Below are 60,948 nucleotides of genomic sequence, written 5' to 3'. Positions count from 1 at the left end.
CCCATGTGTGTGGGCCCTCGCCCTCAGCAGGACAAGGGGGCTTTGTACTGGGCCTCCCTGCTAAAGCCGGAGAAGGCAGGAATGTCTGTGGGAAACTGTACAGGAGACCCTACCCTTTTGTGCAAAAAGAAAAAAAAAAAAAAGAGAGAGAAAAGAAAAAAAGAAAAACAACACCCAAAGGCTATAGGTCATCAATTAACATACGCTGAAATAGCAAGAGGCACATGGTTCCAGACGTTTTCTTCTGCTCAAAACACACCACGAGTGAGTGCTGCAATAAACTGCCCCGGCCCGCTCCTGCTGGTCCCCATGCTCTGGGCGGGAGCTGCGGTGGTGGTGGGGCTTGGTGCGGAGCGGTCAGCGGGGATGGGATGGGATGGGATGGGGATGGGATGGGGATGGGGATGGGGATGGGGATGGGGATGGGGATGGGATGGGGATGGGGATGGGGATGGGGATGGGATGGGGTGGGGATGGGGATGGGATGGGGATGGGATGGGGATGGGATGGGATGGGGATGGGGATGGGGATGGGGACGGGATGGGATGGGATGGGGATGGGGATGGGATGGGGATGGGGATGGGGATGGGATGGGGATGGGGATGGGATGGGATGGGGATGGGATGGGGTGGGGATGGGGATGGGATGGGGATGGGATGGGGATGGGATGGGATGGGGATGGGGATGGGGATGGGGACGGGATGGGATGGGATGGGGATGGGGATGGGGACGGGATGGGATGGGATGGGGATGGGATGGGGATGGGGATGGGATGGGGTGGGGACGGGGACGGGATGGGATTGGGATGGGGATGGGACGGGGACGGGATGCGACGGGACAGGGACGGGGACGGGGATGGGGATGGGGATGGGGTTGGGGTGCGCCCAGCACTGTTGCGCTGCGCCCCGCACCCTGCGCGCCGCTCCCGCGCACACGTGCGCGCAGCACCCAGCGCGCCCCGCCCGGCCCTGCCCCGCCGCGCGCCCATTGGCCGGGAAAGTTCGTTCCGGCGGCCGATTGGCCGGGGGCCGCCGGGGGCCGCCAATGAAAGGCGCCGGGCGGGCGGCGCGCAGCAGGCGGGCAGCGGGCGCTGCGCGGGAGGGAGCCGGGGCCGGAGCGCGCAAGGTGCGGAGCGGGAGCGGGGGTGCGGAGCGGGAGCGGGAGCGGGACGGGACGGGACGGGACGGGACGCAGCTGGGGGAGCGGGACCGTGCGGTGCGGAGCGGTGCGCGGCTGGGGGAGCGGAGCGGGACGGTGCGGTGCGCGGCTGGGGGAGCGGTGCGGTGCGGGACGCGGTGCCCGGCAGCGCGGTGCAGCCCCGCGGGCATCGCCCCGGGACGGTGCCGGTGCCGCCCCGGAGCCGGGCGCGGCTTCCCCGGTGCCGCCCGGTGTTGCCCCGTGCCGGAGGCGCCGCCCGGCTCCGCGCCCTGCGGCTGGGGGCGGCTGAGCCGCGCAGTGCGGGGGGCGCCCCGCTGCCGGCGGTTGTGGCTCCGCCGGGCTCCCGGCCCCGCTCCCGGCAGCGGTGCCCCGCGGGGGACGGAGCCGCGCCGGGAGGGAGCCCCCGGTAGCGGGGCCGAGCGGGGCGGGACGGCCGCAGCCCCCGCGGTGCCCCGAGCCGCCGTCGGTGCGGCTGTTGGGGAAGCCGCTCGGGGCCGTCGGGGTTAGCTGCTGTCGGGCCGAGCGCTGCAGCGCCGAGCTTGTGCGCTTGGGGGGTTCGTCCCAGGCTTTGTAGGGGCTGGGAAGCGCTTGCGCCCCTTGGTCGGGCCACCGAAGGCTTGCTTTTACCTGGAAAATCCAGGCCTCTGCTGGAGATGAGCAAATGAACCAGAATAACTGAAGCCCTCCCTTGGCACGGCGTGGAGCTGAGTGGAAGGGGCTTTAATCGCTAAATAAAAACGTGTGGAACGGGTCAGCAGGGAGCAGCTGCTCTTACGGCCTTACTCGATGTACCTGTGTCACTGCATAGTTAGGGGATGAGTTAAATGCCTAATGTCAGCGCTTCGAGGCTTCCACATTGTTGTAATCTCATCTCCCGCTGCCAGACGGCTGCGGTGGGGCAGTGCCAGTGCGGGGGCACCGTGGGACCTCCCTGGCCACGGGATGGCAGCTTCCCGAGCTTTGTGCCAGCGCTGGCCTTGGAACCCCCTCCTGGGACAGCTCAGCCTCTGTCCCAGTGGCTCTGAGCAGTGCTGCTGCTCGAGCTGTTTGCTGGGTTTTGCAGAAAGCTGCCTGCTCTGTGCAGGTTGCCCTGGGCAGTGTTGGTGCTCAGCAGCAGCAAGGCGCGCTGGCCAAAGCATCTGCTGTTCCATGACCCCTTCTCATGGGCAGGTACAGTTGAGGATTGTGCTGCTGCTCGTGGAGCTGTGGTCTGTTGGTTTTCATCAGGCACCAACGTGGTTCCTGCCCTGGCCAGGGCTTTGCTCACAGGGCTGGGGATGCCCCCGGAGCAGCAGGGTGAGATGTGGGCAGCGAGGAGGGCTGGGCAGTCAGCACCGTGGCAAAGCTGCTTCTGCACTAGACCCACCACCTAGGACCATCACCCAGGAGCTTCTCAGTTATCATCCTCAAAGGGGCTGGAGCCTGAGGCTGTGCAGTTGTGGGTCACAGGGTTTAAAAGCCTTTGAAAGGTTTCTCTGTGCAGAAACCCACCAACCCTTCCAAAACATGCGGCCTGATGTTTAGCTCCCTTTGTTGGAAGGATGATGGGTCATGAAGATCCACCATCCATAGAGATGCCATCTTTAACTGTAATTTCCCTTAGATCTGTGAAAGGAACAGCAGAAAGTGCCTGCAGTGGAAGGGTGCGCTCCTGTGGGTCATGTCTTCTTGTGGTCACTTGTGACCGGGCAATGTGGAGCTTAATATCTCCTGCGTGGAGTGAGGGAGGTGAATACCCCATCTGTGTACCTCTTCTGACAGGCTGTCTGTCCCGGTTCACCTCAACTGGCACCGGGCACAACAGCATACAAAGAAAAGTCTCAGCTATTCTGCCCTTTGAAAGGGAAACAAAATGGCATAACAAGAAAAATACTGAACCTGGATCAGTCTGGATAATACATGTCCAAAGACAAATGGGCGTCTTTGCAGTAGACGGCTGTTTAATTTCCTGAATCATGAGAAGGGCACTTTTTCTGGGCACAGGGTGAAATACTGTCAAATTTTAATTTGGTTTGGCAGTGTCGCGCAACCAGTTTGAGCAAGTTGGGGAAGGCAAGTCTGGAACTCATTAAGGCTTGCTGCAAGGCCCTGAAAATTTGATTTTCAATCACTGTTGGATTTAATTGTTGTTGATGTCTTGCCTAGCGTATTATGGGATTCTTTCTGAGGAAATTAAAACAGCATGAGCAGGACGGCATTCTGTTTGGCAAATGGGTTGTTTAGATTAAATTCTAAATGGAGAGTTAAAACTCAAAACCAAGATAAAGCATGATGGCTGGCATTTTGCGCTTTCCTGGAGCTATTTCAACTGGACTGTGGAGGCAGAAGGCATCAGGATTTGTGTACTGTTCTCACTAAATTCAGTCAATTTTTTTCAGGAGAAGAAAATAACCCTCTAAGCTAAAAGTGCTATTCAAAGCCAAGGTAAAGTTTACTCAGTTAATACAACTTTTGGTTCTTTAACTTTTTATTTCTTCAGTTCTCCAGCATGGATTTTTTGCAAGCATCCAAAGTAGACAAATGGTAGGACAGGAAGAAAGTGCTGTTGCTGTGGCGAGACCTGCAAGGTGCAGAGGTCTGGATGTCGCTGACCTTGGGGAGAGGCAGAAGCCAGCCTCTGTTTGCCATCAGCACCGTGGCTGGACACCTGAATACTCTGCACACGTATCCGCAGATGTGTGTGGGAATGCTATTAAGGCTTGGGAACTTGCCCCTTAAGTCCAAAATGTAGGGCATTTAAAAGCTAGAGTGTATTGGAGCCTCGGCTTTTTCATTCATTTCTTCATAAACTGTGTCCCTGGATGAAGACGCACAGGATTTTTGGGCTAAGTCCACAACTGTGCTTTCCCTTCAGAATGACGCCTGCTCTGCAGCTCTCCGCAGAGCTTGGACAGATGGCTGCCTTTGTGGTTAGACACTGAGCTCTCAAACAGTGAAGGTTACGCCTAAAAGTAGTCTTCCACAGAACACATCTGTGAAATCTATAGTCTGTCCAAAGCCACTCCGAAGCAATTTGAGCGTGCAGCAATAAAGATAGTAAACACTAACTGCCTGGATCGTGCATGCGAGGCAATCACATCAGTCACTTAAATGCGCGAGTGCTCTCTTGTGTAAACACTGTCAGTGACTGTACAAGCAACTTCATCCCTCCTGTTGGAAGTTGGACCTCATAATTTTTAACAATTAGGCCATAGAAAGTTGTTTATCTGTTGGAGACTTCTTGTGTCGATAGTTCCCGGTTCTGCTCTCCGTTAATAGAAATTCAGTGGATCACTGTGAAGCACTGGTTCCTCCTCCACAAAGCTGCCTCGTGGCTGGCGAGGTGTTTTGCCCCAGTGTAGGTACAAGAGGTTACACGTGGCCCAGGGCAGACGACCGTCGCCCTGCGTACCCTCTGTGAAAGGTGGTGTGCTGCTGTGACTAAATCCCCACTCAGAGCTGCCAGCATCATTGTGTTGGAGCCAAAAGGAGGAAATGCTGCTGCAGCTGTCATGGAGAAACAGATGTTGATCTTAATGCAGAAACCTGCTTAGTTCTGTGGACAAGTATTTATAGATATGAAATCATAAAGCACACATGGGTTAAAGAGCTTATTTTGGGACTTGGACTCAGGACTAAACCTAGCCCCATAAAACACAATTTACAAGTTACAAAATCCTTCTCATCCTGCAGGGAGGGAGTGTCTGGAGTATTTGTTTAGGCTGAGACTTTTCTTTTTTTTAAATATATAAAAAAAATTTGTATTTCAGCCATTCAGGAAAAGCAGTATTTAGCTGTCCTAGCTTGAAGCTATTGCTTTATTTAAGGATGAGACTGAAAGAAAGGGAAAGGTTTAGGGGAAGCTATTTCCACTTTTTGGAAGAGGACCTGGAAAGAAAAAAAAAAATCTACTGTTGTCTTAGCAGGAGCGTGTGACTGCAAACCTACCCAAAAGCACGGTGGCCAGGTGCTCAGGCTCTGCAGTGTGGGAGGTGGCACAGCTCCTCAGCTTCTGCAACAGGGCTCTGGGCAGCCCCAGAATGAGCTCTGACTTCCCTTGCTGCCTCTGGACGCCTGGAGAAGTTCTGCTGTACTTCATGTGCTCTGCCACAGTTCCTTTGGGCACACCTTTGGCTTTCTCATGTCTCGATCTCTGCAGCTGTAAAATGTGAATGGTCAAGCTGAGGAGGGATTTAGGAGGACTAAATCAATGATGTTGCGTAAAAACCTCATGGGAGTAGCTCCTGAAGTGCAGAATGTCAACGCAGTGATGGAAACCCCAGCTCCTGATGATGGCTCTGCACCATTTCCACTGCTGGAAGTGGGAAGGACAAAGCTGGCTTATGGGAAGGGAGCTGATGACTAAAATGAGACACTTACCTGAGTACTTTGGAACTTATCACAGCTGCTGTTTAATTAAATTTGGGTGGGTTCTTCCCATTCCATACACCTACTTGCAGCTTGTTTTGCTCTTATAATTGAGACCAAGTGTCTGAAGCACTGTCTTGTTTGTGGAAAAATCTATTCATTGTATTTTTTTAATTTGCCCTTCTCTTATCATTAATTCACACATTGTTAGTGGAGAAAGGAATCCTGCCAACTATGTGCTCTTGGAAGAGCAAGATATTTGCAGAGGCTCTGGTTCTGTTATCTCTGTCATCCTGTAGGTTGAGATCTGGCAGCTCTATTGAAATAGTTTCCTCAGATATCAGTGCCTTTCCCAGGTCTTTATGCTGCTAAAATAAAAGGCAGTAAACTTCTTACTTTGCGAAGTGTAGTATCAATTAGAGCCTCCAGTATTCTAGATGGTACTAACTCATTCACTAACTTAAATCCTAATGAGAATTTGAGGTAAGACAATCTTTGAATGTCACTTTCTTTCTGTGAGCCTGGTAATTTGGATAACTGCTCAGAATCTGGTAGGGAAACAAATAGCTTTTAAGTTAAGGCTACAGTAGATGTTTTTCATCTATGAAAAGAAAACAAATCAAAGCTATCCTTTGCTGTTCCAAGTCAAAATTATTATAGATAGCAGCATGTGCAGAACTGATTAATGCACTTTGAAGAGCAGTTGCTCACACTCGCACAAGTTTATTCCATTTGCAGCTGATGTCAAGCAGCCCCTTCAAAAAATAAATCTTGTCCTGGGCTGCCCATTCCAGAGGCTGTCCCCGCTACCTGGCCCCGGCTGCTCAGAGGTCTGCTTTGGGTGGTTTTCTGCTCGGCTCTGATGCTCGTGCCCGCAGTGCCAAGGGGCACTGCTCTGCTTCCCTGGGCTCTGCCTGTGCTCACCAGGGAGCAGTTGGGTGGCCTGCAGGTCCTGCTCGATGCTGGCTCCTGAAGAACAACTCCACGAGAGCTGCTTGGAGCTTTTCCCCTTGCAGTCTTTTTGGGGCATTTTTCCCCCCAGTTTGAGAGTCAGGCTTAATGAGAAACAGGTGATCCCCTTCCTCAAGGAATTTATTAATAAGTTTTAGACTGGAAAACTATCTAGGAAAATGCTGAGTGAGATGGATTGCCCATCCAAATTACAAATTAAGATGCTTGAGGTCAAGCTTTTGAAAGGAGGCTTCTGCTACCCAAGGGAGGGCTGATTGGGATTCACCTACAATGATGAAAGGACCTTAACTCACTATTTTAGGAGGCAAATTAAATACTTTCAAAATATCTGTGGTTTTGTGGTTTTTTCCCCTTCCGGAGATATCCAGCCTTCCCTATTGGGGCCTTTAGGCCAAGTTTTCAATGCCTCTGTGGTTACCTGAAATTCAGGATCATCATTTAGGTAACACCAAAAAGTGTTTTTCTGACATTGATTTGAATTCCACCTTGTGAATGCTGTTTAGCAGATAGCTCAGCCTTTGGGATTGCCCTGCTGTACTGCCTTGTTGAAAGGCAAACTGCTCGGTACCCTAAGCAGTGATAACTGGCCTTGCACTTAAATATCTGTATACAGAAGCTAATCAAGTGATGCAAATCAAAGGCCCTTATTTAAACAAGCACACATAAGTTCAGATTTGTTAGATTAATGTGATCCTTTTGCCAGCAGTAGGAACCACTGAAGGGAAAAACCTCTCCTGGTAATTGGACCAGGTTACTGACAGTCCCATTTATCTGAGTGCTTCTGCTTTTTGGCTTGAATTAAGAAATGAGAATAGAAGTGAGAATTGATGTGGGTTTCTTGCACGCTCAGAGTGCCTGTTACCCAGGCTACCTTTACTCTGTACAGCTGTTTGAAGCACGGGTACCTTGAGGCCTCCCAGTAGCATGCAGCAGTCTGTGCTCAGCAGTGGAGCAGTGCTAGCTGCCGTACCAATTGCAGGGAGCAGCAGAGGATCTGTTTCAGCGCTACTGCAGCAGTGTCCTGCTTTGCCTCAAAGTTAGGGCAGTCTCCCCCTGTGCACACCCCGGGCTTGGCCTCTGTTGGCTCCATCCCTGTTGCCAATGTGCTGGGGGTTTTCAGCAGTCCCTGACCGCAGCCCTTGGCCTGGCTGCGGCGGGGATGTGCTCGCAGGGAGCCCGGGGTCTCTGGGGGCTGCTGTGGGCAGCTCGCTCTGTGTCCCTGGGTGTGCCAAGAAGCTTTTCCTAACCCACAGCTGGTGCTGCTGCTTCAGCAGAGCCGAGGGAGGTGGGAGTCTCCAGCTCCAGCCCAGCGGGAGGATGGGGAGCTCACCCTTTTAGAGAGAGGCAGTTACATGTGTGCTGGGGGCTGCGGCTGGAGAGGGGACAGCGAGGTGCCTCTTACACCTGGATATAATAGAACAATCGCTGCAAATCTGCCCTGCTGGACCTGCACACGGAAGGAAAATGCGAACAAGAAGGCTTTCTCTATGTACTGAGCCTGTCTTAGTTCCTGCCTTTAACTAAAACACAGTCCCTTGGATGCATTAATATTTTTGCTCTTGGGCTTGGCTGGTTTTCCTCCCCTGGCCCATGCAGTACCTTGTAGTTCTGATTTGGGGTGTTGTACTTTTGCAGAACTTGCAGCGTTCCCCTCATTGCCGTACAGATACCTCTTCTGCTGTGTGTAAATGTTTACACCCTCCAGTTACTGGACTTCCTTTAAGGAAGTTTGACTTAGCTCCCTGTTATGTGAGCTTAGCTCTGTTATAGTCAAATAATGACACCAAATTAATTGCTGTCCATCCATATCCTTGAGACTCAACAATTGCACTGAGCAAACCAGTCCCACCCATGTGAATACGATCTGCCTTTTTCCTTTTTTCTTTGTTTGGGGCTTTCTCAAAGCTACAATTGTTAATCTCCGAAATTTGTTGCAGCTGGAGGAACCCCGCCCGGAGGGTTCATGCGGTGCCTGGACTGGGACTTTCGGGGCAAGGTGTCAAATGCCAAGGCTGCGCGAGGGTCTTCAGGGGCTGCACCAGAAGCTTGCCTTGTGTCCTTGGCTCTGCCACGAGGAGAGGTGAAACCAGGACCTCGGCTCTCAGTGCTGTTGTCAACGTGTAGTAACTTTTTGGAAGCCAGCTTTTCCTCCTCTCTCCCTAAAAAGGAGGAGGAAGCATACTTGAGGTAGTTACGTGTCTCCATTGCCGTTTTTAGCCTCCAAATAAGGTGTTGTGTAACGAGTACTTGCGGGATCCAGAAGGCTCGCTGCAGACGCAGGAGGGCCCCTCTCAGCCAGGCCCTTCTGGAGCTGCAGCAGCCGGTCCCAGAAGCCCTGCCAGAGGCTGGAGGGCGTGGGGTGGCTCGTGCAGCGGTGCCAGGGAGCAGTCACGGTGCCAGGGAGCAGTAACGGTGCCATGGATGTCACCCATCAGCCTGTCCTCATGTCCTCCGCTGGCATGGAGCGCAGCGAGCTGCCTCCTGTCCGACTGCTGCACGCAACACCCACTCAGGAAGGCGTATGTTCTTGGAAGCTTTCAGGGCCTTTGATCAATAACCATATTAGCCAAATTTGCCATTTGGCTGGAGCTGCCCCGAGTGTCTGGGGCATGGGGCCGGCACTCACAGCGAGACCCTGCTGCCCGGGGGAGCCTTCTCCTTCCAGGGCGTTTCCCACCTGCAGAACTGCTGCAGTCCGGCTTTGTGGTTAGACCAAGGCCCCCGTGGATACGCAGGAGGAAAGAGGATTAAAGGTCTTCCAAGGGAGCATGGTCGAAGCATCCCTGAGCAAATAAGGATCTCCTCACTTCAGCAATTGTCCTTTTGTTGCAGTGACTGACTTTGCAGCTGGAGCTGGCTGGGCTCTCCTGTTTCCGCCTTGCTTGTTGAGTCACTTAACCAAGACCCCGTCTGCTGCAGTCTCGTGCGGTAGCATGCTTCTGCTAGAGGAAAAATGAATTTGTCAAGGCTGTCTTGACCCTGTGCTTGTGCATGGCCAAAGAGAGATTGTGTAAGGAGCAGCCTCGTCTGGGCAGTCTAATAGCCAAAGAAGAGGAAGAAAGCTAAGTGTCACTGAAAAGCCGGCACCAGACTCATGACTGCGTTTCTCTTACGTGGTGTTGGTAGCAAATTCTTCAGCAAGGGTGGATGGATGCCCCTGGCCGGGGAGGGGAGTGGGCTGCAGGCAGTGCAGCCGGATCTGCACCTGCTCAGCTGGGTTAGAGGTTGGTCTGCTCTTACTGTGCTCAGTTCCTTCGTGGCTCAATCTCACAGTCCTTAAAGGAAAGCAAAATATTGCTGTGGGCTCCTCCTGGCGCTTGGTTAATCTGTGTATTACAGACGTTAAGTGGAGCTTCCTGATCCTGCAGTGACGTGAGATAAATCAACCTCTGCAAAAGCAGCTATTAGCTGAGGATGTCAGGGTGTTAGCTTTCCCGTACTGCCCTTCTTGTAAGCTCTGTTTAAAGTTTGTATTAATATTAAATTTCTTCCACCCATTACTCCATAAAGCAGTTGGCTCTCAAGGAATGAGTTTCCTGGGAGCAGTGTGCTAGAGCTGCCCTGTGCTTCTGAGGCTAAACAAAGCGGAGGTGTTAAGTACATCCCGAGGCATTTTTTCCGCCCTGCAGATTGTATCAGCCTGTTCATCACTGTCTGCAGGAGGACCTCGGGAGCCACCCCGACTGCTGATGTTTTTGGTGCTGAGCTGTTTATCGCTACAGCGTCACACTGGACGTGTGCAGACCACAAAACCATGACAGCTAACGGGGCTTTGTGTCCGTATTGAGCCAATTACACATAAGGGTGGAAAGTACTCGTGTTCCCGGAGATGCAGCTGTGGCAGGGAGGGCTCATTCCTGAGGGCCCGTGCTCGCCATAGCTGCTGTGTCCGTTCGGCACCGGGCGGTCCGAGCCTGGCCCCTTTGTGGTCTCGAAGCTTGGCCGGCTCCCCTGTGGCGATAGCCCGGGCATGGTAGGGTTTTTACTCAAGGACCATTCGCTGGAAAACACTTAGCCGAGCTTAGTCTGAAGTCTCCTCTTCTTGGCCATACTAAATCTGTGGCACTTAATGCCACTGTTGTGAGGAGAGTGGAAAGAAACTTATTTAAAGGGGTTTTCAAGTCAAGGGGATGTGAAAACAGTGTTTTCTCCACGTGTCATTGAGGATGGTCCCCTTGCAGCAAGCTCAGTTGTCAAGCCAACTTCAGCAGACCAAAGGGCCGATGGCCAAGGTGTGCAGGACCGGTCAGAGGGCGGTGATACACCCAAAACTTCTGGAATCGCAGCTGAGCTGTGAGCAGAGCAAGCTGGTGGGGCTGGACCTTGATCGGCTCATAACTTCTAACCAGGGGTCCATCCTGCCAGGTGGACCTGCCCTGGAAGCTCAGTGCTCCTTTGTCCTCAAGTCTAAACCAAGCAGGAATGACCTTTTGTTTTATTTTGTTTTTCCCGTGGCACTTGGCGTTATAGGTTCTCTCTTTTCCAAAAACTGAGCAAACTTACCAGTGTCTAGGATGGCCCTGCCTTTGGCCAGTGTAGTGAACCACAGCATTACACTGACCAAGAAGCTGGCATATTCCTGAGATTGTTAAGAGATGTTTTTGTGGGTAGAATGGCCTCAGTTTCCTATCATTTCACTGCCTAAGAATTTCCTCTGCCCTGACTTGCTTTCTCTCTCTTAGTAGCAAGAATGCTATCAGACTAAAAGCCAAAATAGAAATCTTAAAGTGCATTGTATATCTAGTCATGGTGAGCAGAATTTGCTTTTCTTCCAAGCAGTTTGTTGACACAGGCATTTTTTTTAAAGGCGTTACAAATGTCTTCACTCCTCACGTCTTAAACTCTCGCATCTCTTTTAACATTGCTGTATCCAGATGGGCTTGGGCATAGGCGGAGTCCAGGACAGTCTGTTTCACATTCTTACTGGGTTTGGTGGGCTTTGCCATGTTATATGTCTCTTTTTTCTTTTTTTTTTAACAAGAAATCTCCTTTTATGCGTATTTGAGGAGCTAGAGCTGAGCTGCGAGGAGAAGCTCCATATCTGGGCAGGGAGCCCTGCTGACCAGGCAGCCCGAGCAGCCGGCACGGCTTCTGTTGTGGTTGGCCCCTGCACTGCGATGGGAATAAGGAGCTCAGAGCTCCCTGCGCTGCTGAGGGAGAGAGAAGCGTGCTGTCCCCCAAGTACAGTGACATTGCCGTGCTCCACGTCCTCGCGAGGGCAGATGCTGCCTGGAGGGGTCAGAGCTCGCAGGAGGAAATGCGAGAGGTGGTGGCTGAGTGCCCTGACCCGTGTGGAGGGGGCTCAGGTGCATTTGACAGGGTCTGTCCCTGCCATGGGGATGTCCCCTGAATTCACAGGGCCACCCACGCTGCCCTGCAGGCAGTGGTGGGCATGAGCTGCTGTCCCAGCCCCTTCCCCTACTGCTGCAGACCTGCACCTCCAAGGGCAGAGGAACCTGAGCCACCCCAGGAGGTGCACGTTGCCTTGAAAAGCTTCTGGATTTTCATATATATTTTCTTCATACATTTTCTATAGCTCTAGACTTGCGACTGCCATGCGTGGTGAGGAGCAGTGAGTCGTGCTATGGACACCTGCAAACAGAAGCTTCCAAAGAGATCTGGAGCTCCTGATGGTGAAGGCATCGGGGCTTGGCAAGAGCAATTGCACAAATGGGAGGGATGGTGGCTGGGTCTTCTCTGCAGGTCTGAATTTGTATGTGGTGGAAAATAATGGCTGGGACTTCAGCTCCATCTTAAGGAAACAGATTCCCAACCTTCAGTACGTAGCTCAGAGGTGGGGATTGCCCATTAATGCCCGCAGGTTTGTTCTGCAGGTGAAACAGTGGCAGTTTCAGATGAGAGCTGAGACTTCAGTGTATCAAATCTGATCCATTTTGCTGTATGAGTTTCAGCTGAGTAAATGTGTAACTGGTGAGACCGTAGTGAAAGTTCAAAAACACTTCCCCAGGACGGTGTTTGCAGAGGAACTGTGCCAAGGTGGCAGGTGGGGAGGTGAAACCTGCATTTCAGCCCGTCTGATAAGCTTCACCAAGGCAGCATCTGCTACAGGGTGGCATCAGAAGTGTTCTGATGTGAAAACTCAGAAAATCACAGGCTCCCAGTGGGAAGAGCCCCGGGACTGCTGGCCGGATGGCGTGGGGTGGTTCTGGCTGCTGCGACATCGACTGCCTGCTGCCGCCCAGTGTCACTGGGCTGGTGGCCGTGTTTGCACACCCACACTGCCGTGTGCCCAAAGGGCCTCACAGGCGTTCATGTCGGCAGAAGAAGCCGTTAGCTGAACAGAAGTTTTTAGCCCCTTTTTGTATGAGGTCCTCCAGACTTGTCCTCCCATGGCCGAGCTGGAGGTGGTCCATACACAGCAGCGTGGGGCACCTTACTTCCCAGCTGGGCTGTTCACGAGGCTTCGGGATGCACGGGCAGCGTTTGGAGCTGGAAGCTTTTGTAGCAGGGGCAGGTGTCCGAACACGAAACCCAGCAGCCTGCTGCAGAGGCCATCCACAAGCTGGGCAGCAGGGCTGGGGCGCAGGTCTCAGGTTCCCCAGGGACTGCATGGGGCACTTAGTTAGCCCCAGCTACATGTGGAGCTGGCACATGAAGCAGAGGTCTTATCTGGACAAGTAGAATAAATTACCAGGGCAGGGGCCCATGAACCCTCAGGCAGTAAAGAAATACCGGGCTTGCATCCCGGCATGAAGGCTGCAGGCGGGTGGCCACCCCCTGGATGGCCGAGCTCCCACCCTGATACCTGGGTGGCTCCATGTGCTCTTGCTGCTGACGGTGCTTTTCGCTTTGCTTCCCCTCTGCATGGGCTATGTAATGACGCTTTTCCAAATTAGTTTATTTAATCCAGATGTTTGCATTTTGAATAAACAAACATTCATAGTCCCTTGTCTGTATCATAGTCCCTTGTCTGTACTCAGCTTCTGGTTCATTAAGATTAGAGTCGGTTTAAAAAAAAAAAAAAAAAGGTAGATATGTAGCACATAGTTCCAGAACTGACAAGATTTAAAGTGGTCTGTGTGTCGGAAATGTAAATGTGTGTCTGTTCTGGAGAGCTGGGTCAGAGCTGAAGAATCAAAAGCATCCTATTTTCTGCATGCTAGAGGCAGGGGGAATGTGTGTGCATGCACTCAAGTGCATGTTAAGACCATTTAGAAATGTATTTTTATGAATTCCCAGGATGAGAGGTCTGTCCTTTCAATGGTCTTCCAAATGTCTGGAAAGACTGAAGGTGAAATCTGAAGTGAAAACTAAAGGTGAAGTCAGAGGCACAACTGAAATAGCAGGCCCTTGGACAAAGGGAGCAGGAACGGACCATTTTGTACCGATGGGGATGGGTTTCTCAAGGATGAGCAGTCTAGTGGGAAGATAAAAAAAATGGGAGCTGGGGCAGGAGGAGCAAAGCAAGCACTGCTTTAAGTAGCGCATGGTCGTGTGGCGGGACGAGCGCAGCTCGGAAACACACGTGGGCTGAATTAAGATTGCGCAGGCAGGACCACCCTGCTCGAGCACTGGGAGCCTCTGCAGCCTTAGCTGTGTTGGGAGGGACTCCGCCTGGGCGCACACCAATGCCTGGTCGATGCCTGGAACAAGCTGCTACTTCTAGAAGAATAAGTGTACGCAGACTGCGTGAATGGGAGCAAACAAAAAGGACATGGTAGTGCAAGATTTGTATGCGTTAAGCCTTAAAGGAAAATGAGCTTCAAAGTGGTCAGAAAATTGCAGGAGGCTGGCATTTTACAATGCCTCCCGAGGACTGGGAGTACTGGGTGTGCTGGCATGGGTGGCAGAGCAGAGAGCTGGCTGCAGCTTTGCTTGCAGACGGTAACCCCATGGAGCTGCCACCACTACTGGAGTTGTTTTCCTTAAGCCCATTTTTGCAGGGAACAAAGGTGTCTTTCACACAGGAGTCTACGAGTTCCTGTAAAAACAGCCAGGCTGACAAGCCCAGCGCCCGCCGTGTCCCTCCTCCCCGATGCTTCCTGCAGCCCTCGCTTCTTGGCTCCCGCCGTACCCTCCTGCATTCCTCACATTCACAAAGCCATGTTCAATAAGTCTGCGGCACAGACACTAAAACAAGTTTATTCTCAGCGTTATTGGCTCCTGCTGTGACTCCTTGCACTTGCCTGCCTGCTGCTGGGAGGCTGTCAGGGCTGTCTGTGCGGCAGTGAGCACCCATGTACGTAACTGCTGTGAGCGCAGCACAACCACAGCGCGTCTTCCCCTCCCGCTGCCTTTCCTCCCAGAGCCCTTCCCTGCTGCATTTCCTCTTCACCATGGAAAGCACCCATAAAGCCCAGCACCCGAGATGAGGGAATGTGACACTCCCCAGATGTATCTGAGTGCCTGTGGGACAGACCGAGGAGGTGCAGGCTGCGCTGCAGCTGGCAGCCTCCGGTCACGGCAGCGTGCCTCCGCGCCTCGCTGCAACCTCGCTGCACAGCGGCGCTCTTCGGCCAGGGCTCTGCTGCTGTGGCGCTGGCGTGGGCGTTCTGGGGTGTCATGTCCTCTGGTAGCTTGCACCAGGCTATCTGCTTCTGGCTTTAATGGCGTGCCACGAAATCTCTCTGGCTTGCACAAATGCATATGTGCTGTATATGAGTTGACTGCAAATAATATTTTAGTAAGACCACAAGGGTGGCTGCCCGGCACCTTGTGCATGCTAGATGTGCCAGCTCAAACCCACCTTCCTCACAATGTTCCAGGCCAGTTATGGCTCTGGCATGTGGCCTTCTCTCAATCTGTGGTAAAAAACTTCAGCCCAACCATCCCTGTGGAATCCCATAGCCAGCCTGCATGGACAGGGATCAGACAGCATCTGGGAGCTTTGGGGCATCACAGCGTGTAAGGCATGGCCAAAGAATTCAGCATCTGAAGGACCGAGTGCAGGGCTAGCGCTCAAGCCTTGGATGGTCTTTGAGAAGCAAACCTTTCCAACTGGTGTTCTGCTCTTTTCCAGATGTCCGTGAGCCAGCAGCAGTCGGGAAGAGGTGTGCCATGCTTACGCTGCAGAGGGATGTGCACAGGCTTTGAGCCACATTCTTGGAGGTAATGTCTGTGCTGGGATGGGCCCTACCTCTGAGGCTGTCCTTTTGGGTCCTGTTGATGTTGTATCGGTGGCTCTGAGGGCAAAGAAAAGCTGCAAAGTCCTGGGGCACTGCTGGGATGGTGCAGGGAGGACAAGCTGTCTTGCTTGGACAAGCGCTGGGTGGAAACCACGCTTGTGCTCCCTGTTCTCTGTCCCCCTTCCTTCACTGAAACTGCTCTTTTATTTTAATTTGGTTCGTGAATACATCTTTAATTGATGCAATTAGAGGATGGTTTGAATCATACTTGTTCTAAGACCCTGCTGAAATACTTCAGGTTGCATCAGAGTTAGTCTGTCCTTTTAAAACTTGATGGAAAAGTTGTCCAGCAGAGAATGGTCTTACAGACCCATACAGACCCATCTCTGTTTTATAGCCATTGTAATTAGGACTGTAGAATACCCTGAGCTGGGAGGGAGATCCCCAAAGGTCATCAAGTCCATCTCCTTAAAATGGTGGACGCGTGGCTATCAGTTCCCCTTCCAGTGGTCACCTTTTTAAAGGCATGTAAAGCCTCGTAGCAGGCGAGGCTTGTGCTCTGCAGTGGGAGGCTGGGAGGTCTGGTGGTGCCTTTGCGGGACAGCGCCAAGGCTGGCAGCTCTCTGCTCCAGTCCCACAGCTCGCGCCAGGGAAGCCTTTCGGCCTATGTCACCAGCCCAGTTTGCATTTACCCTTTTAGCGTGGCTGGATCTCGGTGGCAGAGCCTTTGAAAAAGCGCATGCCTCCTGCCACCACGGTGTATCAAAAGGATGATCTCGCTTGTCGCTCGCAGGAAAATATGCAAGTCATGCAAATGCAGCCAGGAGGATCACAGCCTGAGCTCCGACGTGGAGGATGACCGGAAAATTGGCCGCCTGCTGACGGATTCAAAGTACGCCACGCTCACTGCCCGGGTGAAAGGAGGGGACGGCGTTCGCATTTACAAAAGGAACCGCATGATCATCACCAACCCCATCGTGTCGCGGAAAGACCCCACCTTTGACACCATCACGTATGAGTGGGCTCCGCCGGGGCTCACCCAGAAGCTGGTAAGGGAATACAGCTCAGCTTTGGAATAAAGGTACCATGAAAAATAGCAAAGCAGGTGGTTTGCCTCACGGAGCAAAACTGAATGTAATATTTAGTATTTTGGAAAGCTAGGTAAATATCCAAAGCAGGTAGAAGAGAGGAATGGGTTGCCTTTGGGTTTGTGTAGGCTTGCTTACATTTCTAGTAGAAGTCAGTGCATGTTTTACAACAAGAAGGCTCGCTCCTTTCGTAACATTCATGTCCAATGAAACACTGCTGGGGAGAGATCCCATCTGGGCCGTCCTGCGTGCAGCCCACAGAGGCATTGCCAGGCTCAGAGAGCCCAGAGGGGTGTGGAAGCAAGTCCTGCAGGCCCTTTTGGGGTGTTGTGAGCCCTGCACAGCCAAGTCTGGGCTGGGGTTTGATTGTCCCTAAACATGCCCCAAGGAGGCTGCCAAAGAGGGACAAGCTGTGAAAGCTGTGGGACACGCACAAGGATGGTGGAGCTGCGCTGGCCACATGTTAAGCCTAGAGACCTGTTCCCTCTACGTCCAGCTCTGTAAATTACTCTGTTATGGAAACGGGCTTTAATGATAAGGCAGAAATAGCTGTCCTCCATATAGCAGTGCACGCTGAGGTTATCGGTAATGTTGGACTTGTGATAGGCCTGGCACCTCCGCTTCATTAAGCAGGAGCGTAGCCGGCTCTCCCTGTGCCTCCACGCAGCAGACAGGCCTGGCCCCTGCCCCAAGCACAGCGCCGCTGCCGCTCGGGCACTGGGCCCACAGCCGCGGAAACGCCTTCATGGAGCCGGGACGTAGCAGCCGGTGTGTTTGCAGCATTCGCTTCCTGGCTTAACTTTTTGTATTGCTGCTTTCCTTCATTTAGGCTCAGATGTGCCAGGCAGGGGCGGGGTGATGGGTCTGGAGTAGCCCTGGGGGTGGGTGCTGCAGCAGCCGGTCCCTGTCCTCCATCCCTGTCCCTGTCCCCAAATCCGTCCACAGTGGGGCAGGCAGGCGAGCCGTCGGCTGCCTCCTGGCACACAGGCGCTGCTGCAGGCCCTGCCGATGGCCGCCCTCCAAGGGGAAGCAGGCGTAGGCACCTTCCTGCTCCTGCCTGCTGGCCTGGGCAGGCAGCATGGCACGGCCCGGCGAGGCAGGGTGCAGAGGGGAGGGAACCAGCAGCTCCCCCATTGAACCAGCACGTCGAGGGATGAATGCTGGAGCTAGACCCAAACCTGGTGCTGTTTGCCAAACTATATTCAGGACCTAAAAGTGAGCCTGGTATGAACTGTCAGCGTGCATCAGCACGCAATGGTGCTTGTCTAAAGATCCTTCTGGAAGCAGGGTTTCTTGTGCTCTGGAGGACTTGTAGCTGGAAGCTACAGCCCCTGGGCTGAGTTTTTTGGAGCTTCCTTGCGCAAGGAACAGGAGGGGAAAAGGACGTTTGTGGCAACAGGCTCACTCTGCTGCTGTGCACAACCTGGAAGCTGGTGGGCAGCAGCACCGTGGGCAGCATGACCCCCCCCAAGTCACCCAGAGCTGGTCCAGATGAAAATACTTCTGCTCTGAGCATACGAAGAACTCAGTGTAGAAAGGGGAGAGAGCAGGCATCGTCCCATGCTGTGGGGGCGGACCGAAAGCCCCCAGCCCTGTCCCACCTTCCTGTGCCTGGTTTGCCTGGGTCAGTAGTAATGCTGCTGTGGGAACGCATGGAAGTGGTTTCAGGCGTGTGCAAATCAGTTAGCCAGGAGAGGACTTCTGGAGGTAAAGCACTTAACTGAACTTTAACTGTGCTGTGGTACTGTAAACGTTACACATTACACCGTCATTAGTGGACAGCTTTTGCTCTTCAAATTAAGCAAATAGTTTAAAGCTGCTTAAAATTGCAACCAGATTTTTTTAGAAGATGAATTGGGAAACAAATGTGGAAATTGCAGCTGCAGACCCAAGTGACAGACCTGTTATTTACTCTTAAACTCAGTAGTCCTCGCCCTGTTGGGAAGGCTGTACGGGAGGTGCCACGAGGTCCGTACTGGAAACGCAGATGGGCACGCAGCTCTGTAACCAGCTTGTGCTGATGGGAGCAGACCCCTGGGCTTTAGTAAAGGACCAAGACTTCCACTTACTTGACTGTCTGGCTGTTTAATCATAGTGCTACTGCTTGTAGTTTCCTTTCTTTTACTTTTTTTTTTCTTTTGGTAGGAGCTAGCAAAGCAGGAATGTTTATTTAACCAGTGTTTGCCTTCCACAGATCCCAGGGGGAATTAGGGAACTTGTTGAGGGATGGGGAGAACAATGATGGCACTTCTCCAACCTAGCATGATTTATTAAGCAGCTGCCCAGCCCGGGATTTATCAGAAATTCAATTTTCACTGCTAAAAGCTGGCTGCAGAGAGGTGCTGCTGGCAGCTGGCACCTCAGGACAGGGTCAGCTCCGTACAGCGAAGGAAGCCCAAAGCCTGCTGTTGCCATGCTGCTTCCTTTTGTGACCCTGAGCCCAGACATGCCTCTTGCAGGCATACATTTGTGATTGTAGCGTGCAGCACTGAGCAGCAGGGCACAGCAGGGCCGGGTCCTCGACAGCTCCATGACCCAGAGCATCGCATTCAATCCCTGCAGAGCCAGCAAGGGGAGAGGCTCAAATGCAGGCGTTTCATGGAGCTTTGGAACTTCTTGCCTCTCTGAGTTGAGGTAGTGCCTAAACAGATTCGAAGTTATCTGAGTTCAAGTAAACAGTGCTCAGGAACTTTGAAGACAACCTTGATAAATTTTGGCTTAATGATCAACTTGACAAACTCAGGAAGAATATTGGATGTCAACAATTCTTGATTAGTTCAAAAGGGACTTTGGCCAAAAAGCTTTTAGTGCATAACTGACTCGCTCCAGCAATTTCCTTCTGAAGGCAAAGTAGAAACTGTTTTTTTTGTTTTTTTTTTCATATTGTTGTCGTGAAGTGGATGGTCCAATAATAGGGGAAGCTCAGAGTATGTTTTTATTAAGCCATGCCTGGATAAGTTATGACGTAGATATTCAGGGTCTTTGGGGAAAGTGGAAAGAGCAGTTCATAAAATATCTCTTAAAAAAAAAAAAGTAGTTAACAGGGCTGAAAACGTAAAATGGTTTTCCTCAAAATCATCTGTGCTAAGGCAGCATAATAAAGTATTTGACAGCAGTAATACATGATAGTAGCAAAAGAAGCAGCTTTTTATTATCCTTTATTTCAGTTTTTGGTGTCAGGTTGAATTATTTTTCCTGGTCTATTCTCTGGACACATTTTAAGACATCTGCAGTTATAACCTTAAGCATTCCCTTGACCCGGGGAGTGAAGTCACGCTGAATGTCTGCACAAATGCTGAGAAGTGCCACTGACCAGTCCGGCTGTCCTTTTAAGAAAGGCTTGAGGCATTGCTCAAAGCCTGGCACCAGAGAGGAGCAAGATGCTTCAGATGCACGTGCTGGCATTTTGCTGCTCTTGTAGCTCTGGTGTAAGTGTGCATTGGTCCTGGCCCATTTGTACTGCATTCTTTCTTCCACTGAGATTACACCAAACTACTATCTGCTAGTGCTCTTGCTGCAGCTGAACCAAGCCAGCAGGCTGCATTGTGTACTCTGTCTTAAAGTTCATCACCATACAGCAGCGAGATATTAGTTTGCTTTTCTTTCCAGCTGTCAAGTATCGGTGGCAGTATCTTTATTTTTTTGAGGCATGCTGTGTGAGGCCTGGGATGAGCTTTAAGTAAATTTTTGTCTTTTGCTTCTGTAGTTTTTATTAGGCCTTTTGGCTTCTGTGAAAACCATCTTTGTAGCAAATGGTTTTTACTGCATCCTCTGGCTTTGTAACCCATTTTTCCCAAGCAGCACCTTCTCCCATGAGGCTACCACTGTGCCTCTGCAAACTTCTAGATACCAATCCTACCAGTGCACAGAGGCACAATAGACTGAATTTTGATGTCTAATGCAATGTGCAGCAACATTAACATATGCTCCAAGACATGGGGAGGAAGGCCTGACTCCATTAAATCATTTGTTTTTTGCTGTCACAAAACTTCAAGGGGGAATATTGCCCTGAATATTGCTGTTTGGCTGCAAGTAGCTGGAGTGGAAACTGACTTTGAAATTTACACAAGCATGATGAGCTGTTCAGTGTCACCTTTCTGTATTTAAAAGGCCATATTGAGCTAGACTATGTACAGTGAATAGTTAATCATTTCTCCATTCCTTTAAAATTCAATTTTCAAATGCTGACCAAGTAAGAAACAAATCTAATGCAGCTGGATGCTGGTCTTTAAAACTCAATGGCAACGAGCCAACTGGCTGCCCGTTTGCTCTTCACACTACAATAGGAAAAATGTCTTGAGTGGGAAACTCCCTTCCCTTTAAGCACCAGGCCAGAAAGAAGTTAAGTGCGCAGCCCCCCCTTCCTGCAGATGTTGATCCAGCCTGGGACAGACCGCTCCAGGATCCGTTTACTCTGCTCTTATGGCAGTGGCTGGGGGCCAGCTGAGTAGGAGACTAAACTTCAGAGACGGTTTCTTGGCATTTGCTTCCCACGTTGCAGGGCATCAGTGGCAAAACACCGTCCCTTTATTGCAAAATCAATAGTCCAGTAGTGTGGGTCTTGGAGATGCAGACTTAACAGACATCTGATTACTTCTTTTATTAGGATTTTATGTGAATTGTAAAGGGACTTTTCACTATAAATTGTGCTGTATGCATTCAGTGGGGGGCTGTGGGGGGCTGTTCTCGGTTCCTCACTGTAAGGAACATGTTTCTCAGGCTCCCGGTCCCTATGGGCAGGGTGACACTGGCTGATCTCCAGTTTACGATGAACTTTGATGGGTTTCTGGTCTTTTCAGCAGCCTTATTGTCTGTCCCGCTGCTGGCGAGGGAGGGCGCGGTGGGATCTGGACGCCAGCCAGCGAAGCCAGCAGGAGCTGGGGGAGCTGTCAGTAGGTCGTTGTCTTTTGGCACTGCCCGAAGTGCACGACATGAGGAGCTTCATGCAAGCATAGCCTGCGGTGTCTGATGCTGCAATGATCTGGTTCGGGTAAACACAGCGAGGTGTGCAGCAGAGCAAACCCACTTCTGCCTCTGTTTTCTGAGGATGAAAACTGTCACTGATCAGCAATAGCCTGGCTGCTGCCTGCATCTGAGTAAATTTGGCCTTGTATCGCTAAATGGCGGGTTGGAAGTTGAGAGGGGGAGGCGGGCAGGGGGTCGGTGATGCTGACTGTCGCCTCTTGCCCCCTCCAGGCCATGCAGTACATGGAGCTGCTCCCCAAGGACATGCAGCCGGTGGCGGGCACCGACGGGGCCTACCACCGCCGGCGGCAGCTGATGAGGCAGCTCCCAGTGTACGACCACGACCCATCCCAGTGCCGCGGCCTGGCCGAGGGCGAGGTGAAGCTGATGGAAGACTTTGTGAAGAAGTACAAGGCCGAGGCGCTGGGCGTCGGGGAGGTGGCGCTGCCAGGCCAGGGCGGCAGTGGGAAGGAGGAGGGGAAGGCGCAGGACACGGGCTCGGCCACCGGCAAGACCCCTGAGACCACCAATGGGGCCCTGGAGAGCACGCCTGCGGCAGGGCTCTACGTAAGTGCTGTGCTCTGTGGTGGGACGGGCTGGTGGCAGTGCCCTGCGTCTGGGGTGCTTTGGGGGCAGGTACGGTGTCAGCTGAAAGAAAGCAATAGACAAATGTGCCAGCAGGAATTTCCTTTCCTTGTTTACAATACTGCTCCTGCTCGTCCAAGCCTGCTATAATGCCTTTCCAAACCTGACGAGCAGTGCCGGGATGCTTGGTGGCATCACAGCATGCTGCAGTGCAGTGGTGGGAGAGGCACCGGTGGGGCCCCCATGTGCTCCTCCATCCCAGCCGGGCACAAGTACCCATCCAAGAGCCATGAGGAAGGGTTATCTTTCCTCCCCATCCTCATCCCTCCACTGCAGATGCCTGTTGAACCACCAGGGCATGTAAATGCCTTTTGTTTCCTGCTTGCTGTAGGAACCAATGATTTCAACGTTGGATTCTTGGCAGCTCTGAAAGATTGAGCTTGATATGTTTCCAGGTGATTGTGTAAAAGTAAGATCAGAAACTGTGTGTAACTGCAAGTTCAAGTATTTTCAGCTAAGCCTCCAGAGCAGTACAAAGAGAGAGAATACAAGTGACTATAGGTGGTGGCTCAGCCTAATTAATGCAGAGCTATGAACATGGAGACAGTACTGCAGAGGCCATGATTACTCTGGAGAACTTTGAACAGAGCACGCATGTCTCTGGACATAAAAACATATTTGCACAAGGAAGCAATTGAGATTCCCTAGCACCCTTTTAGATTTATGTTCTCTAAGTGCAGTTGAGTGGCCATGGTGACTGCTGAACAAATGCTTATCATAACATATGTTGAGTGAAAACATTTCATACTGGCCCTTGTGAGGGTAACTTGCAGCAGAGGATTTAAAGCTGAAAAAAATGGTATCTGAATGTTTTTAAGACAAGATTTTTCTAGCAACTACTAAACTGAGATTGTAACATGTTAAGAGCAGTTTTCATTTTCATTCCTTATTGGGTAATGTCTCCCCTCTGCTATGTCCTTTTCTATTAACACATATCTGACTTTCAGAGTCCAGCGATGCAGCAGAAGTTTTTCAGTATAATAAAACATTGATTTGGACAAAGAATTTTAAGCTAAAAGAAGCCAAAAAAGGAAGGTTTCTATTAAATTCATTAATAAAAGTCATCTTAGCAATGAGGGTTTATTTAGCCTACAAGTTTGTCCTTCCAAATAAATACATAACTGTGATGTTATTCTTCTTAGACTTTAAAATATTATTTTTCTAGAGGCACAAGCTGGAAAATGGAATTGCTGCAAATTCAGTTGTAGAAGATGCTCTCTGACTAACATGCTGTGCAGCTCAGCTCCCAGCACACAGCAGAGGACTATGGTTTCTCACCATGCCAAAGACAGACCTCCTATTTCCCACTCTACCAAAACACCCATCATTTAGTTAGAGTAGCTGAGGTAAAGTGGATGGACTACGTCCCAAAAAGGTGAAATGTGCTGAACTTCCAGAACATCTGCTGGTTTTCACAAAACTGCGTGGAGAGGAAAGTTCTGCCATAGAAAAATAAGACAGCAAACTTTTCCATAGTAACTTATGTCAGTGTTAAATAGTACCAAGTTGGAAGAGGAGGAGGAAGAGGAGGGAGCCCACCTGTGATTTCCTCGGGTGTTTGTGTGGTCCCTGTGTGAGGGCAGTTAAACCTCCTGTTGCACGCTCAGGCCAGCTGTGTTGAAATGGTGTGTAAAGGAAAGCACACCGGGCCAACGTAAATCACCACGGGCAAGGCATCTGAGCTCAAACAGCTTTCTGAACTCTTCTCACCTGCAGGGAGGGGCCCCATCACTGCAATATGTCTGTCCTATTAGCTAAATGTTTTCCACCGAGCACAAAATCATCTTTAACTCTCCCAGAACTGGAAAATATTTCAGTGTTGTATTGGAATCAAATAAATCAGAACCTTAAGCAGTTGACCAAAGTCAGCCATTGTCCCAGTACATTTGAGGCCAGCAATCTCACACGTGCTGGGCAGAAGCCTCATGGCATCCAGGGAGCCCCATCTGTGGGAGCTGCAGTTGCAAAACAGCAGCCAGGGGAGAGAGCAGCCTGAAAAAGCTTAGGGGAGAGAGGGACACTTTCTTGGCCAGCACCTCTGGTAACTGCACTAATAAAGTCTTCAATCATCTTCTACATGATGGAGATGTAAAGTGAGTGCTAAGCTGTAATCCCATCTCAAATTTGAAGAGCTACTTTTTAATTAGTGTGGTACATGACAGGAGAATATGTTATATGATGCTTAGGAAAAGCCTAGTGAAAATTGCCACAGAAAGAAACAGCAAAATAAGTTGTTTTTTTTTTAACAGTTCTTATTGGCAAGAAATTTGAGCTTAGACTTGGAAAGCTGCTTATGTTTGTTCTTGCTGCTAGATCTCGCAAGATAAGCGGGGCTGGGGAGGGTGAGTGGAGGCTGCTGGAAGGGTGGAAGTGTAGGGGCAGCTGTGGGGCCGGGTGTTCTGGGGCAACGAGATGCTGCTCAGGTCTGGTGCCCTTGGGAGGTGTCGGGGATGTGGGGACACCGGTCCCCTGGGGTCAGCACGGAATTCATCCTGACCACACCGCCCTTGTTGGCGCGCCGTGGTGCACGGCGAGTCACGCTCCGCCGGCCACAATGCTCTGAGCGCTGCCACTCCACTGAGTTGTTTTGTTCTTCTGTCTCCTACAAGAACAGAAATAGCATGGCTTCTGCAGCACGCTGGAAGTTTATCCGTTCACTTGCGTAGTTCTTGGGAGTGCTTAGAAATGCTGCTGGAGCCCGTCAGGGTGGAAGGAGCACTGTAAGCAGACATAGCCCCCTCCGGGCTCGCAGGAAGGCCAAGCCATAAAACATTGAGTGGCTTCTCTCACGCAGCCTTCCCCACAACACCAGACTTGCTGGTAAAACAGGAGATGCCCCTCACGTCTGTGGCACCACTCCAAGGGCGGCATGGGGCAGTTCCCAAAAGTCTGGGCTGGACAGAGGAGAAGACAACAGCAAGATGTGTGGCATGCTGGAAATACTTGCCCTGGTGGTGCGGTCAGGGCGTTGCTCCTCATCCACAGCATCATTGCAGCATCCACACAGCAGCTCCACCTTCTCCACCCCAGGGCATGTTGCTTAACGCTGCATCTTGTTTGTATAAAAGCTTCAGGCAGACTGCTGCGAGTGGCTGGTAGAAGCCTGGCCTGGCAGCCAAGGCTGTGCTGGAAAGGGCTCCAGCCCTGGAGCATCCCTCTCGAGGGCTGACGAAGCTCAGGCTCGGCCACCATTGGCCTGACCTGGATTACCCAGACTTAAACAGGGACTCAAGTGGCTGGCCCTGGGCTGGGAGAGGAGAGTTTTAGAGCTCCCTTTAACTAACCACAGGGTCACCCTGCAGGCACAGACAGAGTAAGCCCCATCAGTCTCATCTACAATATGCACAGAGGATAATTAATCTTCAGATCAACCAGGTCCAATTCTCTTTGGACTGTTGTAAATTGAGAGCACTGTGCTGAAATCTGCAGAGTGACATCTTTCTCATATATAGGCATGTATGTTAAAAAACAGTGACAAAAGACCAAAGTTCCTAATCTCTGTGCAAAATATCCGTCTTTGACGTGCCACATTTTTCTGCACTGTTGGATGTCTTAACTTTTTCTCAGAAAGTGTTTTGATTTTAGTGCAGGTTGGTTTTTATTTAGGGGAATACCCAAGGCCACGTATTCAGCTGACGGGGGTAGTGCCAGCCTTATCCGCCTGAGGACCTGACTGGAAGAGAGTGAGCACTGCTCCAGATGAGGGCTGCCAGATGCATATTTATGATGACTTTTAATTACGATTTGGTGCTCCATCCACACTGAGCACTGGTCCAAATATTTCCAGAGGATGTGGGGCAATGGATTTGGAGATGTTTCTCCTGTTGGCCATGAGCGCCCTGTGATAGTGTCGGTGTTCGCTGAGTCCTGCTGCAGGATTAAGACATTTGTTCCCAGCACTTCTCTTGAGCTGCAGCCCTTGCTTTCTCTTCAGCTTACTGTTTCCTTCTCTTCCACCTTGCTGCACTGTTTCTGTGGCCTCACTGCAGACTGTTTTCTGCTTGCCGTGCCTTCCAGGCTGATATAGCTGTGAAATTTGGCTTTGGCGTTCTTAAATTTATCTCCACAGAACAAGAGCTAAAACAAAAACAACCTAAGCCACTCAGGCCTGGAATTACACACTTTATTTCGCCTGTCCTCCTTGGCGCTGTGGGACACTGAGCAGGAACACGGAGGGTCCCTTCAGACCGCTTGGAAGCAGGAAGCGTTGAGGACACGCTCTGAGATTACATGTGTTTTTCTGTTTTGCTGAGCTTCTTACCAGCTGCCTAATTAAGAAAGATGCATTGAAATAATGCCATAAAGCAGAGCCCAAAAAAACCAGCCAGCGCAGGCAGCGAGTGCCGTGCGTTTCCTCACACCCCGTGCCATGCGGTGGGAGCGTCACACGTGCTCTCTCTTGCAGCACTGCGAGGCCTGCAAGCAGGCGGTGCCGGCGGACTGCCCCGTGGTGTACGCGGACCGGGCCGGCTACAGTCGGCAGTGGCACCCAGCCTGCTTCGTCTGCTGCCAGTGCACCGAGCCGCTCGTCGACCTCATCTACTTCTGGAAGAGCGGGGCCGCCTGGTGCGGGCGCCACTACTGCGAGAGCCTGCGGCCGCGCTGCGCCGGCTGCGACGAGGTAGGGGCGCGGGGCCTCGCCATGGCCTGCTTGGGGCTCGTCGGGTGGCACCACTGCACGCAGCTGGGTGCGGCCTGGGCAGCGGTGCTGGGGCCACAGGCATTGTCAGCCACAGGAGGGAGGAGGGTGGTGGTGGCCACGGTGGTAGCCGTGTGCATGTCTCGGTGGCGCACCGGCCCCGCTCCTGATGGAGGGAAAGAGCTGGAGCGCTCTTTCCGTGCCACTACAGGGCTGGGGTCGCAGAAACGAGCAGCAGTCTGTTTGTCCCGCAGATCATCTTCTCGGAGGACTACCAGCAGGCAGAAGGGATGGCCTGGCACAAGAAGCACTTCACCTGCCTGGAGTGCGAGACGCTGCTGACCGGCAAAGCCTTCAGCCTGGACAAGGGCAGCCTGCGGTGCGCGACCTGCAGCAGGAGCAAGCGCCTCTGAGCAGGGTGCGGCTGCGGCAGGCGCTCGAGGCCGAGACGGAGTCGGGGTGATTTGACAAGAACATGAAAAATGGACAGTAAAACAAAAAAAAATTAGAGCCTGGCTATTCACTTTGCAACTAAGTACCCCCTTGCATCCAACACAGTTCTGAAGGAGGAAATTTCCCGAGGGAGGGAACGAAGGAAATCTGTATGCCTGTGGGGTGGGAGGTACCGGTGTATCTCACTAGGAGGGGATTGAAAAGGAGGGTTCTGTGTTGTTTTACAAAGTGTCTAAAAGCTTCTCATGACTAAGATCTTGCAATGTTGTTTTAGAAATAACACATCTCAAAAATAATTTTTGGCACGCTAAACCTATGGTCATGGTTAAAAACAAGGGTTGCTTTTATTTTTGAAGTCCATACTGGAAGTTTTACACTAACAGAATGCTGACAACTGTACTAAATCAATGGTTTTGAGCAATTTGATTAACCCGAGTGATTCCTTTCTGAAATCAAATGTTATTGAATTGCAGCAATGCATAGCCGTAGCTTTCTCCAACGTGTACAATAATTTAAAAATAGGTAACGAGGTGGTGCACAGAGTGATCGGTTTAACCTTACTGAGAAGGTAACTGTGCAGACCTCCCCAAGGGCAGGAGGTGCTGGGCAGCCGACTAATTCAACTGGTCTGGGTTTTAGCCATGGAGTTGGAATGCAAACATTCCTGGCAGTTCTCGCCCAAACCCTGTTCCCAGTTTTATCTCACTTGCCTCCTACTGTCTGTTATTTCAAGCGAGTGTTTGCACAGAGAGGCATTGTGCTCCCACCGTTCACTGGAGGTAGTTAAGCATTTAAAGTATGGAACTTTTTCAGCTGCTTTCTGAGCAGGAGTTTTATGGAAAACAGCTTTCCAGCTTAAGCTATCCTAGTTTTTTTTTTGTGCCTGAAATGCTGCAATGTCAGTTTTTTTCCCTTTAGTAAGTCAATGACCCTCTCCAAGAAATAGGGACATGCAGTCTCCTTTGGAAGCCTGCAGCATCTGTGTCCTGCACGGTGGCACAACTGCCCCAGACTCTGGTCCTCGTGGTGCAGTTCTCCAGCCCCGAGTGAGGTCAGCATCGTGCGTCAGGTCCCGTGGGATGACATTGTCCCAAGATCTGCACTGCATCTCTGCTGATGGTGTTTGTTCCCTCCATCATGCAAAGCTTCTGTTAGTCACAGAAAATGTCAGATAGTCCAGGCTGGCAGATGTCTGTGTGCTCGGTCTTTTTTCTTATACTAAATGTCTACGTTATTTGCCAGAAAGAACTGGAATATTTTTTGCAGAGATAAGCGTATAAGGAGCTCACCATTGCTAGGTTTTCATTCCACTGCAGAAATTGCTGGTTTCTCTCCTTAAAACCAACTCCATGCTGTGGATCTTTGCTTGCTTATGTTTGAGTAACTTGCAAACGAGCTTTGGTGGAAGCCGTACCTGCTGCTGCATGTTAGTCGCGGACCAGACTCTGCCCCTCTGCCATGTGCAGGGGGATGCCCAGCTCCCCTGGTGTGAGGAGCAGGCAGTGTCGGTCAGTCACTGTTTCACTGCAGGTGAGGCAGATGTGTAAGATGCATCTGTATGTTTGCTGGGGGTGGGTGTCTAACGCTTTTTCCACCCCTGTGCTTTTGTGTGGTTGATTTTCCTGAAAACACTAGGGTGTTTAAGAAGAGCGCGTAAAATCCTGCCTCCAGAGCTGGAGCAGAGCGTGAAAATCCCGAGGCGGCAGCGACAGCCGTAGCTGTGGGGCGAGGGATGCGTGCCACAGGGTTCCACCGTGTGCATGCTCCAGGGGTCCCTGCGGCACTTTGTCCGCCCAACACAATCCCAGGCCCTTTGGTGGGTACACCGAGAGTCTGGGGGATCGCGTCTGTCAGCTCAGGAGGGTGCCACCAGCCAACGGGGGACACGTAGATGTAAAGTTTTGAAGTTGTGCTAGGAATAATAAAGCTCCCTTGGAACAGCCTTAGATACAGGCACTTTGATTACAAGCAAAATGGGACTGAAAAATAAAACCCAGTGCTTAGCTTTATTGCCTCTTCTTTCTTTTGTTACAATGGGAATGTTCAATCTTTGTAAATTATTTTTAAAGGAATAGTTCTAAACCCTACAATGTTAAGGCAGCCAAAATGCATACAGTCCGTGTAAGCAGTGGGAGAAATAGCATGAATCACTTAGGAAACGTTGTTTCAGCAAAGACCTTAACATCCAAACAACATTCCTTGATGGGAAGTCATTGTCCATTTGTGCACGCAGCTGGTTACCTCTAGAGTGATTTGCCTGTGAGGTAGGTGCATGGCATTACCCGCATTCAAAAAACAGGGAGTGCAAGAAAAATCAATAAAACTTTGAGTTTTTAAAAGTGAAAGACAGTTAACTGAATAACTGCTGCCAACAGGCTGCTGCCACCTCTTGCCAGGCGTTTTACTTTATTTTGTCGTGGTTGGCCACACTGCCGAGTGTTTGTGCTGAAATGAACGGGGAAGAGGGCAAGCCCCGGCAGGGTGTTTCTTCAGTGCCAGTGTCTGATCAGGGAGCTCAAAGTGTCCCTCCAGAGCCGCCTCACCCTTGTATTGAAGCTGGGGTCGGTGTCGAGGTGTGCACCAGGCAGGGTGGCCCAGAAGAAGCTGCAGGGGGTGGTTAGGCCGTGTCCCTGGGTTGGGGGACGCGCGTCTGGGCCCCTCCTGGATGTGGAAGGAGAAGAAGGGTTTTGAGCATCAGTCGCTCAAACCACGTGGACGGGACTCTCCGGCTGTGCCCCTGTGCAGCAAGGGGTGGCACTGCTCCCAGCTCCCACGGCCAGCACGCCTGGGACAGGAGGATGCGGGTGCCGTGTCCGTGGGGCAGCACCTGCCCCAAAGCCCTCAGTGCTAGTGCCTTTGGCGTGGGTTTGTCCTGCTGGGCTCTGGTCACAGTCCGCACCCAGTAGCACCAACTTTGTATGCAGCCTGTCTGCGTTAATGCAGTCCTCGTCACTAATGGCTTTATTTGGCTATGTGGAAAAAAGATACCCCTGTAGCGTGTTCTGGTTTGGGTTTTGATTTTGTAATATATGAATTGTAATTCTTCTCCTCTGAAGTCCCTCTTTCAGCATACAGATATTGCTTCAGGCTATTTGGACTGCTGGCGTCCACCTGAGCCTTTTAGGTATTCCTATAGCTTGTAAAATACTGTCTGCTGAAAAATGTACTGCACTTAAACAGCTTAACAAAATCCTGTGCCTCTCAAGTGTCAGGAGCAAAAGCGTGAAATTAATGCATCTAACAGCTCAAATCATATGTGAGTCTTTAGTTTCGATATTAAAATTGAAATTCGGTGTAAGCGTGAGAAGACGTACACCCCAAGCGAAGACGCTGCCACTGGGGTTTATCGCCTGGAACGAAGGAGGCTGCTGCAGCGCCTTCTGTGTGTCACGAGCTCCAGCTACCAAGAAAGTTAAATTTGTATGGGTTTGCTGCTCTGTCTAACCGGGAGTCACCGGCGAGCAACATACAGAGGATCTCTCCAAAATTAATAGAAGTGGAGGTGTCTCACAGGGTTACTTTGTGTGACGGGAATCGCCTGTGGGCAGACTGTGCTGTGTGACTGTTGAAATGTATCTTGTACCACAGCTGTTCCCAGTCCTTTGTTTCAAATAAAAGCTCCTCTATCAAGAACGCCGCGCGGCGTTGGCTGCCTGTGTGGCAGTCAGCAGGCACAGGATGCCTTGAGACGCCAGCTGAAAATGTCACCACACAGTGCCCCAAACCACCGGGCAGTTAATGTTATTTAACGTTATTTCCTGCCCGGCCTGCAGCAAGTCTCTGACGGAGGGTGCTGTAAGTGAGCCCCTGTGCTTACAGAGCTTGGCTGCATCTTGCTGAGGCCTGATGTGCCTGCACCTCAACAGCAGTGCTAGGTGCCCTTCAGAGGTCTCAGCGCGCTGCATTGCCAGCAGCACCGCAGTTCTGAACAAAGGGGTGAGGCTCTTCTCGTCGGACAGACAGATGAAATAAGAAGCGAGGAAGAAGCAGGCAGCAGGAGTGGGCAGGCGACCTCGGGCACCCCCAGGATGCTCGGACCACATCAGCGGGAACGGGCATCTCCAAGGCCTGTGGGACAGCAGGAGGCCGAGCCGTGGTTGTGCCACACTGAGCTCAGGAGAAGCATCTCGTCTGGCTGCGGGCAGGCACCTGGGAGCACGAACAACGTAAGGTACCTGTTCCTTTCTCCGTGCCCAGGATTCTGCTTGGGGGCGACTTTCAGAGTGGCTTTGGTCAGAAAAGCATTCCCAGCCTCTGCATCTGTGCCTACTGCTTCTGTCCCTATGCTCCTAACCATGAAAACGTTTCTAAAACTTTATAAAATAAATTGTTTCTCAGTATGAAAGCCTCTGATGTCCTGCTTTGGGTCCCTTCCTGCCCTTGGGGTGGTGATGTTACCCCGGGGGCACGGGGAGCGTGGCGCCCGCTGCCAGGCTGCAGCGGGGCGAGGATGAGGGAGGGCGGGAGGAAGGGCCAGGTGCTGCTGCTCTGCCACGTCCGGGCCGGAGCACGCCGTGAGGCGGTGGTGAAATGGGACTCAACAGAATGAAGGCAGAGCCTGAAACAGCAGAGAGCCTGGGTCAGGAGGCTGGGGAGAAACGCAATTAATGTAAAATTGCACTTTGGGGCAGAAATGCCTGCACACGTGTGACGGCCAGGAGCTGACTGCCAGAAGAGAAGGGATTGCTGCGAATCTTCCTGACAATGTCATGTACCCAGTATGGTCCTGCTGGTGTTTGAATGTTTCTGTCGGCATGAAGCTCACTCACTGCCTGGTGCTGTTACTTGGGGTGAATCATGCAGTGAGCGCAGTTACCTGCAGCATCTCCTCGAGATGGTCCCAGGGAGGAACCACTCCAACAGTACTCTCATCACTGCTGTGCAGCGGCAGTGCGAGGCCGCGGGGGCTCCATGCCCTGCCCTCCCCTGCCCCAGTCCCAGCCCCAGCTTCCAGTTCTTCTCCCAGTGCCGGCAGGGCGAGAAAATCCCCGCGGGCTGGGCAAGAAGCCACAAACCACACATGAGCAGCTTCTGCAAGTTGAGTTTTTCACAGCTTAACTGCTCTGAACCTGAAAATATTTGCAGGGCTGTCTTATTTGTGGTACCCCATTTTTTATTTTTTTTTCAATATTTGGGAAGGAGACGGGGCTGCCTGTGCATGACTCGGTGGGGTTTTGCTGGCAGGACGCCCGCTGCCCAGCTGCCCGTGGTGTCTCTGGGGATGGCACTGAGCGAGTGCATGGCTCTGCTCTGCACTGGGCATCAACGTGCCCAAAACCAAGCCTCTGGGCAGGAGCACAGCATTTAACCCTGGCTGTGTCCGTATCAATCAAAAGCGTAGGTTTCTGTGGTCATTTGGGGAGTGTAAGTGAATAATACATCACTTTTCTATTTTTCCTGTTTTGCTTTTAGCCAAACAAGCTGCCTTCGGCAAGGGCAGAGAAGCTGAGCTAAGGATGGACTTTTCCATCTTATCTGACAACACGGCTGGTGAGTGTGCCCTTCTCGTGGCTGGAGTCCTGCAGCAAGCCTCGCTCTCACCACGGCTCTGCACAGGCCCCTCCAACCAGACACACAGCGCAGGGAGCTCTGGAGCTTTTTAACGATTTCCCCCTGAGCTCTGTGGAAAACACCTGGGCCCTGTGATTTATTTACGGGCCCTGAACCCACAAAGGGAAACCTCTGTCATCAGGAGCAAATGGGTGGTGAAAGGGTGAGCGCTGGGGTCTGCCAGGCAGGGATGAAGTGTGGGCTGGGGGCCAGCTCTGCACCCGTTGTGCTCCTGGGGTCGTGCAGAAATCACGGCTGGTGATCCTTCTCTGCCAGGCATGGTTCAGCATATAACAGGAGCTCTGCTCTGCAGGGTTTTGGTTCTTAACCTGAAGGAGGCTGGTTTGGCCTGGCTCGAGAGGTGACATTTTTGATTGATGGTGCTAGGGCTGCATTTCATCTCATTCTAGGCGAGAAAAGCTGTATAGCATTCTCCTCTGCAATGTATTCCAGGAAGAATTGTGGTTACTTGGGTATTTTTCCAGCGAGTTGACTAGGTCCCGATTTGTTGGAATTGGTGGGGGTCTTGTTATTTACCTTGGTGGTAGCAGACAGCCATAGAAAACTTGTTGATCTCTGTTATAACTCAATAGAAGTCAGATACTTGGTTGCAAGACAATTGCCTGAAACAGAACCTTTGAGTTTTACTATTGCAATCAATTCTTAGAAGAATGTAATTTCAGATGCCTATATCTAAAAACACTCAAAATTCAGTGGCTTCAGGTGAGAAAAACATAAACCAAAGGCAGGCTGAGGTGGCTATATAAACAGTACAATAAAACTTGCTTAAAAGCCCCAGAGAGGAGAAATTTAGAGGTGCAAAAACAAGTATTCATGAAGTGTTCGTGTGTTTCAGTGGAAAAGCTCTTCCAGAGCCTTGCAGCAGCTGCTGCTTTCGTCAAGCTAAATAAAGCTCATATGGGTATGTGTTATTCGATAAAAAGTGAGGTTAATTATGCCTATATAAATCTAATTTGAGCTTTTATTTACTTTTTAACTCAACTTCTTCAGCCAAATCACCAGAAAAGTAAATCTCTCCACAGTCAGGTTGTTATGGGTTGTTCCTTACTTCGAGGGCTGCTGCACAGGCGCCTGCAGATGCTGTGGCCCCATGCTTATCTCACGGCGCTGCTCCCCTCTACCTCACACCCTGCAGCAGTGCTGGATTTGTGACTTCAGATAGCCACGTGCTGCACTGCACTGCTAACAAAATGAAGCTGCAGAGAAATGGTTTCTGCCCACCTGGGAAGCAGAGCACCTCCTAAGCAAATCACGACGTTTAGCATCCAGGTAACCACTCATACTCATTCAGGTGGCTTCCAGGTGGAAGCTGTCCTGCAGACAGGTACCCCGACCGAGCACTGAGGAGTGCTGAGGCAAGTCCACCCCTGCTTTCTGGCCCAAGGCGGTGTTTTGTTTCCAGCAGGGAGGACAGTGCCATGCTGCCCGTACCCACCTGGCTGCGGGCACAATGCTGTGTCGGTCGGACACATTATTTTCAATCAGATTTTTTAAAGTTGGGCAAAGCGCTGAAATATTTCCCTGGTGGCAGCTCTAATTCTCCCATTGCTTTCCTACTGCCTTTGCTAGGAATTTGCCCCACTAAATCACCTTGGTGCTTCGCACCCATGCCTCTCGGCTAGGCCAGGAGCCTGCTGCAGGATCAGACCCTTGGCTGCCCTGAGGACGTGGGGCTCAGAGCAGGGTGCTCCCTGCGGTCCGGTGCATGCGGCCACTGCCGTGGCGTTACGTGGGTGCAGGGTGTGAGGGCACGGCGCCTGGCTGCGGCGCTGACGAACGGGGCGGCTCACGGGTGGCTCAGCAGATTCCTCTGGAGCCCTCCACCGAGAGCTGAAGCACTGAGACTGTCAGAGACAGACGTTTTCTTTGTGCATGAACTTAAATAGCCTAACAAAACCTAGGCCAACTTAAAGAGCAGTGAATAAAGGTCTCCTTTGTAACAGAAACCTATTAATGCTTTGCCAAGGCCTTCCCTTGAGACTGCCTAAATAAATTTCCTCGGATTGACAAGGCTGGAAAAGCAGCCCTTTCAGAGAACCGGGACGGGAAAGCTGTTCTGCGGCGGGGCTCCAGCCTTTGGTGTCGCAGCGCTGACTTCACTCAGACGGGAAAGGTCATTTTTCACACCCAAGGAAAACCTGTACTGATTTTTCTTTTCTGGTGATGGTGCAGGGACTGAGCAATTGCCTCCTCCAGGAAGCTCTAAATTCAAGTAGCCTTAAATTAACTAATCTACTAATAAGTCATAGAAATTAAGAGAGCCAGGTTGTGTGCAGATCGCATAAGGTGTCTGCATGGCCCTAAAGGGGCATGATCCTGGTAGCTGTATCTTCCCTTTGAGGGGGGAGGCAAACCAAAGCCCTACACGCACTTCCTGCTGCCCTCGCACATGCACGGCTGCAAACCAAAATGAAACGTTTTGTTCCCCAGCCTCTAATTTGCCTGCGCTCCCTCCCGCACCACGGAGCACAGAGGGCTGTTGTGCGAGCGGGCACGGCCGGCACAGCGCCGCACTGTCCCTGCGCTGCTTTTTCCAGGGTGTCTCCACGCCCCGTGCTGCCAAACCGCATCTCCCGGCGAGCGCCAGGAGCAAAAACCCAGGGAGGGCATTGGGAGCGTGGCGAGGCCGGGCATGGTGCCCCCGAGCAGGCAGGCACGGGCCGGGCAGAGCCCTGCAGCCCACAGCCCTGCCTGGCTGCACCCAAAGGCTGCCAGGGAGCCTGGGGTCGGGCGGTGGGGGTGCTCCTCGGCTTCCTCCGTTTTGTCCTAGAAAATGTGCTTTTTCTGAATAACTCCCTGTATTTCCACCTGACACAGTACATGCAATTCCAGCAGATCTGCGTTGTTTGGGGGATGACGTTTTCCGTCTTTGAAGATCAAATTGCCGGTTTGTTTTTCACTCTGGGGAGGAACGTCCTGCTTCCAGCAGCACGATCTCTGCAGCACCACCCTCCGTAATGCCACATCCCTCACGTAATAACCCACACATAACAGCCCGTGCTGGTCGCCAGCCCCAGAGAAGCAGCTGCACGTGGTGACAGGAGGGAGAACTGCCTGGCAAAGGCAGCGGGAGAGCCTCGGGGTACTGGGGGGCAGAGCCCAGGGAGAACAGAACAGTCCCCGGGCTCTGCCCAAACCAAAAGGGCTCAGCAGAACCCGAGTTCAGCCCCTTTTCACCAGGCACTTATTGGGACTGATATGCTGTGACTGCCACTGGACTTTTTCCATAGCGTACTAATGTGAGAAGTGAAGGCTGAATTGCAGAGGTTAATAGTTTGTGGCCTTCCTTATCCTTAATGCAAACAAGCGGTGCCTCAGGACCAGCAGCATGCCATGAATATTCAGAGCACAGTTCCGAGCAGCCTTAGAAGCATTCTTTATTTCTCAGAGAGGAAAAGGGTGTTTGCAGAGGTGCCCTCTGAATATTTTGGCTGATCGGATTAATTGTTTTTCTCCATAGCCCACAATGGTGCCTTGTTCCTGCGGTTACTACTCAGGCGTGACTCCCACAGACATTACTGTGTGTTTTGTTTGAGAGCTGAGTGCCCGTGTCAGGCCCCAGCCCGGTGCCACGTACGGGGCGGGCGGGAATCCAGGCAGAGCCGCGCAGGTTGGCAAGGACCGGAGCACGGGGCAGGAGTCTAAACTAAGAAGTGCTGCTTATGTATTAACACTGTCCAAATATTAATGCTGCCCAAAGGATGTGGAGGTGTTACCTTGACATATCAGCATGAAGAATGTCATCTTCTGCGTCCAGCTGTTACGTTTGCAAAACACCTCTGTGAGTGCAGGATCTGGCCACGAGCGGTGCAGCAGCAGGAAAGGCCCTGGTGGTGATGGGTGCGCTCACAAGCCCACTTGTCATCCTGAGGTCTCCCATGTAGAGTTGTCTGCAACCACTGCAGATTTTAGCCTGGGGCTCCAGGAGCAGCTACGCACAGAAGTAAAATCCCAGGTATGTTCGTGCTACCTGCAGAACAGGGCTCTAACGTGCAGCTGGGAGCGCGGTGGCCCCGAGGCCAGAGGCAGGAGCTGCTCCTGGGCACGCCAGCATGTGCAGGCTCCAGGCGGCAGCCAGCAGAAGAGCCCTTCCATTTTTCAGTACAAACAAACTGAAAAAGTTATAAATATCCTATGCTTTAAGACTTTTTTTTTTTTCCCCCAAAAAAAGGACAAAAGTTTAGGCAAATTGAATCCCGGTGTTTACTTTTTCTTATCAGGAGGCGTAGGGTGCAGCTTGAATACCCCAATGGCCCAAATTGTTTTGTCATGTTTTACTTCTATCAACCCGACCCTTTTATCTTTCATATTCTATGGGTAGTTTGAATATATCTCATCTATCTGAGGCTGTACCTACTCTTAAACCCTTGAGAGCAAACCTTTCTTTCACTGTATGTTATTCTGTTTGGTTTCTTTTTGTCTGGCTTTAAGCACTTCGGCAAGGCACAGTGTTCAGGTTTTGCATCAGATTTCTGGTCATCACACCTCAGTCAGTAGTCCCTCAGGTGACTTACATGTTTGAACGAGCATGAAAGCATCCTTTGATTGAAATCGTTGTTTAGATTCTTCATGGGTGTAGGCATTTGCAGCAGCAGGGAAAAACCTGGACACCCGGCTGGGACTGGAAAGTTCTGGCATCAAGTTTTGGACACTGAGGGCCTGCCTGAGGGAGCCGGGCTGCTGCAGAGCCCAGGCTGCCAGAGATGGGGCTGCAGGCAACACATCCCACGGCACAGCACGGCGGATTCGGGGAAGGGTGTTTACTTACAGCACCAGAAAATTTGCCCGTGGAATTTTCACTAAAAGAAAGCCAGGATTATTCAAGGACTTTCCTACAAATGTTGTTGCCTGGGGTAAAAATGTTTTCATTCCTTTTTCAGGATAAATTTTGAAGTGCCAGAAGCTCCTGCAATACTCAACAGCTAAGTTTCAGATGATTCTGATGAAAATGCGGTGTCGGGAGAAATGTGCCCTCCCTGAAGTAGCTGCTCTTTACGGTCTCTTATTCATCAAAAAGGTACGGGAAGGCTGCCACGGAAGCAAGCATTCATCTGCCTATCCCCTGGCAGAGGAGTGAGGAGCGAGCCCTGCACACCGTGGGCTCAGAGGCGGCGCAGGGACCAGTCCCGCCGTGTCCACGTGTCCGTCTGTCCGGCACCTTGTGCCCAGGTGCACGGTGCAGCCACCGTCCTGGGGCCAGGGCGCTCCGGTGGCAGCGGCTGATCCCAAAAATGCCCCCGCCAGCAGGTTGACATTTAGTGCTTTGGACTGGTTTTGAACTCCATCAGACTTTCAGACCATACCATCTGTTTCCAACTGGGAAACAATAGGCTGGCAAAGCATCAGCCCCTCATGGCAGGGATCGAGGGGATAAATCGGAAAACTCAAACCAGATGCATTTTGTTGTAACAGGAAGCAATTGCATTGCTCTGGGCCTCTGATAAAATACATTTTCAAGGGGCTGAAAATGGCCTCAGGCAGCAAGCCTCTCCGTATTAGATCTTCTTCGTGCACCCTGCAGGACCCCAGCTTGCTCCGAGCCCGCTCCCAGCCAGCGGGAAGCGGGGCTGCAGCGTGCGTGCAGCACCATCGGCCCTCCAGCGGAGCGTCAGGTTTTCAGTGTCTTGTCATTCTGGCTGCTTTCAGCACAAATCCACTCGAGACAGATGTGAATGGCTTTTACCAGAGCCTGCAGCTTCTTCCTGAGAGGCACAGAGCTCTAGCTGTGCCAGGGCTGCCCCGGCCCGCTCCACGGCCCCATCCCCTGGGAGGTGGCTTTGCCACCGTGGTTGTCGCAGCGGGTGTCATGGGAAGCCACCGGGGCCGCGTCTGCCTTTTGCCCTGTCCCTCATCCAAAATGTCAACTCTGGAAGATCTCACCAGAGGCCTTTCCCTTCTCCAGAGGCCGTGGTTGCATCTGCACCCAGTGCTGCTCTCCACACCCCGTGTTTGCTCCCAGCACCTTGTGTCCTACACCAGCTTTGTGCAGGTGTTTGTAGCACATGCAGCACGGCTGCACAGCGCTGAAGACTGCTGATGAGTTTACGGGTACCATCGGCTGGCTCCGGCTTACTCTAGGTTTCATTACATCCAATTATTTCATGCAATTTATCTCCAAGCTGGGCTCAAGCACGGCTGGGTGCAGTTGCTGCTCTTGCACTTTTCAGGACAAACCGACCTGTGACCGTGCAGCTGCTAACAGCAGTCCCAGGGCTCAGGCTAACTTTCAGATGGATTTTAGCATTTTCAATTTCAACTGCATTTTTTAATGTCTGCTGAGCAAATGTCTGTAATAGTGATGAAGGGATTTCTTTTTATGATTTACTACAAAGAACAGACTTTGAAACCCACCGAGTCCCGCTGCAGAGGCCAGCTCCTCATTTTGCCATGATTTTATAGGAGTGCTTTTGCACCGTGTGCTTCTGAGGATGAAAACAACCCCAATATTTTCTTTGTGCTGTTTGTTTTAATGCAGAAAGGAGATTTTCCTTCAAGTGGCTTATAATAAAATATATATTTTTATTTCATACAGCTCATAAACCTTTCCCTGCTATTGTGAGCAGGTGTACAAGCCACACCTGAAAGCAGAGGTGAAATGTAACTGCAATTGCTCCGCTCTTTGTAGGAGCTGCAATGGGAGAGCTGGGGCAGGGGAAAAAAACGAAGGCACCGGGAGAGGCCAGCACAGCCCCGAGCCACATCAGGGCCGGCACCTCCTGGGGGTCCTCAGCTGCTCGAAGGCTTGCAGGGGCCAGGTTGCAGAGAGGCCGTGCAGGCACTCACACCAAGCATCCCAGCACCACCGCGCTGCAGGTGAATCACAGCTGCTCCTGCCTGCCCCAGGCATCTGGACCCCGTTACTGGTCGATGAATTTGGAACCAGGAATTTCTCTGCCCAGACAGAAGCGCCTCAGCTGGGGTGTGCAGGGTGCAGGAGGGCTGTGCGGGGCATGCAGTCTGTGCAGGGCATGCAGAGCTGTGTGGGACTCCCCAGCCACCGCTGAGAGCAGCGGCCACAAAAGTGGGTCTTGCTTTGCTTTTCTGCACTTCCTTCTGTTTGTTTCCCAGAACGGCTTTGGGGAAAAGCCAGCGGAAAAATGGAAAAGCAGAGAAGGAACAGAAAACTCCTGTAAAAATAAAAAAAGCTGAAAATGATCTGCATATCTTTGGACAGCATTTAACTGCATTTGAAAGCAAAACTCCATTTAGTTTTGAAGTATCAAATATAATCAATGTGTGTGAGCCCAAATCACAGCTCTGATTCTGAGAAAACAAATTTCAAATAGTTAAGAAAAAAAAATGCGGTTGAAACACTTCAGTTAACTCCAGCTATCATATTTTCTCAAATTTGTCCTGGAGCCTCCCTAGATTTCCTCATTAATCCCCAAATGAAATTCAATTCATTTCATATGTTCCTAGTGCCTGAACCAATTAATGTATCCTCTGGTTCTTAAAAACCCACTCCTATAGGATAGCAAGCCCTGCAATGACCTTGTGGTAATTCTGAACCCAGGAGCTGCACAGGGAGCTAGGGACTTTGGCTTGCCTAGGAGAGCAAGGAGCGCCGCGACAGTCACAAAACCTCTTTCTAGATGTTGCCCTATTACTAGTTACTTTTCTGTTGCAAGGGCAGCCCTGAAGGAAGAAAAACAGCAGAGAGCAAATGATAAAATTGCTTCTCTTCTATTCTGTGCTTTGACACTGATAAGGCTGTGCAAGCTCCCAGCTACAGCTCATGTAGCTGGGAGCTCAGCCAACAAACATGTCATCTGTCCTGGGAAGCAGAGTAGCATGGCCAGGAGGAAAGAGAAGAGAAGGGAAAAAAAAATAGAAAAGAACGGAGGCCTGAAAATGCTGCACTTCAGTAGGTTACAGATTGTGTCTAATTAGTATTTTCCTTGCAAAATATTTGGTCTTACTGCTGCTCCCGTCTCACTTAGCAGGTGCGACGAGGAAAGCTTTGTGGTTTACTGCGGCCCTGGGGATGCTGCCCGTGTCTGCCCACAGGCACCAAGCCGCCGATAAGGCAGTCTCCGACAGCCAGAGCTCTGCGTCAGCTGCAAGCCTAAAACTAATATTTTGCTACAAGGGCTTGAACTGCAAAGCAAAGCAGTAGGGCTCTAGGTATTTGTTTCATAAATAGAGAGCTGTGTCCAGCGCCCTGATCCAACCGCTCCTAGAGGAACACAGTGCAGCAGCCAGCTGCCGGGGCGCAAAGGGAGTGCTGCTGCTGGCGGCGTGCGGCCACTTAGGCACAAGTGGATGCTGAGTGTCTTCAGCACATCCTCCAAACCAACACCCTGGGTGAGCTGCATTGCCCTCCCGTAGCCTCTTTATTCTAGAGCCAGCTCCTTTGTGCAGGCACTGCCCTGACCTGGGTCTTGTGCTGCCTCTCGCAGTGACTCCGGACATGGCCTCAGGTGGCAGGGAGCAAGCATGAAGGCGTGTGCCTGCGGGGCTGATCGCCGGGTGGATCCTTGTATTCACTTCTAAGGGCTTTCTTCCTTCCCTTCTGGGCGCGGGGGAGAGGTATTTCCTTGTTCCCATGCACCAGGGCGAGCACGGCTGGCTGATGTCTTCACCATCTGAGCTGCTCCGTGGTAAAAATAGACGCGAGAAGTCAAGGGAACTCTAACCCCCATGGAGCTGCCAAAGGGATTGCCACAATTTTTTGCTGCCGTTTCATGAATATTGCCTCAAATATGGATTCCGCGATGTTTTTCCAGTCTCTAGTTTCTCATTATAAACAGAGCAGCATCCACTGGAAAAATGTGCTCCACCTTCCCTGCTGCTCCCCTGGCTGGGACCCCTGGGCGCTGCCTTCTCCCAGGGGCCGCGGGTTCCTCTTGACTCTGCATGCATCCCCTTGCTGGCGGCAGCCCCTGCCTCCTGCCCCAAAGCTGGCTCAGATTTTTCTCTTTCCACCTGGGATGCCTCCCTGAGCCATCACCAGTACAAAATAGGGTTTCCTGGGGCGGGCGTGATGGACCCTCCATGAGCGATGGGCACCAAGTGCCACCTTGGGCTGGTGGCCACACAGGGCTGGTGGCAGCGCGCCTCCCAGTCCTTGGCCTCTTGGTTGCTGGATATACCAGCAGCATGAGCTGGCAAAGCCGCTTCTTGTAACAAAATGAGTCAGATTCATTCTCCAGTGTTGCAAAATACATGGGTTTATCTCTTAGAAGTCATTAATATGTGAGTTTCATTTTGTTTGGGTTTATGTAATCGGGAAATACCCCTAACCCAGAAATATCCCTCTTCAGCTGATTTTTCAGAATTATTCTTCTTTTTATTTCCAATTAGCTCTTGGCACAGATTTTTTGTAGTGGGGTTTCAGCCAAAAGGAGATTTATAGAGTTGGGCCGTGAGCTCCCAGCACGGCTGGGAGCAGGGACCAGAGCCGCCTGTCCCCAGCCAGAGCAGGGCAAGGGACAGCAGTGGGGAAACCTCGGCGTCATCTTCTGACACGGCTGGAAAAGGCCCCTGTGTCTGACGGCACAATGGGATTCGTTGGGAAGTAATGGTTTGAGGGGAGAAGGATTCAGAACAAAAATCTTGTGCAAGCTGTGAAACTGGCTCATTGTTACTGCAAGGGCAGAAGAGGCCTGGCTGCACAGCAGGAAGCAGCCCTCCTGTCCTCCTGTCCTCCTGTCCGCCTGCTTCCTCAGTCTGGGCACCAGGAACGTTTCTGCAGGAAGGCCTGGAGGGCTGGGGGGACACCAAGGGGACACCGCTCAGCTGTCACCATCCCTGTCCCTGCCATGGGGACACTGCCCGCGGGCTGGCCCCACGCCCCCCCCATGCAGCCCATCTGCGGTGCTGGGCAGTGATGAGCTGGGGCAATATTTATTTGAATCGACTGCTTGGTGGGTGATGTAACCGGAATCGGCAAAAGGAAAAAGCCAAATAAGGCAGCATTTTAGTGAAAATATGTCCTAAAATGGGAGCTGGACTGATGATTAGTGAGAGCAAAACACAGATATGATATTACCATGTTGAGAGCCCCACACAGCCTCAGGCTGCTGGAAAAAGAAAAAAAAAATAAAAGCCTCCAGGATCCGGAAAGAAGAGAGAAAAAACAGCCTAATTCGGGGCAGTTTTCTCCACAAAAACGAGCTGTGTCAGGAGGTCAGTATGTGAAGAATTTCTGTGCTAAGATAGATGGACAGATCAATGCAGTGGAGATAATATTTTTCTGGGAAAATACTGTTTTTTTGAAGAGTTTCTGCAGTATGCTTTTGGCTTTTCAACTTAAAGCAGTGAGCTGCTCTAGCAGATAGAAGAAACGGTGATTTAAAGGTGCTGGAAGCAAAAACTCATGGAGGAAGCTGACGGGTGCCCAAGGTGGGGGGAGCAGCACGCAGCCCCTCACCTGCAGGCAGGGGACAGAGGCCGGCCCGGAGCGGGCAGCAGTGGTGGCCCCGGGGGACCGAGGAGGCCTGGGCAGGCGCCAGGGAGCGGGAGGGAGCCGGCAGCCTTCGGTGGAGGACCCGGGCCCTGCTGCCTTTGGCAGCTTTGCACTGCTCTGTCACCAAGATCACGAGAGCATGAGTCTAAAGGGCAGCTGCTGTGGCCAAGTCTTTGTATTTATTGGATGAAATGGCATTTAGGATGATTTACCGGCTGTTTAGTCGAAAGGTTGAGCTTTTTTATAAAACTTCAAAGACTCAGGGGTGGGGGCAGCAGTAAGAAACCTTGGCTGGCCTCACCGGGCAGAGTTTGCACCTTGCAGTGCAGATGGGCCCACAGCAGAAACGTGCTGCAGCAAGTGAAACAGCATGCCTTTAGGGAAACGTGCAGCTCTGCTGGGCCTGCGCCCTTCTTACCAGGGGAGGCTGTGGGTGCATGTGGGGCTGGCAGGCGCAGGAGCAGATGGCAAAAGTTCATGGGCAGCAAGCCCATAAGGAGGTAACAGGGGACTGGATATGGACCGGTACCACCCCTCGTGGTGCTGGGAGCATCTTTAGAATAAATAGCCTTTCCCTGGCCCTGTAAAATGGTGTCTTTCCTGTTACTTTTTCTGGCTGGAGAGTAGAAATCAGCCAATACTCAACCAAGCCCCGTTCATGCCAAGGGGCAGAGCCATACGGGTGGGTGCTGCCTGCCCCTGGCACTGCTGCCGGCCCCATCCTGGCAGTGTCAGCGGGCCAGAGGAGAGCTCGGCGGGCAGCCGGCACTTCCCCTGCCCTTGGGGTTCGCTCATGGCAGGCCCTGGCAGCCCTGGCTGGGACGAGGCTCCCCAGGGCCGCCCCTCTCACACAGGCTGCCTGGCCAGAGCCAGGGGTCCGGCCTGCGTGGGGCCGCTGGGGTTGTTTTTCAGTCTTATGTGCAAGTTTCTTTCCTCGTTCTCATGCGGCATTAACAACAAGCATGGTAGTGTGGTTGTTAACAACAGAAATAGCCAGGCCTCTCTGCTAGTGAAGACATCTGAGCACAGGCTGGCAGGCGGAGCGGCAGCACAGAGCTCTGTTTTCCTTAGCTCGGGTAGAGGCAAGCTCTCGCCCCGAGAAATTTTATAGTTTCCTGTGAAAGAAGTTCTGGTAATTCATCAGGCATTAAAACTGTCCTCAAGCCAAGAATTTATTTATTTTTGATCTAAATATAGATGAAGTTCTATTAAAAAAACGCCAGGAATGGCCAAGCTTTCATGACGGGCGCAGGGGAGGCTCACGCCCCGAGGCTGTCCGCAGGGACCAGGACAGCCCCAGACAGCAGGGACCGTCCTCCGCCAGCACGCCCACGTGGGCCTTGCCTGCGGATGCTCCCTGTGGGGTGCTCCCTGTGGGATGCTCCCTCCGGGGATGCTCCCTCTGGGGACACTCTCAGGGCGCAGGAAGGGCTGACGGTCTCGCTGCCTCCAGCAGCCTCTGGCTGCTTGGGGCTGCCCAGTGCTGCTACTCCAAGCCCCTTTCTTGTCCAGGTAAGACATGAGTGGCCGCAGCATTTTCCCTGGGCATGGGGATGCAGGCAGGTCGGAGCATCTCGCAGACACCAGGGTGCTTGAAGGCCCGGCGAGGACTGCTCGGAGCATCTCTGCCTCTCCTCCTGGCAGTGGCCTGCATGGCAGGAGCAGGGGAATCACTGCCAGGGGATGTCGGGGCAGCTGTCCCTCTGCCCGCCGGCCATCGTGGTGGGATCAGGGCATGGCTCCTTAAGGGACCACGGTTTGCCCTTTTCCACCCTAGCAGCAGCAAAGAGGATGAAGTTTATCTCGTGCTTCAAGAATGACTGCATGAGGACCAAGTGGGTTTTGTATTTGTTTCTGAACAACCATTAGCAACTGCTCAGTCCAGAAGGAATCCGGCCTGATGATTATTTAGGCTATTTGGATTGCTTCTAAAGTTTATCTAAACTGTCTGGTCCATCTCTGTTTGTGAGTCAGAAGAAAAACACCCTCCTTTTTTTCCACTTTCCCTTAATGGTGCTGTGTGGTCTCCCTAAAGTGCGTGGTCCCAGGTCTCTCTGCCCGCAGGGACAGGACTGGCTGTGGGGTGGCTGCAGGTTGCATTTCGTTGTGGGCCCAGCCACCACCACCCCAGGAGCTCGAGGCTGGAGCGAGCTGCCCCGTCCCATCCCACCTGCGTGCACGCTCAGGACCCCTCCAGCCCAGGCAGCCCCCTGCTGCCTGACATGTGGGAGCTGTTCCTGGTTCTTTATGTGCTCGCTGCTCTTTGTCTTAACAATTCACCTTCTGTGCGTGCACCAAGCAATATCCATTTATATGCTGATGTCGCAGCAGTTTAGTCACAGGGGGTTTTGTTGCCCAGCTGCAATCTGCATGGACTCTCAGAGGTGCAGGAGGCAGCCCAGTTTACTTCTCTCCCAAGTTTAACCCTTCAAGCAAAACAAAACAAACCCCAGCCCTGGTGGCTCCCTTGACACACTCCAGCGCCAGAGCCCGCGTCCCTGCCCCGCAGCATGGCTGGCCCCAGGGCCAGCACACCCGGGTTGCAGCCAGCACATAAATATATAGAAATAGAAAGCACATATATACACATACATAGAGAGAGATGTGCATAAATGAATCTATAAGTATGGGCAGGAATAACTTTGCCTGCGGACCCTGCCCTGCTGTGTAGGGAAGCCAGCTCTCAGCCCCTTTGTACTGCTGAGTCTTGAAGCTCTGACATGAAGGGTGTGCTGAAAAAGGGCCTGACATCCATGCTGATTTTTAAAGATATGATTGATCCAACTTTTGTTAACAACAGTTTGAGTCTTGTTCTTCCTTTTCTGGGGCACGTTTTTGTGGTGTATTTAGTCCTCTTGAAGCCTCTTCCAGCACTAATTCCTACCCGACGTTGCTGCAGGGAGCCCAAAGACAAAGCGGGAAGCCCCTGGAAGTGGTAGGTCCATACTGGAGGGCATCACAGTACAGCACTCAAGCACGCATCTTTCCGCAGCATCTAGAAGGACAGCTAGCTTGCGGAAGCAGCAAACAGGACACGACACACCTCGTCCTGTGCTTCAAAATGTCTGTGCCCTGTTGGGCTGCCTTCCTGGGAGCGTGGGCAACGGCAGCATGCCGTGCGTCTCCTCCTGCCCTTGGCAATGTGCGATGCTGCGGACACCCTTGTCCTGGGCTTGATGTGGGTAAGGAGCCAGTCCAGAGTTAGACACACACACAAAAGAACCAAAAACCTATTAAATGTGTGGTTTAATAACAAGGCTGTTAGTGCCTGTGTTTGCTTTTGCTGCAGAGCTATCAGCGGCAGCAGAGGAGGCCCCTGCAGAGCAATACCAACGCTGCGCAGTCCCTTGGAGGGAGGTGTGCAGATGTGGTGCATCTGCCGTGCTTTTGTGCATCTTGTTTTACGCGAGCACAAGGTCCCATTTGCAGTTAATGGGAGCGATACACAATGTGCCATGTGCTCGGTCGTACTGCCAGTATGCTCAAGCTCCCTTTCAAAACCTGCCCGAGACGGCACACGCAGCCTACCAACACTTCCCACCCCAGGGGAGCAAAGCAAAACTGAGGGACTGCAGCGAGGCAGAAGGAGACAGCCAAAGGTGTGCTTTAAAACGCACTGCTGTCCCCGCAGCTCCTCCGAGCACACCTGCATTGCGCTGCTGCTTGCACAATCCTTTGGTAAAAGTGGGTCTGCAAGGGGGGGCTGACACCAGCTCTGGGCTGGCACCCCCCTGCGCACACAGCCTGGGGCACAGAGCTGCCCAGGGCAGCCCCAGTGCTGGGGACAGTGCGGGGCAGCATTGCATCACTGGCACGGGGCATGGCTGCAGCTGCTGCCCACGTCTCTCCCCATGGCAAAACCAGGAGAGCTCTTCTCCCCCTCACACACTCATTCCCTCTGTTTGCACATTACCAGAAACAACTTTTTTCTTTTCTTTTCGAAACAGCATTAGAAAACACTTCTTTTACAAAGTAATTTTCAACTCACTTGTTTTAAAATCTGTCAGCTGTTAAATGCCTGTCCCCAGTCCTCCTTGCATTCCTCTCCTCTCTCAGTCCCCATTCAAGCTGACAGTGTGGGTCTTTATCTTTTACAAGATTCCCAGAACTTCAATGTGTTTTTCCCATGCTGATTTGCTGTGATAAGGTACTAATTCAACTGTCAGCTCAGTGACAGACAACAAGAGTGCCAGTGTGCAGGCAGCACACCCCCATCTGATGCAGCAATCTGTTGGGGTCTGCCAATGCCACCCACGCAAAAAACCTCCATTAGGCCCCCAAACAGCACGAGAACTATGAAAAAATCATAGAGGAGAAGAGGAGTGGTGCTTGGTTTCTTTTTAACTGTAAGTGTTGATGTCTTTCTGTTTCCTTGCACATTCCTGAACTTTTCAAGGGTCTGTTCGCTTTATCTTCTCCAGCTTTACGCTGCAAACAAGTGCTGGATTTAGCCTTAAACCCAGAGCGATCTGCAGTTCTCCTGCAGGCTTCTGTAAGAGAAACGTTGCAAGACGGGTGCTAAAAAAGAAAAAGAAGGATGAGAAGCCCTGGCAGAACTGCCTCCTGCCAGCACTTGAGGCAATGGTATTGCTGGATGAGGCCCCCCATGGGTGCTGCCCCCGGCAGCCGCCACGGGCCCCACATGCAGCCCAGGCTGCAAGAGCCCTTTGTCCTCATACAGTAACTTCTATATCAGCAGCACTGCCCGTCAGGTGAGGGTAGTGGGTATTTTAAAGTGAAATCCTTTGAAGTTAGATTTGATAATTGGATAGATTTTGAAATATAGCATTATGGATTATGTAGTAATTTGGGAAATCTGATAAATAAAATGGGGAAAGAAAGGCGACAGTCAGAAACGGCGTGGCTGGACTGAAAATGTCTCTGTCAATAGGCATCGCTTTAATGATGCAGCATTACAGCAAGGAAGGGAAGCATCCAGCAGGGAAATCTCTACCCAAAAGCCTGATCCTGCGCCCAGCGGGAGGTCTGGGGCCGGCAGGGCTGTGAGATGCCGGCAGTTTGGGGGCAGCACGGCCTCACTGCAGCTCGCAGCCCTGTGCTGCACGCCAGGAAAGCGCCCACAGGGCCCTGCCGCGCCCCAGGGCCCTCACACGATGTTGCAGCCACAGCAGCACCTCTCGGGGTAGTCCAGCGCGTACACCTTGTTTTCGAGCCCGTAGATGTAATAGAGGTAAGGCTTCCCTGAGTACTGGTAGTGCACTTCTGTGATGGGGATTCGCTCGACAGTTTGACGCTAGGAAAAGAAACGGAGAAGCCCCAGTTAGCTATGTGGTGTTTGGAGCTGGCGTGGTGTCACACTTTGGGCTGATATGCCCCAAAACTCCCAGCTTTTGGCCACAAGCCTTTCGGGGCTGGGACCGCAGCTGCTTAGCAAAGGGGAACCAAAAAAGCCATAGAGACAGAAGAGCCCGACACTGCAGCCGTCCCAAAAGCTCCCCTAGCTGTAGCACCAGCTTGTTTTGGCCCATATTGCACCACTTTTATTGCATTTACAGCTCTTTAAGCTAATTCCTTAAATCCGGTAAGCCCTTATTTCCACGCCTGGTGTGCTAGTGCATCCTCCTGCCTCGTGTGCTTGAGGGCTGCGTGTGGAGGCGATTCCCCCATCCTTGCCCTGGGCAGGCAGCAGCCTGCGTGCCACCAGCAGGCACTGGGTTTTGTGGTGGAAAGTCCCCTCTGTCTGCTGGAGGCAGGGCCGGCAGTCACGGGATTGTCTGGCAACGAAAACATCCCGGTGAGGGCAACGATGCCACCAGATTCTGGGTGAGTTTAAAAGAAAATGCAAATAAAGGAGCCCCATGAAACCGAATGATGACAGAAGGCACGAAGCCTGCCTTCACCTTGCAGCAAGTGGGGCCTGGCGTGGTCCCTGCCCATGGGGACATTTTCCCTGCGCCGTGCCCGACCCCACCGTACCCCCGCACCGCTTCACGGCCAGCATCAGGGGAAAGCAGAACAGCACCAGCCAAGCAGGAGGAGATATTTCCTTCCCCCACCTTTTTCCAAAAGATGCAGATTATTAAGCAGAACTTCAGACAACAGCAAGTGGAAGGGATGAAAAATTAACTGGTGGGGAAGCGCTGGCAGAACGCAGCCTGGATCTACACAGAAGCCACGTGGTGCCGGGGACTTGGCACGGAGGGATGTTTTCAGCACCTGCTTTCCTGTACAGCTAGAGGAAGCTTTGGGTGTGCAGCAGTCTATGAACAAACTGCTTTTGATGCTGAGAACTGGAAATTATAGGCTGGAATTAAGTTGGAAGACAGAAATTTGCCGGAGAGATGGCTTTGACAGACCACATGGAAAATCATGCCATCTCCCCCTAAGTTTATTTTGATCTTTCAATTTACTTGCAATTTTAATAAGAAATCTTGTCTTTCCTGTGGGTGAAAAGACAGTGTGTTCTAGCTAAACTTGTGCATTTGCATTTATAATAGGAGCAACAGAGATTGCCACATTCTAGCAAGAATCAGATGGAGTGGAATCCTAACATTTATTCAAAAATAGCTTCTAAATATAAATAGTGATAATAACTAACATTTGCCAGGGCTCTGAAAAGGTAAAAGGGAAAATAATAGCCACAACTGCCTACATCTTTGAATATATTCTTGTAAAATTATTTCCTGGGTATTTTACTTGGTAATTATGATTTCTTTTTCATTCACTAAAGGTCACCTCTAAATAAATAATGAAATCGGTTACTGCTCCCAACATCCTACTGTGTCTGGCCACGCTCACTGGCCGACCATAATTAGCTGAACCATAATTAGCTGAATTTCCAGGGCCGGCTGGTGGGCACCGTCCTCACGGTGTGTCCTGTGGGATGGGGGGACGCCGAGGGGATGGCACCCCAGCACCATGCCGTTACTGCTCCTCAGGGGCCAGCACCACTTGGCACGACCTGTGAGCTCCCCACGGTGCCGCTCTGGCAGCCCTGGGACCCCCTTACCTGCCGCAGGATGCGGGAGGAGCTGGCAAACGCCGCGCTGTGCTCGGCGATGGCGCGCCGCGAGGCCCGGGAGATGGCGGGCTCAGGGAAGTCAACGATGGGGTACACCTGCAAGAAATAAACCCGACAGCGTGCCAGGGAAGCTGCTGCTCCTGCGCTGACAGACCTGGCTGGAAGCAGGCACTGGGGGACTGGAAAGATTCCCCAACAGGACCCACCGTCACCTTCTTCCAGTAGCACAGCACTCTTAAGACAGAGGTTTTTTTAAAGCCTCTCTGTTTACCCCACTATGCGGACAGAAGAAATATTTGGCTTATGGGCAAAAGCAGAATTAGTCAAGAATGCAGCTACTTCTCGCACAGCGTGAGTGATAGCCGTCTGTGTAAGAGCCCCACAGACTAGCACTCACAGAACTTCAGATCTAAAACACTCACTGAAGAATGACTCAGATGCTAAAGCATCATTTAAAGCCCAAGGGACTCAGCAGCACCAGATGCAAAGCGTTCACTACAGATGCCTGACATTGAGTAACAGCTCCCCGGGAGAGAGGCAGTCTGTGCTTGGATGGCGCCTGGCTCCAGCTCCTGGTACATGGCTGAAATTTCTACCAGTTCCTGCCAGCCAACTAATAAATAACTCGCCCCGGCTTTTGCAGGTATATGGAGGCTGCATGGGCAGTGGAGAACATGCAGTGGGCACTATTCAAAGCCCCAGGAATGCACATGCTGCTGGATGGCTCCTGTTACTGCTGGAGAGTGGCCGGGGATGACTCGGGGCAGGGGCTCCTGCCCGCCTGGCTGTGCCCACCCAAAGTACCATGGTGGGGTTGAGCCCGGCTGCTGCAGCCTGGCTTGGTCCTCTTTTGTCGGGCAGAAAATCCAGCAAGGCCAGGTCCCAGGAGGGAGCTAAGGATGCCCTGCACTACCTGTGGGCCCTCCCGTCCCCGATCCCGCAGCACACGGGGAGGGATCGCCTCCCCCGCAGTCACACTCACCACCACGTTTTCATCTTTGAATATATTCTCGCCACTGACTTTGCTGAGCAGCTCCCCTGGGAAGTTCGGGTGATGCTCAGAAACAAATTCAAAAACATTGTTCCTCCTGCAAGAGCGAGGGAAAGCCAACGAGCGATCAGAGGTTGTGTGCAGGGCACTGACCCATCTCCCGACTCCTGAATGCCTGAGTAATGCTCGAGCGCTCCCTGATTTCTGAGGACAACCACCATCTCTGCCCAGCCTTTGTGCACTCCTGCATTAGCTCCTTAATAACCCTGTATATGCAACAACCATGGGTGACTCTTGGATAAATAATCCTGAAATCAGCACTTCATGGTGATCAGCCTGCCTAGCCTTCTAAACCTATCAACTCCTTACTTCAGGAGAGGTCATGTATTCCCCGTCCAAAGCCCTGGCTCGTATCAGAGCGAACCTTTCTGGTCTATGGTTGTGGGACACGGCCAAGGCTGGTGGCTGATGCTGGACGTCCCACCTGGTGGAGCCTGCCCTGGGCCCTGCACCCTGCAGGAGCCCCACCAGCACGCTGAGCACGGCTGGGGCAGCTTCCAAGTGCAAGTCACTCTATGGACAGGTGGATACTGTGCTCTGAAAAGAGAGGTCTTCACACAGGGTAACTGGAGGCATTTTGTAAAAAGATGGGAAAGTGCTTAGGATGCACCCAAAGCAGCAGGTATGGCTTTCAACCAAACCTCTCAAGCTAAGATTTGTTTAGCCCCATCTGCTATCTCTGGCATCAAATGGGAAGTACCGGAGCTGCAACACAGCCATCAGCCCCATGCCACCACTAAAACCCCAGAAAAAGGAGCTCAGCCACTGCCCCCTACTACCTCTGGCATCCTCAGCTGCCCGAGCTTCGGGTCTGGACTGTGCAAGTTTGGTACCCATGGAGAGAAATGACCAGCATCATTAAAAGCTAAACCTGGCCCTCTCAGCCCCCGTTCCTGCCTGACCAGCGCCGATAAATCTTGTCTTAGCTTCCCCCTACAAAGCAAGCTGAGTTTCAAAGCCTCGCGGGAAAATAAGGAATAAAATTAACAGCCATGAACCTGTGCTGCTTACCAGGTTATCACCAGCTGCCTGAAGTGCCGGAGCTTTTTCTCTCCTTGGCATGTTGTGCACGTCTTGCTGCCCCGGCCGGAACAGGTACTGCACCTTTGGAGGCAATGACAGGGGCTGCAGGGCTGGGGCTGCTGGGTGCAGGACGTGCCCGGAGCACCACCAGACCACTGCCAGGGACGCAGCGCATCGGCTGGGGAAGGCCAGCCGCACAGCGATCTGTAAGTGGGGAGCTCGTCACAGGATGTATTCGTACCTCTAATTAAGGATAAGCACGATTTCCCCACACGATGGTAAGAAGGGAGTGTCACTGCAAAGGCGCTGCTGCCTGTGCCTCTGCCAGAGGCGGGAGGCATACGCTGCTGCACGGAGCATTTTGATGGCATCAGTGCAACGCGGATTAGCAGCAGTTAGCGACTGATTCATTAAGGCTCTTCCAGCCATCATTAGCCCCAGTGGATTCATGCTTTAAAATGACTGCCATGATTATGCACAATACCATCTCTGTTATTTTAAACTTAATGGAGCCACGTAAACAAAACAGCTCCAGAACAGTACCTTCTTTTTTGTCACTGAAGGATCATTTTTAAGCCTGTTAAGTTTCATGTTTGGAAAAACAATAGGGTGGTAATTCTCTGGCTGTAAAACCTGCCAAAGCCGGAATGATGCGCTGCCGAAACGGGACCTAAAGCACAGCCTGCAAACATCAGTGAGAAGTCTTCTGCTGGCATCCACAGGCTTCGGAGAGCTCTCCCGAGTGCCGGCTCCTGCCCTGCACCTGCACCACTCGCCGCCAGCTGTCCTGAGCCTGCCGGGCCTGCGGGCAGCAGGGGGCTGCACCCCAGTGTCCTCGGAGCCTTTTTTCTGAGAAACCCTGCTCCCTCTGGAAAAGCCGGAGCTTTTTCCAGCATCCCAGAGAGGCTGGGAAATGCAACAGCCTTGTAGCAGAACGGTAACAAAATTGGGAGAACGGAGAGACAACAAATTAATATTTTCAAAAAGCTTAAGATGTTAACCTCATGAGTCTGGGATACGAGCCAGGCTTCCGAATGCTGAGTGGGACACACAGAGTGAACAGCAGGTGTTCAAACAAAAAGTCATTTGGAAGTCAGAGGGGAAAAAGGGCTCTTTCTAACCATTTTTTTTCGTGGAGAATAGAGCTATTGCTGCATTGACGTTCCTTTCAGGTGATCCTCGTGGCAGCAAAACAAACAAAGCGCGCAGGCATCTCCGCCTGGGTGGTACCACGAGGTGCCTCCCGCAGCAGCCCCTACCTGCTGCGGCCCGTGCCGGAGCAGAGCTGGCACCTCTGCTGCTTTAGCCTCCGCCGGGACCCCCTGCACGTCACGCACCTCGCCTGCGAACACACCGAGGCGTTAAAACAGAAGGTGGCTGCCAGAACAAAATCGTGGCGGGCGTAGCAACAAAAAGCTTTTATGTACATTATTGGAATAATCGCTAATTCGGGCTTGCGGAGAAATGCATTAAGCCAAGTATGTACCTTGCAGTGAAAAGAGCGTATGAAATAGCTCATATAGTGTGCCTCCGGATTAATTAGGTGTTTCGGTCAAATTAACCAGCGATGTAAATTGGACACACGATCTAGGCTGAAATGCCTTTTTTCTTACAGATGGAATTTTCCACTGTTATTTAGTCAGGTTGTTAGCAGTACGCTTTTATTTACTAGCATTTAATCTGACTAATTAAGCAGCAATTTTAGTGCAATAACAATACATCTTTGGGCTGTCTTTGGAAATATCTGTGTAGCAGAACAAGCACAAAGAGGAGGCCAGGTCTGCAGCTGCCCTTGCACCCTGGGTCCAGCCTTCCCTTCCGTTTGGAAGCCCCAAACACAGAGCTGAGCATGTCCGAAGGCAGCAAACAACTCGCTGTACTTCATGCCTGAGATCTGAGCTCATGTCAACAGTGCAGAAGCAAAACCTCCTTTCCCTCTCACCACTGCGACACGCAGGCTGTGGACAGAGAGCGGGGTGAGACCTCTCTGGTGGCCGGGCAGGGTTCGGATGGTCCCGCTCAGCATCTCCGCAGGGACCTGGCGACACCAGCGGGACAGTGCACGGAGCCCCAGCCCCGGGGGCAGCAAACAGGGGCGAGGCAGGACTGCCCCTCAGGCTCCCCGCCTCAGAATAAGTGCAGCAAAATGGTAGCACATGTTGCCGATTCACAAACAAAACCAAGCGAAGCAGAACAGAAAGGCAGAGCTCCTGGTGGCAGCTGTCACAGCTCCTTACCCGGCCCGCACCGTGGCACGCGCCGCACTGTGATCGGCCACGACCGTGGCACCTGTGACACTCCTGAAATCAGAGAGTTACTCATGCACAAAGCTGCCGAGGTTTCAGACATCTCATATTATGCACACGCACTCCTCCTGCATCAAAATTCAGTGACAACATTCTGGTCTGAATGGGACAGAACCCAATACCATAAAATTGTGCTGTAAGAGCACTAAAGGAGTCATAAATAATAATTATTTAACAAACGCAAATGTCTGCATAATGCTGGCAAAAGAAAGTCATTTTTTTCTTTATTCATAGTTTCACTAAAAAGTAAAATAAATTGACCAACTATAGAGCTTGTCAAGAGCTAAATGGGAACTGTCATGGGAACAAATGTTCTGCTAATGTGGGAAAAAAATTAACAAAAGGGGAAAAATCATCTAGTGCTGTTTCTTGAAAAGGCCGAAGCAAAATTTGTCCTCAAACTTCTAGAAGAAGAAACACCAGGAAGAAGGAATCTCTGACTATTTTCCCAGGCATTTAAGGCGGAAAAAACGGGAAGCAGAGGACTGAAGCCTGGGGCCCACCACCGCCAGGCGGAGCTGAGGGTGCCGCGGCAGGGATGTGCTCCCCGCGCCCCGAGGAGCAGGACTCACCCTGACCAGCGCTGAGCGGGGCACCCGGCAGCGCCGTGTCTGGCCCTGGAAGAGCGGGGGGACCCCGACCTCCACGTCCCAGAGGTCTGGGGGGATGTCCCCAGGGGGTCTGGATGCTCCGGGCTCTGCAGAGGGGACGGCATCTTACCTGCCTGGCTGGAGGCAGTGTTCAGATGCTGGCCAGCTCCCGGCACTGCTGGGGACCGGCCGACATCGCCCCTTATCCCTGTCCCCACTCCCACCTCCAGCCCCATTCCTATCCCCATCCCCACCCCCATCCCAGGACCAGTCCTCTGTGGGTCCATGCCATGGGCACCCGAGGTGCTGAGCGCCCTCCTTTCACCACGGCACAGCCCCAGGCCGGGGACATCACTGCCCATTTGGGCTATTCCAGATGGACGGAGGGCAGTCACTTACTGGTGAAGGGCTCAAATGCCCACTCGCTTAACCGTGATTCACTGAAAGTCTCCAGTCGATACTAGAAGAGAAAAAATCACGCACAGGCCACAGAGACAGCTTGTACCAAGTAGGTATTGTAACCACGACTAGCGAGTGTGGGAGAACATCTGCCCCAAAGTGCCTGTCAAAGGGCACTCCCAATGCCCTGTTTCTCACTGCTCATCCATTACCCACTTCTAACACCCGAAAAGAGCCAGCAGGGAGGGGACACAGCACACAACTCCCCCAGAGAGCAGCCCAGGCACGGAGCCGTGGCACAGGGACCCAAGTGCTGCTTGCTGGGCACTGCCCTGGGGGCAGCGACTTGCCCAAGCCAAGGCCAGCTGTTACGGGCAGCAAGCACAAAATCTGCCAGAAATGTTTCCAGTGAGAGGAGTGACAATAGAGAATCAAAGTCCACATGTTTTCTGTGGAATTAAATATTGCAAAGACACATTCACAGCTGGGGGCACGCAGGGCACTGCAGTTCACCCTGTGCTTGTGCGCATCCAAAGAAACAAGCTGCAGAGCACGTCCCTCCCATCTAGCTAAGGGAACGGCCGTCTTTTGCAAAGCTGAGCTGCGAAAGAAGGTCTGCAGGGCTTTGCCAGGGTGATGCTTTGCTGTGGAGGGAGATGGACCTTTCAGCTAGAAAGCTTGCCGGCAGCTCCTGGGTAGGTTTTCCTTGGAAAGCACGTATATGACTGCGTTCAAAGTAGGGTGAAAGCACTCTTATTAAATGACCAGACAATTCTTTGTGGCCCAAAGTCACCACGTGATTGGAAACTGCCCCATGCTCAGAAGAGGTGGCCCAAGAGGCCCCCTGGGTGTCCTCACCCGGTAGGTGACGTGCGGGCGCAGCTCCCGGATGACCAGCTCCGCCGCCGCTCTGCTCCCGTAGCAGCGCCTGGCGGCCACGAAGCGCAGCAGGGCTCTCCTGGCCGCCGCCTCCGTCAGCGGGGGGACGCTGCGAGGAACCGACACCAACAGGTTTCTGCTCTGCACTTGCTTTAAAGGCCTGGAAACAGTGCACTTAACTTACTGCAAAAGTGACCTAAGGAGAGCTCATCTGGGAGCACCCACATCCTTCGCACAACCACTGCTGGAATCTTTCTTCTTACGAAAGAAAAAGAGATTTCTGCTCCTAAAAATACTTTCGTGTAATATCACTAAGGCCATTAGGAAAGAGTGGTCTAAAGCAAATACTGTGTGTGCAAACCCTGCCCTTCAGCAGGCTGCACTGAGAGCTGGGTCGAAATGACACTGTGGCTCTGCAAGCCGTGAACTGACAGCTTCCCTGCCAGCAATCACGGTGGTAGCAGCGTGTCACGGCACTGCCCCACGGGGACCCATCCACGTCCCGAGCTCAGCGTTTCTGGGGGAAACCTAAGACACAGCTGCACCTAACAGGTACTCTCAAGACTCTGGATCAGATTCTGTTTCTCTAAGTTTACTGGACACTTACGAACTCAAAGCTCCTATGTTTATTTATTCACTTTTCTGTCCTTTCAAAACCGTGAGAAGTTTGGGCAGGTCACTCTGTCTAGCAGTCATTTTTTCCCCTCTCATTCTGGCTGAGCAATGTAATGCCACCAGCTATCCAGTCTCAATCTCTGTGGAGAAGGAAAGCAGCAGGAGCAGACTCCCTCCACCCCACGTTACTTTGGATCAAATGTTGCTTTTCATGCTGTGTCTCTTTTTGCTCTTTTTCTGTGTGCAGAAGAAAAAGGTTGGGTTTTGTTTTGGTTTTGTTTGAAATTCAAGATGAAGATCAGAAGAGGAAAAAAAGACAACGAACAGTACATAAAAGCAGAATAACCAAGCCCCGAGAGAAAGGCTAGCCACTGGTGTTCCAAAGAAAACTCTGTGAGTTTTGCCCTACCTCTTGGGAGTGGTTCTGCTCTGCCATGTGTGGCAGGGGAAATGCCACCAGCCCAGCGGTGGGGCTGCAGCCGCTCTCAGCTCTCACCCCTGCCACCAGGCTCTCCCAGGCCCAAGGCAGCACCATGGATTCTCGGCAGCCCCCAGCCTCCCACCGGAGCCGTGACCCCTGCCCACTGCCTCCCACCCGCTGCAAGGGCAGGACCGTGCGGTGCTGACGGCTCCGGGGGCTTGGGCACCACCAGCCTGGGGGGCTTGGGCAAAGGGCTCAGCCAAGGGAATCGCTCAAAATGCGACCTCCCCAGTGCTTACCTGGGCTGCGGGAAGGGGGGGCGGATCCTCTGCTGCCCGAGCTCACCCTGCAGGCCCAGAGGTGGTGCCACTGGCTTGGCTTCTATGGGAGAGAGACATGGAGGAATTCAAGCCCAACTGAAACTGAAGGTAACTGCTCAGTAACGCGCTAAGATTTATCTGCGGCAGCAAAAGCTGCTCCCAGGACAGCCGCTCGCTGCACACCGAGCCCCCTGCACCACTGCCAGGAGCCGCGGCCAGCCCAGCCCACCCCAGTGCTGTCCTGGCTCATCCCAGTGGCGCCCCAGCCACGCACTGGGATGCTCCGGGCGTCCCCACCACGCGGTGCTGGCCCTGCGGCTGTGCTGGGGCCGTGCTGGGGCCGTGTCCCCGCTCAGCAGGGGCCGGAGCCGAGCCCCCCCTGAGGCTGCAGCAGCGCGCACCGGGGGGCTTCCAGGGGCTGCCCAACGAGGCCGGGGGTGCGGTGCGGGCCCCGCCGTGCCCGCACCCATGGGCGCAGAGAAGGAGATGCGGGAGGGATTGCGGGAGAGATTTGCCGTCGTGCCCCCGCCCGGCGGTCCGGGAGCGCGGTCCCTGCGCTGAGGTGGAGCAATGCTGACACCCCGCGGCTGTCTGGGGGGCCAAGAGCTGCACGCACATACGGGCGGAGCGGGGCGTGGAGCTGAGCACCGCGACCCGGAGCACCAGCCTTCCCCCTGAGCAGTTCGGAGTTCCTGCTCCCTCAGCAACTGCCTTCTCTAAAAGTTTCCAGCTCGCTTCAGTTCTGTTTGCGGGGTTTGTTTCCCTGAGTACCACTCTAAAAATAACCACTGCTAACAATTGGTGCTCCTGGTTCCTAATGCAGAAACAATTCTTTTTATTTAGCCTTTTTTTCCAGTGGCCTTTCCTATCACGGCAGCTGATTATGAAACGTCAGTCTGTGCGAGCAAGGAGCCTGTGGAAGGGCCAGGAAATGCCAGCGCGGTAACAACCGGCGATGGGAGCTGCACAAAGCGAGGCTGAAGGGAGCCATCCATCAACTTGATTTACTGGGCTTTTCCCTCTGAGAGCATTCCCCTTTCTTCCGGGAGGCTAAATTAATCTCTCCACTATTTCTTCCTATGAAAATAAACTACATGCTTCACTTGAAACGCCACACTGCTCGTGCAAAAGACAAGGCTGTCCCTCAACTGCAGGAGCACAGGTTTCAGAGATAAGCACTACAGAGAGGTTCCTTGAAAAAAATAAATCAGTAAGGTGCCTTCAGTGCGACTGTCTTGGCCACGTCTAGATCAAACACAGAAACATCTTCCTAAGGCAGGGGTAAAGTATCTCCCAGCGCTGTGGATTCACTGGCCACCCAGCTCACAGCCCGTGCCTCGCAGCAAGCCAAAGCTCCGACTTTGTCTTCCGTGCCCCAGGGTGGGAGTGCTCCCGGCAGAGGCACCTCGCCTGACCCTCTGCTCTGGTGCTGCACTGGCGGTGGTTTGGTACGTCTGCACGCAGCTGTACTCACAAGGAAAAGGAAACATAAATATTACTGAAAATGTTGTGAATTTCTCATTCAGAAAATGCAGCTTTTACACACCTTTTTTTCCTGGGCTCATTCAGACGGGCACAGCCCTGCTGCGGGTGAGCGCCGTGCTTGGTGTGCCTGGGGCAGGAGGCCAGAGGAAGAAGTGTGCTTCTCCATGGTGTGTTGCAGAGAAACATCCCAGAAGTGTGAACTCCCGGGTTCTTATTTGAACTATCAGAGCAAATCCTTTCTGATAGTTCCAAAATGTACTGGATTTCTATGCACACTATGAAGAGAACCTGAACACTTATTTTTAATGCAAAAAGGTTAAATTAAAACCTGTTTACAACAAAAGATGGAGATAAGCACCAAATTCCAGTCCAATGGAAATGGCTTGGTTAAAATGGGTAATGACCTGGTTAAATGACCTGGTTAAAAATATCCCAAATCTAGAGCAAATAAGTCAACAGCGTGGTTGTTGCTACGGTGATGATGTTGGAAATCACAATAGTGTATAAACATGAACACATCGCTCCATTTTGAAACAACAATAAGTCTGAGATGGACTTTGACCAAAGCCAGGAAATTCAGCGCTTAGGCTGCTCCTCATCAGATACTCCAGGTTTTGCTCTGCATCACGATGATCCAGTTCTAATGCACCAAACAGCCGGCAGAATGCCTGCAGACTCAGGCACAGCACAAGGCCATGCTGCTTTTCCCACCCTCCAGGCAGCCACAGGGACTGCAAACGCTGCAGCTGGCCAGCAGTGACTAACCAAGAGCCCATTGACATCAGCAGAAAGACTCCCATTTTCGGTGGATTTAGGATAGAACCCACAGCCAAAAAGTTTGGGAAAGTCCTGTCTTCGGCAAAATCTGTCAGTTACCCTGTAATTTTTGTCGCCATAAATCACTTCACTCGCTTCTGACTAGTTGGCTGTTGGAGCGGGAAGTCAGCCTTGCATGCAGCATCCCCAGGACCACAGTGATTAATTTTTTTTCCATCTGATTAAACAGAAACTTCCTGCAGCATTATTATTTCTAAAGCTAATCAACGCTTTTCTCATTCATAAATTAAGGAACCTCAGAACTCAATTACTTTTCAGCAGCAACAGTGACAGTGATATTTCACTGGGGCACCATGTAATTAGAGTTTCTTCAGGAACCATATTAACATCTAATGAAGAAGATATAGTCAAGGGCATAAGATCAAAGTGCCATCACGAGAGATATTTTGATTAAGCAGCATTCTGTTAAAAGATAACAAGCCTCAGTTTAGGCTTTTCATTGGACCTAAGTGAGCAGCAACACCTGTAGCTCGCAGACACGGCACAAGAGACGCACTGACCCTCTCCACAAGCACTGGCTGGAAGAGTGCACACATTGACATTTGGAGGAAGAGGAGTTCCCTTCTGGAAACAGTTAATTTTTAACATATTGCTTGAAAACACATTTTAGAAGTATGTTAAGAAGTACAACTGAAAAAAATTAATAGAGAAACTCATCAGCATGGCATGCAATCTATTACTTTTAGCTTTACTTACTCTCTGCTTTCA

The 60,948-nt window shown here is 52.0% G+C and overlaps 2 protein-coding genes and 1 long non-coding RNA gene across 3 annotated transcripts; 2 read left to right on the top strand and 1 right to left on the bottom strand.

Moving 5' to 3' along the window:
* The first annotated feature begins 1,029 nt into the window (after positions 1–1,029).
* LMCD1 (LIM and cysteine rich domains 1) lies at positions 1,030–29,362 on the top strand. The gene is made up of 6 exons (XM_035546919.2): positions 1,030–1,125; positions 15,458–15,546; positions 16,357–16,612; positions 21,848–22,183; positions 26,667–26,882; positions 27,155–29,362. Exons 1-6 carry the CDS (start codon positions 1,045–1,047, stop codon positions 27,311–27,313), a joined length of 1,137 nt encoding a protein of 378 aa, XP_035402812.2. The 5' UTR covers positions 1,030–1,044; the 3' UTR covers positions 27,314–29,362.
* Positions 29,363–32,763: 3,401 nt separating this feature from the next.
* On the top strand, positions 32,764–42,971 carry LOC118248260 (uncharacterized). Its single transcript, XR_004778699.2, has 2 exons — positions 32,764–32,843; positions 37,805–42,971. It is a non-coding gene; the product is annotated as an uncharacterized LOC118248260 (long non-coding RNA).
* A 5,226-nt stretch (positions 42,972–48,197) lies between these two features.
* On the bottom strand, positions 48,198–58,388 carry SSUH2 (ssu-2 homolog). The gene is made up of 11 exons (XM_050712793.1): positions 58,193–58,388; positions 57,898–57,979; positions 56,542–56,671; positions 55,684–55,744; positions 55,267–55,391; positions 54,626–54,688; positions 53,648–53,730; positions 52,377–52,469; positions 51,297–51,402; positions 50,303–50,410; positions 48,198–48,586 (listed from the first exon to the last, which is right to left on the bottom strand). The coding sequence occupies exons 1-11, from the start codon at positions 58,386–58,388 to the stop codon at positions 48,440–48,442; spliced, it is 1,194 nt and encodes a 397-aa protein (XP_050568750.1). The 3' UTR covers positions 48,198–48,439.
* Between the last annotated feature and the right edge of the window lie 2,560 nt (positions 58,389–60,948).

This window comes from Cygnus atratus, chromosome 10, assembly GCF_013377495.2.
Source record: "Cygnus atratus isolate AKBS03 ecotype Queensland, Australia chromosome 10, CAtr_DNAZoo_HiC_assembly, whole genome shotgun sequence".
Lineage (NCBI taxonomy): Eukaryota > Metazoa > Chordata > Aves > Anseriformes > Anatidae > Cygnus > Cygnus atratus.
The sequence above is the reverse complement of the archived record's forward strand: the minus strand, read 5'-3'. Positions and strand labels throughout refer to the sequence as shown.

Bases quoted from the DNA above. Each gene is read 5' to 3' on its own strand.
- LMCD1 (XM_035546919.2), top strand. From the start codon at position 1,045: ATGAAAGGCGCCGGGCGGGCGGCGCGCAGCAGGCGGGCAGCGGGCGCT. The intron at 1,126-15,457 runs GTGCGGAGCGGG...GCTCTTTTCCAG, and splicing joins CCGGGGCCGGAGCGCGCAAG to ATGTCCGTGAGCCAGCAGCA. The intron at 22,184-26,666 runs GTAAGTGCTGTG...TCTCTCTTGCAG, and splicing joins CGCCTGCGGCAGGGCTCTAC to CACTGCGAGGCCTGCAAGCA.
- SSUH2 (XM_050712793.1), bottom strand. From the start codon at position 58,388: ATGGGTGCGGGCACGGCGGGGCCCGCACCGCACCCCCGGCCTCGTTGG. The intron at 57,980-58,192 runs GTGCGTGGCTGG...TCTCTCCCATAG, and splicing joins GGGACGCCCGGAGCATCCCA to AAGCCAAGCCAGTGGCACCA. The intron at 55,745-56,541 runs GTGAGGACACCC...TTTCTCTTCTAG, and splicing joins GCCCGCACGTCACCTACCGG to TATCGACTGGAGACTTTCAG.